At 38.7% G+C, this 72,089-nt stretch overlaps 2 protein-coding genes and 1 long non-coding RNA gene across 15 annotated transcripts; 1 reads left to right on the top strand and 2 right to left on the bottom strand.

Annotated features, from left to right (window-relative positions):
- Positions 1-7,939: 7,939 nt before the first annotated feature.
- On the top strand, positions 7,940-9,494 carry LOC114265074 (mitochondrial uncoupling protein 5). Its single transcript, XM_028205813.2, has one exon. The coding sequence runs from the start codon at positions 8,402-8,404 to the stop codon at positions 9,377-9,379; it is 978 nt and encodes a 325-aa protein (XP_028061614.1). The 5' UTR covers positions 7,940-8,401; the 3' UTR covers positions 9,380-9,494.
- A 3,251-nt stretch (positions 9,495-12,745) lies between these two features.
- LOC114265075 (rho GTPase-activating protein REN1) lies at positions 12,746-63,694 on the bottom strand. 13 transcript variants are annotated; one of them, XR_014365019.1, is made up of 25 exons: positions 63,338-63,657; positions 63,071-63,236; positions 62,850-62,921; positions 62,395-62,431; positions 62,079-62,155; positions 59,890-59,960; positions 59,688-59,766; positions 58,974-59,118; positions 58,248-58,367; positions 57,162-57,239; positions 56,257-56,312; positions 56,080-56,149; positions 55,543-55,627; positions 40,669-40,912; positions 32,113-32,304; positions 31,101-31,430; positions 30,736-30,785; positions 29,880-29,940; positions 29,699-29,782; positions 28,719-28,832; positions 28,480-28,643; positions 28,085-28,151; positions 24,502-24,806; positions 13,240-13,687; positions 12,746-13,151 (listed from the first exon to the last, which is right to left on the bottom strand). XR_014365019.1 is itself a non-coding variant. In XM_082921709.1 (25 exons), exons 2-24 carry the CDS (start codon positions 63,101-63,103, stop codon positions 13,244-13,246), a joined length of 2,877 nt encoding a protein of 958 aa, XP_082777835.1. In that variant the 5' UTR covers positions 63,104-63,236; positions 63,338-63,657; the 3' UTR covers positions 12,746-13,151; positions 13,240-13,243. The 13 variants fall into 13 exon arrangements, 10 of the variants coding, with proteins under 10 accessions (XP_082777835.1, XP_082777838.1, XP_082777836.1 ...); XM_082921709.1 differs by having other exon boundaries at positions 24,612-24,806; positions 30,736-30,794; XM_082921712.1 differs by having other exon boundaries at positions 24,612-24,806.
- Positions 18,502-24,266, bottom strand: LOC145823004 (uncharacterized). Its single transcript, XR_014365026.1, has 2 exons — positions 23,316-24,266; positions 18,502-19,840 (listed from the first exon to the last, which is right to left on the bottom strand). It is a non-coding gene; the product is annotated as an uncharacterized LOC145823004 (long non-coding RNA).
- Positions 63,695-72,089: the final 8,395 nt, after the last annotated feature.

Below are 72,089 nucleotides of genomic sequence, written 5' to 3'. Positions count from 1 at the left end.
ATTTTGTGCTCAAATGTGACAAATGCCAACGTTTTGCCAACATCCCCCACGCCCCTCCCACGGAATTGATTACCCTCTGCAGTCTCTACCCCTTCGCCAAATGGGGGATCGACCTGGTTGGCCCACTGCCCACTGGACGAGGCCAAACCAAATTCGCCATTGTCACCATCGATTACTTCACCAAATGGGTTGAAGCAGAACCCCTTGCCACCATTACCGAACGGAACACAACCAGATTCATCTGGCAGTCGATCGTTTGCAGATTTGGCATCCGTCAAGCCATCGTCTCCGACAACGGCAAACAATTTGACAATGCCAAATTCAGGAAATTCTGTGCAGAGCTCTGAATCCAGCCATGTTTCTCCTCCCCAGGTCATCTCCAAGCCAATGGCCAAGTTGAGGTCACCAACCGTTCTCTTTTCAAGATTATCAAAACTAAGCTGGAAGCTGCTAAGGGACTCTGGGCTGAGGAGTTGCCGAATGCACTTTGGGCTTACCGCATTACCGCTCGAACTCCCACGGGGGAGACCCCTTTTCGCTTAACATACGGCGTAGAGACGGTCATCCCACTGGAGATCGGTCTTCTTTCCCCAAGGATTCTACATCCGAATCTAGAACTAAATGAAGAGCTGTGTCGGGCAGACCTAGACCTGATTGAAGAGCTCCGAGAAACAATTGCAGTCAGACGGGCCTCATACCAACAAAAAATGAGAACACATTACAACCGCAGAGTCCGACCGAGGGAGTTCGCCGTGGGGGACCTTGTTTTGCGAGAAGTAACTCTTGCCACCAAAAATCCGACTGAAGGCAAACTGGCAGCCAAATAGGAGGGACCTTATGTTGTGAAAGCCAGACCACGATCGGCCACTTACCGACTTCAGGACATGGAAGGTCGAGACTTTCCCCACCCTTGGAATGCTGAACATTTGAAGCGCTATTTTCAATAAAAGTTATATTTTTGTATCGTCCAAAATGTTGTATGTTCTTTTTGACAATCTATGTTCTCATTTTCTCCTCATATAGTGTAAATTTGTGACCTCGTGGGCTATACTTTGTATAACAGCAAGCTTATATCTCAATTATTTGTGGTATTCCAATAACGCTTTGATTGCAGCCTCAGCCAGACTAAGCACGAAAAGTCTCAAGCAGACTGAGCATGAAGAGCTCGGCCAGACCGAGTCACTTAAAGCCTCAGCCAGACTGAGCATGAAAAGCCTCAGCCAGACTGAGCATAAAGAGCTCGGCCAGACTGAGTCACTTAAAGTCTCAGCCAGACTGAGCACAAAAGCCTCAGCCAGACTGAGCATGAAGAGCTCGGCCAGACCGAGTCACTTAAAGCCTTAGCCAAACTGAACATGAAGAGCTCGGCTAGACCGAGTCACTTAAAGCCTAAGCCAGACTGAGCACAAAAAGCCTCAGCCAGACTGAGCATGAAGAGCTCGGCAGACCGAGTCACTAAAAGCCTCAGCCAGACTGAGCACAAAAAGACTCAGCCAGACTGAGCATGCAGAGCCCCGCCAGACTGAGTTACTTCAAGCCCCAGCCAGGCCAATGCCACCATTGCAACTTCATGATCATAAGCATAGTGGCCATATTTGTATAACAGCAAGCTTATATCTTAATTATCTGTGGTATTCCAATAACGCTTTGATTGCAGCCTTAGCCAGACTAAGCACGAAAAGCCTCAGCCAGACTGAGCATGAAGAGCTCGGCCAGACTGAGTCACTTAAAGCCTCAGCCAGACTGAGCACGAAAAGCCTCAGCCAGACTGAGCATAAAGAGCTTGGCCAGACCGAGTCACTTAAAGCCCCAGCCAGACAGAGCACAAAAGCCTCAGCCAGACTGAACATAAAGAGCTCGGCCAGACTAAGTCATTTAAAGCCTTAGCCAGACTGAGCACAAAAAGCTTCAGCCAGACTGAGCATGAAGAGCTCGGCCAGACCGTGTCACTTAAAGCCTCAGCCAGACTGAGCATGCAGAGCCCCGCCAGACTGAGTTACTTCAAGCCCCAGCCAGGCCGAAGCCATTATTGCGACTTCATGATCATAAGCATAGTGGCCATATTTTCTCACATTCACTCTGCATTGAATTTTTTTTACAGTTAAAATTCACTCTGCATTGAGTTTTTCTCTCATTCACCCTGCATTGAATTTTTCTTACAAGTTAAAATTCACTCTACATGGAGTTTTTCTCACACTCACTCTGCATTGAATTTTTCTTACAAGTCAAAATTCACTCTGCATTGAGTTTTTCTCCCATTCACTCTGCATTGAATTTTTCTTACAAGTTAAAATTCACTCTGCATTGAGTTTTTCTCTCATTCACTCTGCATTGAATTTTTCTTACAAGTTAAAATTCACTCTGCATTGAGTTTTTCTCACATTCACTCTGCATTGAATTTTTCTTACAAGTTAAACTTCACTTTACATTGAGTTTTCCTTACATTTTACACTTCACAATAATTTATACATAACCCTTATACAAGTCGCCATTCTCATTCATTTCAGATGCGCAAACAAAAGCAGTAGTATGAAAACAAGACTCAAAATTTTATTTATTCACAAACTTATTCATAAGTTTCTTACAGTCATTCACGAGCAAAAAAAAAAAAAACAAAACAAAACAAAAACACAAAACAAACCGTAAGCACAGGATTTGTTCACACCAGTTACTCCTCCTCACTTGACACCAGATCTTCTTCTTCAACGCCCTCATCTAGGGGGGTCTAGGCCACGTCGTCTTCATCAATCCTTACACCGCTAAGGTCCAAGTCTAAGAACAATTCTTCTGCCTTCCGCTTGAACATCTTCCAGCCACTGTCCCAGAACTCAGCCATTTCGTGTTTGTAGAAGTCCGACCGTTGGAAGCTCTCAATAACTTCTGCTTCAGTCCTGCCTCTAGCGGTCATTCCCGATGGGCCCGCCCCCCCAGACACCTCCCTTGCCAAGTTGCTGGCGACCGCGGCGTCGATCACCATCTGGAAGTCAGCAGACCCCTTGAATTGCTCTACTGCTGCAACGCACAGATCGGGGTATGCTACCATTTTAGAGGCTGCCTTGGTTTTTTCTTCCTCCAACTCCTTCTACAATCTTGCCCGCTCCCCCATTCCCCTAGCACGCTCATCCTCCAGCTCCTTCTGCAGCCCAGCAATCTTCACGTCTGCTTCATCCTTCTCTTTGATCTGCTGGGCGCGCAGTTCTTCATTGTTGATCATAGCCTCTTCAAACCGCTCAGTAGCAACCGTGCAGGCATTCTAAGCATCCCCCAACTTCTTCTGCTCACCAGCCAGCTGGAACTCAAGCGACACTACCTTGCGGCGTTCGTCCTCTAGCTCCAACTTGACCGCAAGCAGCTCAGCATGGGCTCGAGCGGCGACATTACACTGCACGATCGCCAACACTTCCATTTTGTTAGCATTCTCAGCCTCCTGCCAACCCCTGGCACACGCGCCTCGTGCAACCTTCTTCCAGCTTGCACTCTCCTTCTTGAAACTTGCAAGTTGGGCCTTAGCCTCCTCCGACTTGACCTTCGCAGCCGCTGCCTTTCTCAGCAGAGCCCCTGCTAAGGTGGTTACCTCTATTTGGGCAGAGCACAACCCCCTTAGCAGCTCAGCCTCATTGAACCTGGCCACCGAGCGCACAGCTGCCTCGTCCACAATCCCCACAAGGCGATCTGCAGCCGCCCTGGCTTGGCCTTCTTCTCCCTCCAGCCGCCCAAACACTACGCGAGCATAGTAGATAGCAGTCGTCAGTCTGGCCCCTTCTTCTTGGGGCGCAGGGCCCCCCTTGGGCTGCTGCTCCATCGCTTCCTTAGGGTCAGCTGACCCACTCTCTAATTGCATCTTGGGGTCGAGGGCGCTTATGTGCCTTTCTTCCTCTGGGACCCCTTGAATTTTCTCCCCCCGCGCCTCTGGGGCAACCACCATCTCTGGAGCAGCCTCCCCTCCTTTCTCCCCTCTCTCCTCCGCTATCGGAGTGCCCTCACTACCCACCCTGGCTTTCTTCGATCTAGGGGCATCTGAGGCCCCCCTTAGGGGCAACCCTCCTCTTCTTCTTCTTCTTCAAGACCTCTCCCCCCTTGTTTGCCCTTTCCTTCACTGGATCAACGGGGAGAGGTCATGGCTCAAACTGCCCAAGTCTTTTTTCCCCAACGGCTTGGGGCGTGGTCGAATCCTTTCCCTCGCGACCGGTTTGGGTAGTGGGCCTAACTGCGCTTCTTTGAACTTATTGGCTTTGGCAAAAATGGTCTGGTCCTCCGTCTCTTGCGCTCTACTTTTCGCCTCAAGCTCTGCTGGTGCCAGATCTCCACCGGTCGGCTGAGGGCCTAATCCTACGACGAACAAAGCTGACGGCTGAACAAGGTCTTCCCATCTGACGCCCTCTTTCTCTCTCCATGCCTTCACCTTCTTCACCCTCTCCTCCGCGGCCGCCCCCAGCTTTGGCTCCATAGACTTGGTGGGTACTCTCCACACCGTGCATACTCCATCTCCGCCGTTCGCGAATATGTAGAACCACCGCGGCCTCCATCCCTTAATTGATGACGGCAACCCCGCCACTAGATCCCTTCCTGCCGCCGCCTGCAAAGTGACCCAAGTTTCTTGCTGGCCCGAGGCCTTATAGCAGGCAAAAAACTCGTCCACCGTCATGGCTGCCCCCCGTTCGCCTTCAGCCACGCACTTGCACAGGCCAATACAATCTTTCATGCGTTGGGCATTAGTTGGCCTGGCGCCACTTCCAGTCGATTGAGGACATCCACTACCACCTGTGGAAGCGGCAACCTCAACCCTCCTTTCAACGCCTCCTCGTAGAGGGAAAACTCCCCCAGCCAATCGTCGGATGGCCTCTCCATTGCTATCAGTAACATTAACTCTATTTTTTCAGGCACCTGGTATTTTTTCCTCATACCCTTCAACTCCTCCGCCGTAACGGTTGACTTGTCGGCCTTCGTATGCCAGTGATCTGGCTCAGCCTGGCTAATTGGCTTCAGAGCCGCTATCACTGTCAACAGACGAGGTAAACCCGCCGACTCCCCTGACTTCTCCACTTGCCTCTCCCTCCTATATTGTTCCCCCAGGTCAACCGCGTCATCATCCCCTAGGGGATCAACCCTTGCGGTGGTTACTTCCTCTTGTGCCATCTCTCTCGTATACCTTCGAATAGCTTCGGATGCAGGCACAAGAAAATTCAAGAAGTGTTGCAGGGGCGTATCGTTAGCAACGAAGGAGTTTACGCTTGGATGTTTTGATGTTTTGCACAAAGATAGGTAAAGCGAATAATCCCAAAGACCCAAGGTTTGCCCGTATTCCAAGGGTTCCTATTAAATTTCGCCAATTTGAAAATTTTTCAAAACACCGCCAAAACTGTCCTTTCAACACTCCATAATGACCTATCGTTTCACTTCTGGCCCAACGTCTAACCTCCCCCACCACGAGATGCTGCCACGTGTACGACCACGATTCACTGCCCCCTTCCCCTACCCTGTCTTTTCCACTTCAAGTCATCACGTGACGTGCCGCCTCTCGAGCCCCGCACCCCGCCACCTCACTCTTCACGGTTGGCCCTCCTTATGATCGGTCCCTCCACTCGGCCACCGTCCGCGGTCGGCCCTCCTCATGATTGGTCCCTCCACTCGGCTACCCTTCGCGGTCGGCCCTCCTCATGATCGGTCTCTCCACTCGGTCACCCTTCGCGGTCTGCCCTCCTCATGATCGGTCCCCCCACTCGGTCACCCTTCACGGTCGGCCCTCCTCATGATCGGTCCCACCACTCGGCCACTTCTGGTCGGTCGTTCCTTCCCCTCAACCTTCAACCCCCATCTTCCTCATTATTCCCTTTGTTGGACTAAAGCTGCACTTGAGAATGGGGGACTACTGACGTGGGTAGGCCCATAAAGGCCATGACCCACTATTAACAACCTAAGCCTACCACTTACGGCCCAATACATAACCCAACTGATAAGGCCTAGCACTATTTGGAAGTCAACATGGCATTAAGGACCAATGATATTCAGACACGTGGCAGGTAAAAGTCAAGCCACATCAACAAACAAAGATCTGCAAAGTTATTACCACTGCACATCGCCATTAATGCAGCCCATCACTGCATTTATTACGACGACACCTCTCCGTCAGGACAGCACGCCCTCACCCTAAACAAGGTAAGCTACAGCATAGACTTTTGGCCAAGGTGACAGGTCGGAAAGGACAACGAAATGATTACCAAAGGATATAAGCAAACGTTGAAGACAAGAAGAAGGTTAAACTTTTCTATCTCTAATCTATCTACATATTCCACTCTCTCTCTCTAACTTGCTCGTCGGAGGGTTCGTTGGGGGACTCCTCGTTCCCCGTTGAACTCTTATACAAGTTCTCTGGTGGGCTTGGTCATTCGGACATTAAGCTTGAGGAGTGTGGATCAATCCAATCTATCCTACCATCAATAACTACATCATCATAAGTACATAAATTTGGTCAATGAGACCAACTTGTAAGTCTCCCAATAACTTCTCACATCAACTGAATTTTTTTCAAATTTTACAACTAGAAAGAATTAGAAATAAATAACAATAAGAACAAAAATGACCTCTCAACTTTGACAGAAACCATCAACGGTAGTAGCTGGGTCCTGTAATGAAATTAGAATTAGAAAATAAAATGGGTGATGATTGAGACCCCCTCCAATCACCACCCCCACTACTCCACACATACGTGGCGGGTGGTGATTGAAGGAGAAGGAAAAAGAAAAGAAAAGAAAAAGAAAAAGAGACCAATCATGGGAAGAGAGGGTCAAGGGAGTGAGTAAAAAAGGGGGTCCGAGTCATTATTCTTAAAACGAAATGTTAAAATATCTTAAAAATTTTATTAAATGTCTTATATAAGTATATGACTCACATCATGTAAGTTTTATAAGATTTCACACATTTGTTAAAAAATTTAATAAAATTTTTAAGATCTTTAATATTACTCTAATTTAAAAGAATTTGAGAGTTGGACTAGTTCACCATTAGCATCATGGAAATATCACCTACGGCTTGATTTAGAAACAAATTATTTTAGTAATTTTTTTAATTTTTTTATGAAAAATATATAAAAAAAATAAAGGGAGTTAATATGATAATTTATAATAAATTTTTTGACTTTTTAATTAAAATGTTTAGTCCTCAGACGAGGTTAGAAAATAAAGTTTACTTTCAAAAAATTAATATTTTAATTTTTTGTCAAAAAAATTTAATAGATATACCTACCTTAGGTACACTTAAAAAGTATAATATTTATAATTTTTTTAAAAAAAAAATTCATCAAATACAAAAATTCAATACATTTTTGTATTCTTGTGTGTTTATTGATTTTTAAATTTTTTTTATTATAAATATTTTATTTTTTAGTACATATAAGTTATATGCATTTAAAAAGTTCAAAAAAAAATTCTTCAAATATTAAAAAATAACTCAAAAATAAAAAAAATTATATTTTTAAAAAAATAATCAAAATCAAACCGGGTGATTGTCCTTTTTTTTTTCATAGATAATATATATGGAATATTTCATAAAACAAACAATTCGAATAACTAAAATGAAATATATAGTGCCTATCTATTAAAAAATGTAATAGCTTCACGTACTCCTCAAATTCATCACATTGGTCATTTGGCAAGTTGACTTTTATTTTATTTATTTTTTGACTATTTTAATTTGTTTAAAAAATTTATATTTGAGAAGTTAATTGACTTTTTTTAATAGTTAATTTGATGATTTTGAGACAAAAAATAAAATAATTATGATTTAAATGTGTCATTTTATCTTATTCACTATTTTAATTTATTTTATCTTTATTAACTATTTTAATAAATAAATAAATAAATAAAAGGCCAAACAAATAACTTGCCAAACACTCCCATAAACATAAAAAAGAAAATGTAACCCTGCCCAACATTCCAAATTCCAATTGCAATTTTAAGGTTTAGTTAGAACCGGTCGAGTCCAATTTAGCGTACCACTAACCCGTTCCTCCTCTTGTCGCGTTTTGTGAGTCCCACCTCCCCCCGTCTCCGTGTCTTACCCGGATCGGATTCCAACCCATCCCTCTCTGTTTTCCTACCACTTTCCTCTCTTTTTTTCCCACTTCCCACCCCTATAAATTTTCTCTCCCCTCAAACACTCTCCCCACAACACTAGAATCATTTCCTTCAAAAACTAATCTCTACTAGCATATGTCTCACAGATCCTTAGTCCCTCACTCCTCTTCCATAGCCTTCGGCGCCCACTCTCATTTCCTCGTCTCCAGTGAGATGAACCCCAACTCCTACTGGTCTTGGCATTAATTTTCCATCTCCTAGTCATTCACATTTTTTAATTCAAAAGCTTACAATCCATTTTTTTGAATTCTTTTTAAACAAATTCTGAAATGGGTTTGAAAGGTTTTGTTGAGGGAGGTATTGCTTCGATCGTTGCTGGTTGTTCAACTCACCCTCTTGATTTGATCAAGGTTCGCATGCAGTTACAGGGTGAGAACCATGTCCCAAACCCTAACCACCACATTCACTCTCTTCGCCCTGCTTTCGCTTTCAACTCCACCACCGTCTCCGCCCCTAGCAACCTCCACATTCCGGTACCACCGCCGCCACCGAAGGCGGGTCTCATCTCGGTTGGGGTGAAGATCTTCCAGACAGAAGGCGTCGCCGCCTTGTACTCCGGCGTCTCCGCCACCGTCCTCCGCCAGACTCTCTATTCCACCACCCGAATGGGTCTCTATGAAGTCTTCAAGCAGAAATGGACCGACCCCAACTCCGGAACCCTTTCGATCGGGCGCAAGATAGCAGCCGGATTGTTAGCCGGTGGAATCGGCGCGGCTGTTGGGAACCCAGCCGACGTGGCGATGGTACGCATGCAAGCCGACGGTCGGCTCCCGGTTTCTGAGCGGCGCAACTACAAAAGCGTTGTCGATGCAATAACTCGGATGGCGAAACAGGAGGGCGTTACTAGCCTGTGGCGCGGATCATCTCTTACGGTGAACCGTGCAATGATCGTGACCGCATCACAGCTCGCATCATACGATCAGGTCAAAGAAACAATCCTAGAAAAGGGTCTGATGAAGGATGGGCTTGGGACCCACGTCACGGCCAGCTTCGCTGCAGGGTTCGTCGCTGCAGTAGCATCAAACCCCGTGGATGTGATTAAGACCAGGGTTATGAACATGAAGGTGGAGCCTGGGTCGGTTCCACCTTACAATGGAGCACTTGATTGTGCCCTAAAGACAATTAGGGCAGAAGGACCTATGTCCCTCTACAAGGGCTTTATTCCTACAATATCAAGGCAAGGGCCATTCACTGTGGTGCTGTTTGTGACCCTTGAACAAGTCCGCAAGCTTTTCAAGGATTTCTAAGGATTTACCATGATAATGACGATAAACAACTAGTATTGAGGTTAATTATAAGGATTAGTGTTTTCTATGTTACTTTTGAAAATTTAAATAAATTTCTATTTGGAATTTTATTTTATATCTCTTGTGTTTTTGTCTTGAGAAAATTGAATGGTTGTCAAGTTGGTTATTATCATTATTTATTTTATTTTTTTTCCAAATAAATAAGGCGCCGGACCCATCTAGCCTTTCCTCTTCTCCTCCACTATCTTCTCTCTCTCTCTCTCTCCTCTCTTCTTCAACTTTCCTCAGTCATTAATGGCTGTCCCACACTTACCCTCCTCTAATAAAGCACTCTCCACTGCTTCTGTAAACAAAGAAAACACAGTCAGAAACCAGAAAAACAAACACAAAAACAAAAAACAAATTTCATCTACTTTAGAAATAAACAAACAAAACCCAATTATTTTGAAAGAAAAAAAGGCTTATAGACAAGAAAAAAATTCATGTACTTTAGAAATAAATTAACAAGACTCAATTATTTTGAAAGAAAAAAGGGCTTATAGAGAAGGAAAAAAAGGGGTGGGGTTTGATTTTTTAATTGGGTTTGTTCTCTTTTCTTCTATTATCCCTGTCTTCTTTCTTTAAAGTTCAATTTCGTTCTTTCTTTGCTCATTTTTCAAACTCACCATCTTCTTCCTCTGTTCCCCTCATTTAATATTCTTCTCATTTTATTCGTTTTAAAAAAAAAAAAGGAGATAAATTTCGACTATTAGATATCTTCTTTCCTATCAGAAATAGTTTTCTGGGTTCTCCGATTTCTCAGTATTGTTTCTGATTTGCGAGAGAGAGAGAGAGAGACTACTTTGAAGATCAAGCTTTGCAGGTATTTCTGTTTCTTAGAAAGCAATCATGGTTTCATTTTCTTGAGAGAGATTTTTTTTTTTTTTTTTTTTTTTTGATTCAAAAGAGAGATTTGAATATCACTTCCAGTGGGTGTCTATTTCCGTTTGAGGAGAGAGTTTTAGGGGTTGTTTAGCATGAACTAAATAAATGAATTTTTTTGTTTTTTTATGAAAAGATATGTAAAAAAATAGAAAGGTGATGTGATAGAAAAAAGATAAAATGATAAAAAGATAGATTATTTTTAAGTTGTCAAACTTAACCTTAGTCTTGGGTCAGACTGATAAAGGTTTTTTTAGGGTGGGCCTCGAGTTTTTTTTTTTTTTTGAGAGAATCTGGACCGTTGGATCTGGTTGGGTGCATCTCAGCCGCTGCACGTAGAAACCCAAAGAGACAACTCAAGAAGAGGATGCCGACTCGACCACTGAGTTTCCTCCTCACGACAAAATCTCCTAGCTACTGTGTGAGCCACATTATTCGAGCCCCGACAAAAAAATCATCATATATTTGACACTCGTTTTGCATACTAAAATTTGAGACTAAAAAGTTATTTTAGTCTTAATAAAATAGAATGTTATATTTAAATTATAATTATTTTTTTTTTTTTTACAAAAATCAAAAATCCTACTCCAAAGGAAATCTTTTTAATCTCAGACTAACTAGCTAAAAATTCAAGAAACAACCCACATTCCAAACAAAATTCTTTTTTTCCAAACTATGCAACTCACAAACAATCATACTAATATTTGGATATTTTTGTGTTTGAAATATGTATACCAAGTTTTTTCACCAAAACGTGGAGGTTTTGAAATAGGTTATTTGGGCTCAAACTTTTCTTTCTTTTTTTTTTTTGGAAAATTATAAAAAAAAATTCTAGAGTTTGACTCTTATAACAAATTAAATCTTGAGTTTTTAATTTTATTAATTTAAATCCTAAATTTTTAATTTGATTTAAATCTAAACCATTTGCTTATTTTTATTACGGTGGTATTACATACACCAATTGGTATATCAACTAATGTACCAACATACCTTACGTCATTATTACTGACCCCACCCATTATACAAATTGCAAATATTCAAAACTTCCAAAATTATATCACATCATCTGTTAATACACTAATTGATATACCAATTGGTGCGTATAGCACTATTTTTTTTCTTAAGTAAAATCGACAGAAAAATAATATTTTAGTTATTAAACCCAATGAAAAAGAGTATTTTACACATTTTATTTATACTTATATTAAGTTTAATAACTAAAATATATTTTTATGTCGGTTTTATTTAACAAAAATAGTCTAATGGCTTAAATCGAAAACAAATTAAAAATTAAAATTAATAAAATTAAAAAATTAAAATTTATTTTATTACAAAACTCAAACCTTGAGTGCTTTTTTTTTTTTTTTTTAATTGTCCCTTTTTGCATTTGTTTTGTAAATATATTTATTTACAGAAATATGATCTAATTCGTAATGTGCCAAACAAACACAAAGTCAAGGTGAAAGAGATATTTACAACCTAACTATTTATTGGCAAAACTCTTGTGGCCGTTGCTTGGTGCGGACGCAGATGCTTTTTTGGTCAACAAAAATTGATGATTGATATTAATTGAATTTGGAAATATGATGGTATTAGTCAAATTTATGGAAAGTTAGGGCCAACTGGCTTTTAGGAGGAGAATCATTTTTTGATGTGAAGTGAAAAAGCTCAATTCCAACAAGAGGCTGCGTTTGGCACATACCTTTGTCCCATTCTTAAACAGAAAAAATATATATATATATATATCCGTCAATTGAGAATATAAGTTAGTAGTAAAGTTGCAAATATTATTCAATGGAATCACTGAAATGGTGAGTGCTTTCATCATTCTATCCCTGGTTGCCAAGACAACTCTAAAATTTTTAAATGTTAAATCAATTTTGAAAAAAAAAGGCATATATAATTGTTTAAAAGTTTTAGAAGTATCTAGAAGATCTAAAAAATAGAATAAAAATCTGACATAATTTTTGAAAAAAATACAAACAAAAACAAAATCAAATTAAAAAGGTCAGAAAAAACCAAAGGAAGTAGTTGCGTTGTGTAGTTGGCTTGTAGATCAATATTACCTCCCAAACACTAATATTCAAAATCTCGCCAAAAGTGATGTTGGGCAAAAGAAATTCATCATTCCCGATCGATCCCACATACCACCTATTGCAAATTCACGGATTCTGTTGCTAAACGACCCCCCCGTTCACATACCTTTTTAAAAAATCATACAAACACTCAAAATTGTATGTCGAACTCCAAAGTTGCACGCGAAGCCCACACGTAACTTTATGAGTAAGCCTCCCGTGCAATCGTGCATTTTGTGTGTTGTAACAAAACAATAACAACAATATAGATATGGATTCCAAATTGGATCGATCTTGATTTCACCCTGAATAAGATATCACTCAAAGAAACCAAAAACAAAAAGAGGTAGAAGAAGAAGAAACATTCATATTGTTGAAAACATCCCCCAATTCATATTACTTTTGAAGCTTTCATAAAACATTTTCCTTCTGCCAATCAAGTTAAGGAGTTCCAGACCTGAAATCAGGATTGCAATACCACCACCTACAAAGCTTTACTTAGGCCAGCCAGCAAGGAACTTGAATAAATTAGATACTGCTTTTACCCATACAAGATCCTAGTAATTACAAACCAGCCCCCTACTCTGTCTCTGAACAAGTGGAACCCAAAAATCAAAAAATGAACTTCCATCAAGGATATGAATGATACGGTATTTACATCCTGGGCTCTTGGGGGATGTCTGAACTTCAGCAGCAACAGCTTCCTTAAGACATGGGCATAAGGTCAATTTTGAAGGGTTCGTTCGTTCCAAAAGCTCAGTCATCTTCTTGACACACTGATTCTTGTCAAGAAAATTGTTAGTGAGATAAGTGATGTTTGATAATGCAGGAAAAAACAACACTGAAAGAGCAAACAAGACTGACGACATCATCTTGAAAATGTTCTTGGAGCAACAATAGGACGGCCCTCAGACCTTCGTCCTTTGTCTGCATTAGGAAAACTTTCTGATTTTCCTTTTTCCAGGTTTGCAACTGATTGCCCTTCTGATCTTCCTTTATGGAGGTTTTGGAGCGATCGACCATCTGATTTCCCAAGTTGTTCCACATTTTCAACTGACCGTCCCTCTGTTGTAACCCCTATGTCTACGTTTTGCCGGTTGTCCCATCCTAAGCCCTTTTCCAAGTTATTGACTGACTGAAACTTGTCTTGGTTTTGGACTGATGGGCGCGACTCTGATCCTTTACCAGGTGGACCTGAACTCTGTCCTTTGTTCAAATTTTGGAGCTCATTTGCAATCTGGTATCGTCGTTCCTTCAAGAAGTTAAGTCTGCTTGTTATCTTTGACATTGCAGAAGATGTAGAATTACCTCCCTGCAATGCACAAATGAGGAGTGGGTAAATATTTTTCTGGTCTTATCCAAATTTTCTGAGCTCTTTACCTAATCTAGACACTTAAGCAAATATGTAATGCAACTATAAATATAAGAGCATCCGTAGTGGATGTGTTTAGGATCCATATATAGAGTCAACACATGGCACTCAATTTTTGTAGGCTTGAATGGACAGGTTTAGAGCATCCATAGTAGTGAAACTAGTGTCAGGTGTTGTCAGCAAACAAAATTTCTCAGTTGCCATGCTCCATTGGAGCTGTTAAGCTCTAAGTTTGCAGCTATTACAGTTGTCAGATGTTAAATTTGTTGTTAACTGTAGTGGGTTGTTGAGAGAGAGAGAGAGAGAGAGAGAGAGAGAAGGCAGAAGGTGGGCCTGACATGGTCAGGGATGGAGAGAGAGACAGAGAGAAGAGGAGGGTGCTGGCTGAGATTTTTTTTACTTTACCCATGCAAAATACATTGAAGTATTCACTAAACTAACAAACTAAATTGAGTCCTATATTATCACTTTTTTCCGCCCACAATTTTAAATCTCCATTGAAAATGCTCTTACTCTTTGTAACAACCTTCTTGTTAAAGGTGTGAGTAGCTAAAGGATTTGTTAACAGCGGCAAGTCACTTATTTTATACATTTTATTCTCCAAATTTTAATATACAGATGGGTCTCACACTAACCAAACACTTCTTAACTTGCCCATTGGAGTACCCTATGCACTCACTAAATTAGCAAACTAAGTACCCTAAATTAGGCCCCAATTTTTCTTATTTATTCAATATAACAAACATGCATAGCCACTCCACTATGGACACTCTAAGAGATTGTTGCACATTGTGTTTCGCCGGATAAGGTCAAAAAGTTGTATAAGTTTTTTCATAATTAAATATCTACCCCAACTCTGTTCCATCTTCTCCTGGAAACCAAATAAAATTGGCTTTTATAAAAGAAAAAAAAAATATATATATATATATATAGAGAGAGAGAGAGAGAGACATTTGTCTTTAAGATCATGAAATTCAAACTATACTTCTTTAAAATAATAATAAAAACAACACAGACCTAATTAATTATGTTGTTTCTGGAAGAGCCCTCAACACTCAAAAACTTTGCTAGTGCTGGGTATAAAAACAAGACAGACTATGTGGTTATATTACATAAATCTCATATTTCAAAGTATATAGCAATTTTATTTTGGAAAACATTTAATGACAATTATATTTAACATAAATCAAATAAATAGTAACTGAGTGGTGCTAGAAACCAAGGGGTCGTAGCCTGTGTGATTTAACCACCAAGTCTCTGAAAGGGGAGGTCTTGAGTTTCACTTTTACGAGTGAAATGGGAGACAAGACTTAAGTGCTTTCAAAGAAAGAGTGTGAGTTCAACTCCTCCGGATGCTTATCTAACAATTAATCATTGACTTTTGCCGATCAAGAGAAAAAAAGGTCCTAGACCTTTATAGTATATAAAATGAACCTTTATTAACGAGTTCATACCATTGCTTCAAAAGGGGAGGAGGAAAGAAAAAGGAAGGGTTAATTGTATTAACACTTTTCTCAATTTCTTAAAAATGGACAAAATTGTAAAATGTTTTATTTTTACGAATACAAATTTTAGAAGAAAAAAAAATAAAAATTACAAAAAATTATTACAATAATAATATATCCATAATTGTTATCTTGAATATTAGTATGTAAAATTTTCAAAATATTTTTAAATATCAAATAATTAATAGTATAAAATTGGGTATTGGTCATTGTATAGTCAAAATAGGTAATACTCACTTCAAAAATTATTAGAATATGCCACAATTATTACCAAAGAATAAGTGATTCACCAAGCACCTAGTGTTTTTTATTAATTACATACCTCAGAATTACTTCAGCAGGACTCAAACTACTTGACAATAGTAATAGTCACTTGATCAAGTACTAATAAATATTTGTGGATGACGAAAGGAAAAGAGGATATAAAGACAGTTAAAATTGTAAGGAGAATAAATTTAGAGAGAAAGAAGAATAAAGATGAGAGAGTAATATGAAGGGAAGAGGCACAAAATCTGAAATCGGTTTTATCCTCTCTAACACAATATTATTTATACTAATAAGCAACTTAGTAACAATTACCAAACTACCCATCATCTAATACCTTAACACTCCCCCTCAAGTTGGTGCATGAATATCTCTCATGCCCAACTTGCACACAATAGGATGAAAACCTTACTACCTAACCCTTTAGTAAATATATCAGCTAACTGATCTGCTGATTTTACAAATGGCATACAAATTACTCCACTGTTGATTTTTTCCTTGATAAAATGTCTGTCAATCTCAATGTGCTTAGTCCTATCATGTTAAATTGGATTATGGGCAATGTTAGTAGCAGTCTTATTGTCACAGTATGATCTCATTGGCCCAGTACTTAACAGTTCCAAGTCAGTCAACAAAACCTGAAGTCATATAAGCTCACAAATATCGTTTGCCATGGCCCGATATTCAGCTTCTGCACTCGACCTGGCTACAACTGTCTGCTTTTTACTTCACTAAGTCACCAAATTCCCTCCTGCAAAGGTATAATAACCTAAGGTAAATCTCCTGTCATCAATTGCTCCAACCCAATCAGCATCAATGAAGGCCTCCATCCTCAAATGTCCATGATTAGAGAATAAAATCCCTTTTCCAGGAGCTGACTTTAAATATCTTAGGATTCGATTCACTGCATCCAAATGACTTGTTCGAGGATCGTGCATGAACCGGCTTACAACACCCACTTACGCAATATCTGACCTAGTACGAGAAAGGTACACTAATCTCCCCACAAGTCTCTGATATCTTCCCTTGTCAACATGGTCTCCATCACTACTAAGTCTATGTTTGGCCTCAATAGGGGAATTAGAAGGTCTATACCCCAACATCCCTACTTCCTCAAGGAGGTCTAAAATGTACTTTCTTTGAGAGATGAAGATACCCTTGTCTGATCTAGCAATCTCAATCCCAAGAAAATACTGTAACGCACCAAGATCTTTAATCTCAAATTCCTTGGAGAGTCGAGCTTTGATTTGGGACATTTCCACCACATCATTGCCAGTCAAAACTATGTCATCCACATAAACAATAAGTATGGTTATCTTATTTGCACACATTTTGATGAACATAGTATGATCCGCATGACTCTGCTTATACCCAAATCTAATCATTGCTTTTAGAAACCTATCAAACCAAGCTCTAGGAGACTGCTTCAAACCATACAAGGCCTTTTTTAGCCGGCATACCTTCCTATTAGTGGTAGAAAAAGAAAAACCAGGAGGAACATCCATTTACACTTCTTCTTCGAAATCCCCATGGAGAAAAGCATTATTTACATCCAATTGTTGCAATGGCCACCCCAGATTTGTTGCACAGGAAAGGACAAATAGAATTTATCTTGGCTACCGGAGCAAAGGTCTCCTGATAATCAATGCCATAAGTCTGAGTGAACTCTTTAGCAACTAATGTTGCCTTATATCTCTCAATGGTTCCGTCTGATCTCTGCTTAATTGTGAACACCCATTTGCAGCCCACGGGTTTTTTTCCCGATGGTAGGGAAACTAACTCCCAAGTGTCATCCTTACTCAGAGCTCTCATCTCCTCTGCCATAGCTTCTTTCCACTTGGGATCGTTGAGTGCTTCCTTCCAACCCTGCGGAATAGATACAGAAGACAAGGACGAAACAAAAGCACGGTATGATGGAGACAATGAGTCATAGGACACAAATTTAGATATAGGATGTTGAGTACAAATTCTAACTCCTTTCCTAATAGCAATATATAGATCAAGTTCATCAACAGGAACAGGATTAGAAGTAATGACCAAGGACTCATTACCTGAAGGTTCCATAGAAAGATTAGTAACTGGATCTCTAGATGGAGATGGACATGGCAGCACATGAGATGACTGTTCTTTTTGTCGTCAAGAGTACGTCTTGAGATCTGGTCTATCCAACCTACTAGACTCCCCCTGAACACACTTAGTTTGTGACTTCTCACAAGATTGTTCGTCTTCTCCCTCACCACAAATGGTGGGGAAAAACACTGGATCAACCGGATCAGAAACAATCTCTTCTGTAGTAAAAACCTCCCCCTAGAGAGATTGGCCCGATAAAAAAGGTTCAGACTCAAAAGGTGACATCCATAGTAACATGAGACTTACCGGAGTGAGAATCATAAAACTTGTAGCCTTTCTGGGTGGAGGAATAACCAAGAAAAACACAGTGCACAGCCTTGGGGTCGAGTTTGCTCTGAGTGGGGCAAGAAGAATGAACAAAACAAACATAACCAAACACCTTAAGAGGGAGAGAGATGGGTGACACAAAAGTATGGGGAAGAAGTTGAAGAGGGCGCTAAAACTAAAGAACACTAGATGGCATACGGTTAATAAGATAGGCAGTGGTTAAAACAGCATCTCCCCAGTATGGTTTAGGAACTTGCATCGTGAACATAAGAGCACAAGCAACCTCAAGTAGATGACGGTTTTTCCGTTCCATAACATCATTCTGTTCAGGGGGTACCAACACTACTGGATTGATAAAGGATGCCATGTTCTTCAAGATATGTGCAAAAAACACCATCAATATATCCTATGCCATTGTCACTCTGAAGGACCTTAATGGAAGTGTTGAACTAAGTTTGAACCATCCTATGGAATGCTTGAAAACAAGAGAAAACTTTACTTTTGGTGCGAAGCAAATAGACCCAAGTTACACAAGAATAACAGTCAATAAAAGTAACAAACCAACGATAACCAGACACAATCAAAATATGAGAAGGACCCTATACATTATAATGAATAACCATAAAACAAAACAAACTTCTTTTATTAACTGAAGGATAACAAGAACATTTATGCTTTGCAAATTCACAAGCATCACAATGAAAATTATTACGATGACAATCCTTCACTAAATTAGGGAAAAGTTTTTCCAAAACAAAAATAGAAGGGTTCCCTAAACGCCGATACCACTGATATAAAAAAGAAAGACTAGGAGTGCCAGTAGTCTGAAGAGCTTGGCTTGGAGAAAAAGATTCAGTATCCAAAAAATACAGACCCTCATGTGCTTTACCACTGCCAGTCGTTCTCCACGTATCCAATTCCTAAAAGACATAATGAGAAGGATAAAAGGTTGTGGAACAATTTAAAGAAGTGGTAAGACGACTAACAGAGAGCAAATTAGTATAGAAATTTGGGACATGTAGCACAGAGGATAGAGAAATAGAAGGGGAGCAAGAAATTAAGCCTATCCCAAACACAAAGGATAAAGATCCATCAGCAACTCTCACTTTATCCTTGCCAAAACAAGGGGAGTAAGAGTGGAAGAAGTTAGACAAACATATCATATGATCGGTAGCACCAGAGTCAATAATCCAAGGAGATGATGAGACAACACTCAGGGCACTCGGAGTAATAATATCTGTGGAAGCAATGTTGGAGAAAGGAGGATTCGAAGCAGTGGTAGTAGGAGAGTCAAGCCAAGCCATCAGACGCTGGAGAGTGTGGAGCTCATCTTGGGAAAGGGCTGCAAAATCATTGGAAGTGGTGGGAGAGGACTCCGAGAGATGAGCATGAAAGTGAACAGTACCACCACAATTACCATGACCACCACTTGGTTCTTGAGGACGACCATGCCATTTCCAACAATGGTCCCCATCATGACGTCCTTTCCCATAGTAATCACAAATAATCTGATCACGATTGGTAGAGGAGCCTTTCCCCCAGAATTGGGCCCAGCAAATTTCCCATCTATAGGTGCAGAAGAAACGGCTAAGGTAGAGCGATCTTGGAGAGGCTAATGAACCATAGCACTCCTCCGGCTCTCTTCCTACAGAACATAAGCATAAGCCTCACACACGGTAGGAAACGGATCACGGCTAAGAACCTAAACACGAATCAGATCATACTCCATGTTGAGACCAGCAAGAAAGTCATAAACACGCTCTTTGGATACCATCTGCTGGAACATTTTAGCATCTTGAGAACAAACAGCCTGGAAATTCTGATAGTAATCAAATTCCTACCACAAGCTACTCATCTCGGAATAGTACTCCACAATAGTCCTATCCTTCTAATCAAACCCTCAAATTTTTTTTCACAGTCCATAAGCCTATTGTTAAAATCCACCTACTCTCCACCTACTTCACCCACTTAAACCTACTCCACTAAACCTAACCCACTACACCACTACCACCTCCACTTCACCTACTCCTTACCTACTACACACTCACCCTCTTCTATATATAGGAATCATGAATCATTGTAATAAATATCAATATAAATCAATCAATAATACAATTCTCTATTTCTCTTTATACATTAAATTTCTACATGGTATCAGAGCATGTTTAGAACCTAATATTTTCGCTTCCCCGGCGGGCGGCAACCTCACCTTAGCTGTCCGCCGGACCTCAACCTAGTCTGCTAAAATTTTCTACACATACCTTAAAATTTCCTTTCTTCAACCTGCTGAGTGCACAAAACACAGACACATACAATTCTCTCTCTCTGTGGTTTGATCAAGTTAAGATATGGCTGACGAAACCCAGAAACCGGCTGCTCCGGAGACCCCCGCTACTGTACCCCCCAAAACCCTAACCCTAGCCTCTCTTCCGTTCTCTCCACCACCAGCAGAAATGGCCCCTGCTCGCCCTCTCGTCTTCGTCCATTACACTCTGTCTCCTCCGGATTCTGTGGATCCAACTCATGGGATTGGGCGCACAAGAAAACGAAAACAACCAACCCCTGTTAATCTCAGCACCATACCAAGCAGAACAAGAAGCAGATCTCTACAACCAGCAACAAGAATCCAACAGTGGGAATTTGATCAGACGGACATGGGTAGAGTCAAAGAAGATGTGGCACATTGCTGGACCCTCCATTTTCACCCGCCTCGCCATGTTCTCCCTCACCGTCATCACTCAAGCATTCGCCGGTCACCTCAGCGATCACGACCTCGCCGCCATCTCTATTGTCACCACCGTCATCATCGGCATCACCTTCGGCTTCTTGTTTTGGGACTGTTTTGCTACGTGGGTTGTGGTGGGTGTCCTCAGTCTTGGACTGTTTTTTCCGAACAAGCTTTTGTTGGGCTTTGGGATTTCTTCAAACTGTCTGTGGCTTCTGGGGTCATGCTCTCGTTGGAGAATTTTTATTATAGAGTGTTGATTATAATCTCAGGGAATATGAATAATGATGAAGTGCAGTCAGTGGTGAGGCGCATTAAGGACGTGAAGAGGGCACCAATGATGAAGACCCTCGAAACCCGGACAGTTTAAAGCCGAGATGAAGGCTTCAGTTCTTGGAGAATATAATATCAACCCCACTCCACTTTCTTTTCTTTTATTATTTCTATGTATATGTTTATTCTCATCTATTCTTCAAAGCACACCCACCATGGTTTATTTATTACAACACCAATCCTCACCCGGCACCCCCATTCCTTTTTATTATTAGAGACCTGACTTGCACCTCCTCGGCCAACCCATTTCCCTTGTCTTCTTATTATTATATACACCTTTTCTATTCTCCATTATGCTCCACTCACCACTATCATCACATTTTCCCACTTTTTCAAACCCACTTTAATCATATCCCTCCTTTCCCTTACTTTCTTCCACCCACGATTTCACCATTTTCTTTTCTTTTAATATATATATATATATATATTTTATTATAACAAAAAAAAAATGACAAGGTGGTGTCAAACCTATCACCTAATACACCCTTGTTTTTCTTATCCCCCATCCACAAATATTTTTTCTCTATTTTCTTTATCCATTGTTTTATTTTATTTTATTTTTCTTATTACACATAACAACATTCACAAAATCACACCAACAACATTCAAAATATAAATCAATAATATACATCAATTTATCTTTAAAAAAAAAAAAACATGACACCACCTTGTCATTTTATTCATATCAGGGGCTCAACCCCGATCACACTTTTACACCAAAAAAAAAAAAAAAAAAAAAAAAACAGCAACAAATCAACCACATCCACAGGCAGGATTTTCTTCTCTACTCTGCCGCCGGTCTTTTCTTCTTGCCTCCGTCCTGGGCGGCCCTTGCCGGTGTTGCCTCCGTATTTCCCACTCCACTGGGCATGCTCACTACTCCCTGCTCCTCCACTGCAGCATATGGCGGACCTCCAAAACGGAACATCACGGTGGCCTTCCGCTTCAGCTCCTTGTTTTCTGTCTTTAGCACACTTATCTCTGCTCGCGCATCCTTATACATGCGTTGGAGCAGAGCCAGCTGGGAGTTTAACTGTTGCACCTCATTTGTCCTGCTCTGCAGCCGGTGCGACAAGTTTGTGACCGCAGTCATGGTTTCCACACATGACTTCAGAGTATACTGATTGGCCTCAATATCAGTTTGCACCGCCATTTTTTGTTCCACCGACCGCATCGGAAAGTTCAACGGAGCAAACACAGAGGTGTTTGGTTGAGGTTCACTGGCCACCGCACCAGTTCTCTCTCTTGTTGACTCATTGAGGTCGGGAAAGAGAGTGAGCAGCCCACGGGAAGACGAAGCCATTTTCTGGGCAACAGAGTGTTACAGTGTATTATAGAGTTTCTCTCTCAGCAAAGGAAGAATTTTTCAGAGGTTTCTCTCAGTTTTTCTGTCTCAGCTTCTGCCTCAGCCTCAGCCTCCGTCTTGGTTAAATAGCCGAGGCAGCCACGCGTATCGCGCGCCACTTGACGCCAGACGACAAACGGGCGCGCCAGCCAAGGCACTCACGTGCCTCGCCATCATGTCCGGCACATCTTTTTATGACTTGGGCTCGCCTTTTGATGGCACGCCTTTTTATGAATTGGGCACGCCTTTTGATGGCACGCCTTTTGAAAAATTGGGCACACCTTTTGAGGGTGCGACTTTTTAAGGGTCCGACAAGACTCTGTAAACTGTCCCGACATTGATTCCGGTTAGCTCCTTCATGGGTCCAGCAAGACTCTGTAAACTGTCACAACAACTGTCACAACAGTGTCTGCTACAACGGTCCGACATGACCCCATAAACTGTCTTCTACATCGGTCTGACACCGCCATCCAGTGTCCTCTACACCGTTATGACACCACCATACAGTGTCCTCTACAACGTTATGACACCCCCATACAGTGTCCTCTACAACGTTATGACACCACCATACAGTGTCCTCTACAACGTTATGACACCACCATCCAGTGTCTTGACCAATGGTCTGACACGACCATACAGTGTCTCCTATCCTCTTTTATTTTTATGTATTTTCTTGTTTTGTTACTCTCTCCAAACTCAAGTTGGTTAGTTCCTATCCCCCTTGAGTTTGCAGGGGGCTGTTAAAATCCACCTACTCTCCACCTACTTCACCCACTTAAACCTACTCCACTAAACCTAACCCACTACACCACTACCACCTCACCTACTCCACTAAACCTAACCCACTACACCACTACCACCTCCACTTCACCTACTCCTTACCTACTACACACTCACCCTCTTCTATATATAGGAATCATGAATCATTGTAATAAATATCAATATAAATCAATCAATAATACAATTCTCTATTTCTCTTTATACATTAAATTTCTACACCTATGCATCATTACCCCACTGAGAATACATCTGATATGCGGTAGTCCAAATCTCATGAGCAATATCCATTAAAACAAAAGACCGACTAATATTAGGATGAATAGAATTGAGTAACCAGGTCATGACAAGAACATTCTCTTTGTCCCATTTGTCACGGGCTGGTCCATCCTCCATGAGAGATTTAGTAACACCTTTGATGTACCCCAACAAGCCCCGAGCAGTAACAGCCAATTGAAAAGAACGGGACTAAACCAAGTAATTGGTGACGTTTAGCTTAGTAGTAAGTTGAAGGGAATGGGAGTTTTAGTCTCACTGCTGAGAAGAATATCACCTTCTTCACCCATGGATCAAGAACACACTACTGTATCCAAAAACTGAGGAGATGATAGAAGAATATGATTTTCCACTAAAAACCAACCAGTAGCAGCAAGAAACAACACACAGGCAAAACAACACACCTGATAGAACTTAGAGGCTGAAAAACACCTAGAAATACCCAAGAAGTAAAAACCAAAGCCAATAAGAGTCTCAAGGGGTCCAGTCGGCACCTACAAGGGCTGACCCAGGCCTTGATTCAAGCAAAAAACAGGTGGAAATCGAGAATCTGAAGAACGACCCAATTTTTCAGAAAAATAAAGAAAAAATCGAAAAATAGGCAAAAGTGGTAGGAAAAATTTGAAACTTTTTCTGGGAATTCCCCAGCCCAAGTCGAGCATGGCTGTGATTTTATTTTTATTTTTTTTACATCATCAGACGAGAAAAAAAAACAAAACAAAACAAAACAAGAAAAAAAAACAGGAAAATTAGAGGAAGAACACAAAACAACCAAAGAAATCAAAGATTTCTGTTGCTCCAGTACCAAGTTAAAATTGTAAGGAGAAGAAATTTAGAGAGAGAGAAGAATAAAGATGACAGAGTAATATGAAAGGAAGAGGCACAAAACCTAAAATCGGTTTTGTCCTCTCTAACACAATATTATTTATACTAATAAGCAACTTAGTAACAATTACCAAACTACCCATCATCTAACAACTTAACAGTAGCTATATCTGAATTATACAGAGCAATAGAAAAGTTGGAATGAGTTTCATTAGAAGGAATTCAAGAAAATTTTGAAGGGGCCAAGGTAAAATTAATTTGATTTTGGGGCAGTCAAGATAAGATAACATATATTTTGGGTAGCCACCTGTAAAAAGCATTGAGGCCAAATGAAAATTCAAAAGTGCAATGCCCACCCGCCTCTCTGTCCGCCACTGAATACAGAAATCAAGCATGGACAAGGATAATGAAGCCTACCTCACCCCGTGTACCAGACTTCTTTGAATTGGCAGGCCTGCTTGTTACCAGTTCTGTGGCAGATTTAGTAGCTGGTGGAACCCCAATAGATTTGGAGTTGTGTGCTGTATCCAACTGCTGGTTCTGAGGTAAATGTTTATTGGAAATGTCTGGTTTCATCTCTTTGTCACTGTCTGCCTTATCCCATTGAGCATCCTGCCAAATATAAAAAGTTATTCTTCCCAAGATTTATGTTGGTCACGTGAAATATATTAGGTACACATTCAATGTCAATAAATGGACCCAAAATTTACATTCATTGCCGAAATACTAACAGAAACACATTCTATGTCCATCGACACACACACAAACACCCCACATACATATAGGAAAACTTGGACCAACTGATTAGTTTGCGAGATGAGTTTGGCTTGTTAGAATAGGAAACAATTGATTGTATTTTATCCTTATTTATTCCTTTGATTGATGTAATTATGCCTTATGGCACTCCTGTAATTACTCAATATGATCAATATAAAAGGGAATGGAGTCTAACTCATTCCCTAACTCTTTCTCTTCTCTAAACCTACATGGTATCAGAGCCACAATAGGAGAAACCTACCACCTTGCTTCCACCGAAGGCCCCCAAACACAAACCCCCGATTGCCCAGGCCCCACGCCCAAACCCTAGCCTGCCCAGGCCATCCACCACCTTGCCTAGGATAGTTGCACCCCACCCAGTGCAAGCGAAGGTTAGGCGACTCTCCTATGGCAGTCACAGCCTTTGTCAGCAACCCTAGCCTACTCCTCTAGGCCTGTCGACAGCCCCTGGATGGTTGTCTGGTGTCGTCGTGATCATCTGGTTGGTCGTCTAATGCTGGTTGGTCAATTGGTGCCTTCGTGGCTCTCTAGTTGTTCGTCTAGTGCCTTCGTGGCTCGCTGGTTAGTTGTTCGTGGTTTTCTTTCTTCTCTCTTTATTCTCTGTTTGTCTCTGTTTTCCTAGAAAAGGAAAAACAAACAAACAAAACACCCACAAAAAAAAAAAATGCTGTAAAAAAAAAAAAAAAAAAAACCGGATTCTTAATTCTTTATGCTTTTTTAGTTACTATTGTGCTTGTTCCTCCACCATCTTCCAAGTTTGTGATTGGTCCTGGGTTTGAAGATTGCTTAGTAGAATATTCATGGCAGATTTCACTAGTGAGTCAACAACTTCTCAGCCGCCTCAGAGCGAGAGTTCCATTATATCTTCTACTATGACTGATAATCTCAGCCCTGGCCTTAAAATCACCATTTCTCTATTCAATGGTCAGAAATCTCTAGCATGGTTGCAGAATCTGACTATTTTCTTGAAAAACCGAGAGAAGATGGGGTATGTTGATGGCAGGGTACAGGCACCCACTACCACGGACCCGAGTTATGGTCAGTGGGAGATCACCAACTCCCTCATTATGGGTTGGTTAATACATTCTATGGTCCCGAAGATCAGAGAAGGCTATCTCTCTATGGACACTGCACTAGATATTTGAGAGGCAATGACTACCACTTACTCCCATAAAGGAAACTTCTGCCAGGCTTTTGTGTTACGTCACTCCATTGAAAAGTCGGTACAAGGTGAGATGACAATCCTTAAGTATTTTACCTTCCTTAACAATGGGTGGAAGCAACTTGATTACCTTCAGGATTACAAACCTGTCTATCCCATTGATTCTGTTGATTACCAGAAGTTTATGGCACAAGAGCGGGTCTTCAAGTTCTTGGAAGGCCTCAATATAGAGTATGATCCTGTTCGGAACAGAGTACTTGGCATAGATGTGCTTCCTTCTCTCTAGGAAGCCTTCGCTTTTGTGCAGAATAAGGAGAGTGGCCATTCTGCGATGCTTCCTTCTGCTATTACTGATCGCTTGGCCTTGGTTTCTGCACCCTCTCGTGATGGCGATAGTGTGACTCGGGGTTCTTATCATTCCTCTAAGAAGGATAATCTTTACTGTGACTACTGTCGTCAACCTCGCCACACACGAGAGACTTGTTGGAAGCTACATGAAACTCCCTCTGGTGGCCGAGGAGACCGTCCTGGTACTCAATGACTCGAGGTTTTCATCCTTCCTCTAAGAAGGATAAACTTTACTGTGACTACTGTCGTCAATCTCGCCACACACAAGAGACTTGCTGAAAGCTGCATGGAACTCCCTCTGGTGGCCGAGGAGACCGTCCTAGTACTCAAGGGGGTTGGTCGGATACTAGAGGCCGAGGGGCCAATGCACGAGCCCATCTTTTAGACACTGTTGAGCCACCATCTGCATCTCCAGTCGTCTCCTCCGCTGCTGATGTTTCGAGATTATCTGCCTCGGATTTTAAGATTGCTCTTCGCCATTTTTCTAGACCGTTGGGCCTCTACTTCTGCTACAAGTGCACCCTCTTCTTCCTTTGCCAATTCAGGTAACTTGGCTTCCTCTCCATATGCATTGCTATCTCATACGACTGTACCATGGATTATTGATTCTGGTGCTTCAGACCATATGTCTGGCTCCTCTAATTCATTTTCAGAGTATAACCCCTCCTCAGGTCAAGAAAAAGTGCGTATTGCTAATAGTACCATTTCGTCTGTATCAGGGACAGATTTTTTCCTCTAGGTAACTCCACTAAGGGTTCCAAGTGTAATCATTCTCAACAAGCTAGGCATGAAAGATATCTTCGCACCAGCTTGAGAGGGAGTGTTAGAACAGGAAACAATTGATTGTATGTTATCCTTATTTATTCCTTTAATTGATGTAATTATGCCTTATGGCACTCCTGTAATTACTCAGTATGATCAATATAAAAGGGAATGAAGTCTAACTCATTCCCTAACTCTTTCTCTTCTCTAAACTTACATGGCTCTCGTATCAAAAATCCTATTCAGGTCTGGCAACTAATAAAACTAGCCATGCAACAGTGAAAAGAGATAAAGGCCTATCACTCAATGAGGTCCATTTGGTAAATCAAGTAAATCACAAGTCCCGCCTTTTTGCTATTTGATTTCTGTCAAATTCTCTCAAAAGTTATAAGAACTAAAAAATATATTCTCAGAACAGTAATAAGGAAAAGTGTACGAGTCAGAAGGGTTAAAAATTTATAACAGAGTTTATGTACACTTCGATTGGATGCAATGCAATATTCTTCAGTGTAATAGTTGGGAGAGACCTGCGTTAGTAATTAGTAATGTAAACCCTCCAAATCTACCCCTTCGAACACCCAAGTTAATATTTAATGAGCTTGGCTGTTCCTGATCCTGTTGATAATGCTGGAAATGGCCTAACTTTATTGGCAACTTGACCAAATGTAAAGGAAAAGATTTGTGGGAGAGGATAACAGAGTTTCAAACTTCCAATGGGAATCCAGGGATTTCAGTTCAAAATTTAGCTTCAGGAAATCCATAAATTCAACCAATTTTTGGGATGCAAACTTAATACTTATTGACAAATAATTGAAAGTTTCAGACCAACATGAATGTATACCTTGTTTCTTGTTGACCTCTCAGGAATACGTAAACTAGCTGCAGTTTCAATGTCCTCTTTCTCCTTCCTGTACCCAAATTATGAGCATAAAAAGAATGGGAAGTAAACTGAATACACCAAAGGATGAGCACCCAGTATACAAGTCATCTATTTTTGAGCAACTAAAAGCTTTCTACATGAAATTCAGTGGACAATTAAGTTCAAATGAAGCATGTTCTTATATTTGAAAACTCACAAGCACTAAAAAGACAGGACAGAAAAGGGAAGGAAAAAAAAAAAAAAAAGGAGACTCAAGGGAGAAGTGCTTAGAATTAAGGTGAATAAGGGGTGAAAGTGTGTAATGAAACAAGGGATGACTATATACTTGCTAAACCAACAAGAAATAAATAACTTACAGTTTTACTTGATTATTGGGAGTCTGTTGGGGTTGATTGTATGAACCATACACAAAACCATGTTCATGTTGTTGATTAAGTTGGACTTCAGGGTTATCTGTCTTCTGCTTCACATTCATGGCACCTCCCTCCACTCGAGCAATTTCCTCTAGCTCTGCTTTCGTCTTTGATGCATTTACAGTTAATATTTTAGTAAATGAACAAAACCAATTATATCAGTGATTGCAAGGTAAACAGACCTTTTCACCAATAGTGGTTGAGGTAGGTAAGGACCCTTGAGGCATTTTAAGTCCATCTTCCAACCCTGCCCTTAATTCTCTCTCTTTCTGCAATTGTTCCTGTAGTCTTGCCACCTGGAATACAATCAATGCCTATTGTCAATAAATCCCTCGCTGTCAAGGTTAGTAGTACGTGGAGCAGGTATGTAAATGCACCTACTAAGGTTGTCATATCAAGACAGCAAAAGGAAGGAAAAAATATTTAGTTCAGAGGTATCAACAGAAAAATGGATCAAATATGGAGATACAAAGAAATTATGTTTACAAGTATTGAAGAAAATAGTTTGAAAAGGAGGAGCTTGAAGTGAATATGAATTGGGTTGAAGAATGATAAACTGTCGCAGCAACTTTAGTTCATATCTGGAGTCAATGCATTCATGATCCACACTCATGGATGAATGAATACAGCAACATCCATCTTCCTTGCCATTTTATGGCCTAATGTGTTCAGATACTTCCTCATGATTATTTCACTAGCTCGAAATGTGGATAACACCTGATTCAGAGTAATAATTTCAAGGCCTCTTTTGTTTCTCATTCACCCGTCAACAACTGTTAATAGATCTCTTTCAATTACTAAAGGCCTCGAGAGATCATCTTTGAGTAGTGCTACATGGACTTGGGTTTGTATGAGAATTGGGTGTGGGACAGTGTCCAAACACCCTAAACCCCAATCCTTAAGACACAAAAATGTGTACCCAAAAATATGTAGAGCCTTAGATACTTGGGGCCACAATTTAGATTGCCAAGCCACCTCTTTACACTAATGTTTCATGAACTCAAGAATAGGTGACACAGTTACATCCTTTTAGTATGTTGAACATGTTGATATTAGAAAGTAAAGCACATCAGGCGTGATATATCAATGCATAAATAATAACCAGACGCATATATGATGAAAGGAAAACAAAACATTATTAAAAATGGCAAGAAACAAATACATCTTGTTCAAGAGCTAGACGACGCTCGTGCAAAGCATTCTTTCGTGTCTCCAGACTTGCTTGTAGAAGTGCATTCACTTTAGCCTATAATGAATGATGGGGGAAAATCATCAAGATTAAATATCATCAAAAAAATTAACAAAAGGATAGATCATAATAAGAAAAAAAATTAAGTGCCTACCTCTTCTGCAATTCTGTTTTGCAGGTCAATTTTGATGTTCTCAAGCCTTTCAATCTCAGCCCTATTGATGGGTCAAAAAATCAGACAGATTGAACAATTTGGAGCCATTGAGAAAGGGTCAAAAGTATTAAATGTCAAACAAGTTTGCAATAGATTCTAGAGCAAGCTACAGATGACCAAATAAAAATGTGAACGCCTGCTGATTACATAGCCAAACTTCAAGGAAAATAATTAAAGCCATTAAAAGGTACGTAGAACAGGACAAATGTAGAGACTTAATGCATTTTAACAAAATAAAAATGAAAACATCATAAGGTCAGATATAATTACATTTTCACTACAACATGCCTTTCCAACATAATTGCTAAGGCTATTTATGTATTTTTACATTTGTCATTAAACAGGAACCTGATTGTAGAATAGTGCTACAAAGATTGAGGTCTTGGGTGAAATGAACAAAAAGAAACTGACAACAAATATATGAAAATTCACAAAATTCATTACATATAATGACTATTTCCAATTGTGAAGATCATCAAAGGGTTCCCTTTTCAGGATTACAATGTCCTTGGGGCATTCTTGATTACACAAGGGCATTTCCAAATATAGGACATATCTGAGGCATAAAAATTTAAAACCACCTTTTGACTTGTAGCAGTGGTGCATACTGTAACCTGTCTAAACTTTTGTCTCTATACCACACTATAAACTAAAGTCAGATGAATGAACGAGTAATGGCAATAGTATCTGGTTACAAAGACACTCACAAAAGCAATCACTGTGAAAAAAATTAACAAACAATTGTAACTAGATTTGTACTTGAAAATTTTAAATGGGTGAGCGATGTATCACTTACTCGTCTTCATAGGGAAGATCAACGGATTCCATGGAAGGCTTCTCCTTTGCCTGTGCATACTAAAAAGTTCAAAGTTCCAATACCAACAAAATAGAAAGTTACACTGGCAAAATTAAGAGTCCATAGGGCATAATTGATAACATTGATAAATTAAGGGGCTCTCCCAGGAAGGATAAATTTTATTTTACACCTAACAAATTTCTTAGAACTTAAAATAAAAATTTGAAGGAATTTGCATACTTATACCCGCAGTGGAATATCCACTATGAGGCTGTGATATAGCTAGATAATGTAGTTATACTACTAAACAAAGACAACAAAGGAGAAAGCTATATCATGAATCTAGAGAATATGGTTATACTCACAGGGGCGCATCCCAAAATAGAAGGCCTCTGTGCACCAGGCACTGGTTCATTGAATGTGGATGTGGAATTCTGAATGCACGAGGATAGACTGTTATCAATTAACTTATGTTCTGAACTTGTCTCTGCAGGATTATCTTCTAAAATTTCACCAGACTGGTTAGCCTGCATTGCTGAACTAAGGTCACTTTGATTTGAAAAATCCTCACTTCTTTGTACATTATCATGTTGGGCTGATGAACTTTGAGGAGAGCTTGATGACGATTTCTGATTGGCTTTACGATCATCATCTGATTGATTGCACTTGGAACCCAAGCTAGGACCATTAGAACCCTGCATTTTCAAAACTGTTGGTGTAAGTATGCTAATTTGCAGGAGGAGAAGAGAGAAGAAGGGGGTTGGTAAACCGGGGGACAATAAGAGCTACAAAGACAAACAATTCAGACAATATACTCAAGATGAACCATATAACATAATAATTTATAAATAACATACAAAAGATCCATTCAACATAAATGATGATAAACCGCAGCAATCACACAGGACTAAACTTACAACTGACACCGTGACAATTGAAGGAAAAAGATAGACCAAATGTAAAGGTAAGAAACCAGTGTGTCAGAGGTAATTAGCACTGGGATTCTTCCAAAATAAGTACAAAAATATAACAAAGGATCAATATAGGACTTAAAAGTCTGTGTGCACGTTAAGACTTAAGAAAGTAGCACTGCATTGACAACTATCAGTGAATGGATTAATTTACATTCCTATGTGATATAACAAAGAGAAAGCAACAAAGAGAAATTGAAGATACACCAGCTATAAGGTAACAAGAAAAACAAAAAAAATAAGAAGAAGAAATTAAAAAATATAGCAACAGCATATTTAGTATGTGAATTGCATGCTGATCAGATAATGAGGCTGGCATGGGGAATATTGAGGTATTGTTCAGATTTTACTACCATCATAGTTTGTGTGTGTGTGCGCGCTAAAGTTAAGAAGTGCAAGAACTAGCCTTATCATCATCAAGAACATTATCCTGAATTTTTCCAGTCTCGCTGTTAGTTTCATCTGATGCATGTTCAGAATCTTCATCTATGTCCGAATCAGAGCCCTCTGTTCCATCTCCATCATCATCAGTTAACTCCTCACTATCACTTTCACTGTCTTCTGACTCGGAGTATAGTTCAGAGGACAAGGAACCTTCCTGCAAAATTTTTACTAATTAATCAGATAGAAAAAAATTATAAAAGGAAGAGAAAAAATTGGGAAAAAAAATCTGTCCCACAAAAAATCTATAGTTACTTCACATCGAACCTAAAAGGCAAAAAGAAGTATAAATAAATTAAACTGGAATTCTAACAAGATTTTACACAACCCTATGGCATAAGATAACAGAGGGTAATATACTACTAATATTTGTCCATCTTTGACAATTTTTTACAATCTGTACAATATCACCACTGAGGAGTGACTTCATCCAATTTGAAAGTGCGGAAGGTCAAGAGGATGGCCAAAAAGAATATTAGCTGAGGATTTCTATGACCAAGGATATGACTTAAAATTTAAGGTATATTTAGAGCCAACTAGACAAGATACATATCTGACTCCAAGTAATTGAGATTAAGGTTATTTAGGTAACACGTACCTAAAAATGAGCTTGCTAAGGCTGGAGCCTTTACCACACTTTTGATTATCAATTCAATATGTATTCTGAGGATTGCAAAATTCAACTCAACCAAAAGAACTCTTAATATTCTCCTTTGACGAATCCTTGTTAATAATATATTTTCTAGTCTTAACCCATCTTTTAGGCCTCCCTTATGCAACAGTAGGGCTGTTCATATAAGTTACCGACCCGCCCAAACCATCCGAACCAAACCGGCCTGATAACCAACGGGCAATTTCACCTGATGTCACAGTCAGTGGCGGGTGATTCTCCACAAAAAAAATGAAAAAGTCAGTTCGGTCGTCGGTATTAAAATATTACATCCGACAAAAAACCGACCGAATTATTTATTTTCTAAAATCTTTTACACGTGGAGCGTTTTTATTAGCTAAAGGAGTTACCTTATCACTTGTATACAGCTATCCTATTTCAAATATTAATGATTATCTCTCTAGATCTAAGAGAAGAATGGCTTGTCTTTTTCTTTTTTTTCTTTTTGTCTTGTGCAAAGAGCTTTGCTATTATCAATATAGAAGATTGACAGACTTTTCTGATTCATCTGTCTCTCATTTACTACTCTGTTTCTTTCTCTCTCATCAATTATGAAGTTCTCTTCACCCAATACTACTCTCTCTCTCTTCTCAATACTCCTGTCTCTCTTCTCTCTATCTCACCAAAATCACTCTCACCCTTTTCTCCTCTCTCTCAATTTCTCTCCGTCTCACGGTGGCTGGAGCCATGAGAGGATTCAAGTGGCGGTGAGGCTAAGATATTAGCAGAGATGTTGCTTTGAGATCGTGATCCGATGACGGTGGCAGTGAAATTGTGATCTTGAAGTTGACGGTGAGATCATGATCTTTAATCTTCCTGTGAGAATATTGTGTGAATCTTTTAGATTATGTGAGAATATTATGTGAATATTTTAGATTGTGATTGTGAGAATATTTTGTTCTTAGGATTATTCTTATTTCCTATTTAGGATTAGGCCTAGAATTGCTGTATATATTAGACGTACACTTTGTATTGTTTGACAATTGAATATACAACTTCTTCAGAAACTTACATGTGGGAATATTGAATCTTTTAGATTGTGTGAGAATATTATGTGAATATTTTAAATTGTGTTAGATTGTGATTGTGTGAATATTTTGTTCATAGGATTATTCTTATTTCCTATTTAGGATTACGCCTAGAATTGCTATATATATTAGATGTACACTTTGTATTGTTTGACAATTGAATATACAACTTCTTCAGAAACTTACATGTGGGAATATTGAATCTTTTAGATTGTGTGAGAATATTATGTGAATATTTTAAATTGTGTTAGATTGTGATTGTGTGAATATTTTGTTCTTAGGATTATTCTTATTTCCTATTTAGGATTAGGCCTAGAATTGCTATATATATTAGATGTACACTTTGTATTGTTTGACAATTGAATATACAACTTCAAAAACTTAAATGGTATCAGAGCCTATCATCATTGTCTAAACCCTAAGTAATTTGCCTCTCGTCATTGCTCTCTCTCTAATTTTGGTTCATCATCGCGAGGTCCTGCTCACAATCAAGTTCGCAAGGCCTTTCTCCATCTGTCTCTAGTCGCAACGACTCAGTCTCTAGTCGCGACAACTCACCATCGACCACCCTTCTAGTTCGCAACTCACCATTGAACATCGACAACCTTCATCTGGTCTATTCTCAGTCAAAACCCTAGTTTCGGGAGTCACCCAAGCCCCTTGTTTGAATCTCTAAAGCTTTGAACATCGCAACACCAACCTCTGCGTCGCAACCCATTCTTTAGTTGGTGATCAACCCAAAATCACGACCCATTTGTTCGCTGGTCCACCTCAGGGCTTCGACATATCTGATCCTCGATTTCTTCTAGGTCGTAATCAAGCTCTCTCTCTCTCTCTCTCTCTCTCTCTCTAAGATTTTGACTTCTCTGGTTCGTGTATTGATATATTGATACAATCTTGGGCCAATGTTATGAAGAATTTTCTTCTTGGTCAAAAAAAATAGGGCTAGGTTTTGGATCTGTTACTCGTCATCGGACCCGAAAAAGGAAGACTATCTGACTTCCTGTGAACACTTGGGATTATGACAATGCCCAAGTTCTGACCTGGTTTCATAATTCTGTGGATGGCCGTATTAGAATGATATTTTCCAAATACAGTACAGCCAAGGAAGGGTGGAATTATTTACCGAGTGTTTATCAACAGTCCAACTTTGCCAAGCGGTATGAGTTGGAAACAACTATTCAAAGTGCTTGCCAACGGTATCAGACTATTTAGGATTTCTTTATTGAAATGACAGGTCTCTGGGATCAATTGGCTCTCATGGACCTGCCTATTCTCAAGATACTAAACGCTTATGTTGAGTTTTGGGAGCAAGGTTGTTTAGTGCAGTTCTTAACAACTCTCTCCCCTTAGTATGAGGCTATCTGTGGTGACATCCTTCACCGATCTCCTCTTCCCTCTATGGATGTTATTGTTCGTGAGCTCCTCTCCGAGGAAACCCGTCTTAAGATGGCCAGTCAAACTCTGTCTCCATCTGTCTTCCTAGCTCCTGCCCAACCTCCACTACTATCGATCCCACCTCCTCATCAACTTCAAGCCACTACAAAGCCTAAGAAGGCACCCCTGGCTTCAGATAAGTGTGCTTTCTACCACCAGAGAGGTCATTAGAAGTGCAACTATCCCAATAAGGAATGTGAGTTTTTTCAGTAGTCTCAGTCACAGTTCCAAGCTCCTACTTAAAATAATTCTTGGCATCCTGCCGCTTATGCTGCATCTATTCCGGCTCCAGATGTTGACCTGGCTTCCTTGAGCGCCCAGATTGCTCAGCTTCAACATCTCTTGTCCACTTCCTAGCCATCCCCATCTGCCTCCACTCTCACCTTTCTTCATTCAAATTTGCTTGGGTGGTTTTTTTACTCCGATGCCTCTCATCATATGACTCCTCACCTTTCCTTACTGGAAAATTGTAACCCCCATCCCTCTTCTATCACTATTAATACTAGTAATGGGTCTGGTATGCATGTTTTATCTATTGGATCTATCTTACTCTCTACTAGGGATGTAATCGGTTCGGTTCGGTACGGTACGGTCGGTATATAGGTAAAACATTTCACCAAACCGATAATGTCAGTTTTATTATTTTGAAGACCGATACATACTACTTCTGCCATCAAACCACACCGAACCAAACCGATTAAAACGGTACGGTTCGGTTTGGTTCGGTCCGATGTAGTTTAATTGGTAAGACCTTTCAAACTTAAGCCACTTTTAAATATAATGACTAATCTATATAAAAACATTAAATTACTATTTGTCCACCATTTCAAATATATCCAATCCATCCTTTCAATAAATACTTTTTAAGTCCTAAATTAACAAAAATAAAAACAAAAAAAAGTTAAAAATACTAAGGTTTCAAGAATAATGGGTTAGAGTTACGATTATATATAATAAGAGTTTATAAATTTAGGTTATAAAGATGATAAGGTTAATTAATTAAGGTTAATAATTTATTATACTTATTAATATCATTATGTTATTAGATTATATATATTATAAATACAATATATGTTGAAGCGGTCGGTTTCGGTTTAGGTTTAGTTCAGTGCACAAGGTGCTTGAACCAATACCGAATCGAAAACCAAAAAAAAGGTCAAACTTAAAAACCACACAGACCGATTCTTGTTAAAAAACAAACCAAATATAGCCGGTTTAGTCCAGTTCAATCGATTTAGTCGATTTTTTGGATTGTTCTTACATCCCTACCCTCTGCCATGTCTGCTGTTACTATCCCTCTGTTCTTTATGTTCCTCAACTGTCTGTCAATTTATTATTTATCGGTCAACTTGATGCTTCTGGTTTTAATGTTATATATTTTCCTCTTCTGTCTGTTGTGTGCAGGATTCAGTGTCCAAGAAGCATATTGGAGCCAGCCGTAGAGCTAGAGATCTCTATGTGGTAGAAAGCTTGCATATTCCTCTATCCACCTCTCCAGTTGCACTATACTTATTTCAGTTAGATTCTCAATCGAGTCAGTTTTATTTATGGCATTCTCGCCTATGTCATTTGTCTGTTGACCATTTACGATTTTTAGCCATGTCTAGATTATTGGGTAAAGTTTCTTCTAGTTAAATTGATGAATGTTGGGAGTGTAAACTTGCCAAAATGCCAGCTTTACCATTTAATAAAAATACTTCTATTTCTATTTCTCCATTTTCTCTTGTGTATACTGATGTCTAGGGACCCTTTCATGTTCTCACTAAAGGAAGTTCTGCATACTACGTGTCTTTTGTTAATAATTGCACCCGCTATACTTGGGCTTATCTTGTAACTCATAAATCTGACTTCTACCAAATATATTGTACCTTTCAGTCTATAATCACTACACAGTTTGGGTCTACCATTAAATTGTTACAATTTGACTTGAGTGGGGAATATTTTAAAACTGAGTTCTGTGAGTATTTGGCCAATTTGAGTACTATTCACCAAACATCCTATACTGATACACCCGTTCAAAATAGTCACGCTGAGCGTAAACACCATCATCTCCTTGAGACAGCTAGGTCTTTCCTCTCTACCTCTGTTTCGGCTCCTTTTTGGGATAAAGTAGTTCTTACTGCTGTTGTTCTTCTAAAACGTATGCCTACTCCCCTACTCTTTGGTCATTCTCCTTATGAGGTTTTGTTCTCCCAACTTCCCAATTACTCCCTCCTGCATGTATTTGGGTCTACTTATTTAGTCCTTCTTTCTCGTAAAGATAGGACCAAACTTAGTGCCAGATCTGTTCTATATGTCTTTTTAGGCCACAGTCTTACCCAAAAAGGCTATCAATGTTATAACCCTGTTTCTCATCGCCTTTATGTCTCCCGCCATGTTGCTTTTCTCAAACGTCTATCTTATGTTCAACTTCCTCCTATCATTGCTCCGGTTTTCAAAGAGGATTTGGTTCACATTGATCCATTTCCTTTTGAAGTCCCTCCAGATGACTATATCTCTATTGTCTTCCATAAACTTGTTCCTTCTACCACCCCTCCTGTTGAGTCCCTCTCTACTGAGTCTGTCTCTACTGAGTCTGTTCCGTCTTCTTCTCCTTCTTCTCCTCCCCCACCGTCTCCTTCTCCGTTGTTAGTCTATTCTCGTCACAAGGCCCTCCCTCCACCGGTTGTCTTTGCTCCTGCTGCCAATCCTCTTGCCTCTGACGACTCTGATCTTGCCAACCGTAGTATCCCCTTCGTATCCGTAAACAGGTAGTCAAACTTGATTTTGCTAAAATATGTTTTTCTCCTTCATAAAGCACATTTTTGTCTACTATTCACTCTTTTTCAAAATCCTAGTCTTACAAAGAGGCCTATCAAGATCCTAATTGGATTCAAGCTGTGGAGGATGAGTTGTTTGCCTTGCAAAAGACTACTACTTGGGAACTGGTTCCTTTGCCTGCTGGTAAGAATTTGGTTAGTTGCAAATGGATTTATAAAGTCAAAACTCATTCTGATAGTTCTCTCAAGCACTACAAAGCTCGCCTGGTTGCCAAAGGTTTCTCACAAAAATATGGTATTGATTATAAAGAGACATTTGCCACTATTGCCAAGATGACTATTGTTCATCATTGGCCTCTTTATCAGATGGATGTTAAGAATACTTTTCTTAATGGCTATCTCACTGAAGAGGTTTACATGCATCCTTTTCCTAGCCTTCCTCATTCCTCTGGACAGGTTTGTCATCTTCGACGTACTCTGTATGGTTTAAAGCAATCTCCTTGTATTTGGTACGATCGCTTTCAGACAGCTATCACTGAGCTTGGGCTGACTTAGCTTTGTTTCTCCTCCACACCTCTGTTGGTTTTGTTACCCTATTATTGTATGTGGATGATATGATCATCACTGGCTCTAACTATTCTACTATCTCTGAGGTCAAGCAATATCTCTTACGCACCTTTGAAATGAAAGATCTGGGCCCATTATGATATTTTGTTAGTATTGAAGTAGCTTCTTCTCCTAAAGGCTACTTTCTGTATGAAGCTAAGTATGCCAATATGGTTATTCACCGTGCCGGTCTTATTGACACTAAGATTGTCTCGAGCAGTGGTGTCGGTCTTAATGTGAAGCTCAACACTACTGATGGCGTCCCTTTAGATAATCCTACTCTATATTGAGAGCTCATGGGTTGTTTAGTCTATCTGACGGTTACTCACCTTGATTTTGCTTATGTTGTTCATGCGGTTAGCCAATTCATTTCTGCTCCTCGCTCTACTAATTAGACTGTTTTGGTTTGATTCTTAGCTATCTTCGAGGTACTATCTTTCAAGGCTTATTGTTGTCTTCTACTTCTTCCTTAGACTTCGTAGCCTATGCTGATTTTGATTGGGCTAGTGATATCATTGATCGCAAGTCCACTTCTGACTTCGGTATGTTTCTTCATGATTCCTTGGTTTTTTCTTGGAAGAGTAAGAAACATACCTTTGTTGTTCGTTCCACTGCCGAAACTAAGTACCGTGCTATAGCCCATGCCACTATTAAGATTGTTTGACTTCGTTGTCTCTTGTCTAATTTGGATATCCCTCAGTCTTCCCTGACCTCTCTCTATTGTGACAACCGCAGTACTATTCAGATTACCCAAAACATTGTCTTCCATAAGCAGACAAAGCACATTGAGATTGATTGTCACTTTGTCCAGTCTGGCTCTATCTCACTTCTTTTCATCTCTTCGGCTTTGTAACTTGTTGATTTCTTTACCAAGACTCACACCACTGCTCGGTTTCAAATTCTTCTTGGTAAACTCTCAATGTTTTCTGCTCAAACACCTTAAGTTTGAGCAGGGGTATGAGAATATTGTGTGAATCTTTTAGATTGTGTAAGAATATTATGTGAATATTTTAGATTGTGTTAGATTATGATTGCGTGAATATTTTGTTCTTACAATTATTCTTATTTCCTATTTAGGATTAGGCCTAGAATTGCTATATATATTAGATGTACACCTTGTATTGTTCGATAGTTGAATATACAACTTCTTCAAAAACGCACACTTCCTACCCCCAAACCCTTATTTCCATCTGTAACACCCCTCATTTCCTCTTTGATCTCCCTTCTCTCACCCTTTTCCCCTCAATTCCCTTTCCCAAAACGCCACAGTCCCCTTCCCCTCTGATCTCCCTTCTCTAGTAGTAATTTGTCGTATTTACGAAGACAATTGAAGTTTGGTGCAATACCAACCGAAGTCCAAACCGATTTTTCTATACCCGATGTGATCGGGTTTCAAACTATTGTTGGGTCGAAATTTGTTGGCAAGTTCTCCAACCCAAGATTGTCGGTTAGGGTGACGGTTGGTTCATGAATCCGATCCGACCCATGTACAGCCCTATGCAACAGCATGGTGGACTGAGATGTGGTCACCGTGAGAATCTTACAAGTGGCAGACTTTTTACTCTTTTTTCAATATACACAACTAATATGAAGAAAAAAAAAATTCCTTTACCTTTTTGTTTTTTATCCACAACAAGATTTGAACTCATAACCAAGTCCCTCTTTTCAAGATCACAAGCCAACATTTTACCACTCGGCAACGATAGATTTGGCAAAAAAAAATAAAAAATAAAGAAGAAAAATGCTTTGACTACCTCAAGGGTTGCAGTTTATTTTTGCATTATTTTTCTTAGGGAGGTTGCAGTTACCTAGAGGGATATTATTTGGACATCTAATGAACTTCAATGATCTTACAGCAAAACCTACTGCAGTATGTAAATACAAATGCTCTTATCAAAAAATTAAGAAATAAGAGAAAAAATTATGTGAATAGAAATGAAGCTTTATACATAAATATTTTTATATCCAGGCTCTAAAATACATTTACATATCAAAAGGTTTTGACAGTAATTAAAGCATACCCCAAATATGTCCTCATACTCTTCTAATAGAGTTATAACAATGGCTTGAGCATGATTAGCTGCCGCAGCTGCTTGCAGAAGTTGCATAGAACCATCACCACCCACATCAAAGTCATTTTCAAGTTCACAATCACCAGATAGAAGGGGACGAAGAAGTAAGGGTGCCATGCAAGCTGCCACAGCTGAAGAACTCATTCGATTCTCAGTCTTGTGAGAAGCCACGGTTTGCATCATCTTAAGAATTCTGAAAACAAAGGGAAAAAATAATCATTTTTAATCTAAGAAATGCAGCTCATGCCAAAGCAACTACAGAAAGGCAGAGGAAGAAAAAACAATGTTTTAAAGAAAGACATTGCGTTCAAAAGTTCTTCTCTATCCAAACAAGGCCATAATATAAGGATATTTAACAGACATGGTGAGAGTATCCAGCATCTGACCATTAATTAGTCATAATTTTGGAGAGGGTTGTAAGATTTCTAAATAATTTCTATATATTCCATTGTGTACTAATACAAAGAATACATCTGATTATACAGTGAACCTAACCCTAAGACTAAAAAGGAAACACTGCCATATATATACACCTATAACTTAGAAAATATGAGGAAGAAGAACTCCGAAAATATGAGGAAAGAACTCCGAAAAATATGAGGAAGAAGGAATATATTTCTGTTATATTCAAAACTTCTTATCTTACAAGACCAAATGACACTCCTTATATAGGAGATATTACAAACATCATTATAACCCATTATATGCCACTTACATATTATATATTACCACTATCTACCACTATCATATTATATACATGCCACTATCTACCACCAACACCACTATCATATTATATACATGCCACTATCTACCACCAACACCACTATCATATGCCACTATCTTATTATATACATTAACACAAATTTCCAGCACTCCCCCTCAAGCTGGTTTGAAGATATCTTCCATAGCCAGCTTACTAGTCAGCTTATCAAATTGCTTCTTGTGTAGTCCCTTCGTTAGCACATCAGCTAATTGTTCACCTATTGGAAGGTAGGTCATACAGATTATGCCAGCATTGATTTTCTCCTTGATGAAATGTTTATCCACTTCTATATGTTTTGTGCGATCATGTAGAACTGGATTATGAGCTATAGATATAGCTGCTTTGTTGTCACAATAGACCTTCATAGGTGTCGGGTGAGAAAGCTTTAATTCTTCAAGAATTCTTTTAATCCACATTACTTCACAGATTCCATGGGCAACAGCTCTGAACTCTGCTTCTGCACTACTTCTAGCTACCACATTCTGTTTTTTACTCCGCCATGTAACTAGGTTCCCACCTACAAATGAGCAGTATCGGATGTTGATCTCCTGTCTGTAACACTTCCTGCCCAGTCTGCATCTGTGTATACTTCAACTTGAAGATGTCCATGTTTCTTGAACAGTAAGCCTCTCCCTGAAGTTCCTTTCAAATATCTTAAGATCTTATAAACGGCCTCAAAGTGCTCTGCCCCTGGTGAGTGCATGAACTGACTTACCATGCTGACTGCAAAGGCAATATCAGGCCACGTATGAGACAAGTAAATCAATTTCCCTACAAGTCGCTGATATTGTTCCCTCTCTTTGACTTTTTCAGCCTTAGCAGCTTGTAACTTCAAGTTAGGCTCGATCGGAGTCTCCACCATCTTACAACCAAGCATACCTGTTTCTCCAAGGAGATCAAGAACATATTTTCTCTGATTAACGAATATACCTTCCTTGGATCTTGCAAATTCCATTCCGAGGAAATACTTGAGGGCTCCCAGATCCTTAATGTGAAATTCTTTTGCGAGTTTCTCTTTGAGGGCTGCTAACTCTGCTTCATCATTACCAGTTAAAATGATGTCATCAACATAAACAATCAAAATTGTAATTTTACTGTTTTTTGAATGTTTATAAAATATTGTGTGATCTGCTTGACTCTGCGAGAAGCCACAACTGATAACTGCCTTCCCAAAGCGTTCAAACCACGCTCTTGGTGATTGTTTGAGTCCGTATAATGACTTGTTCAATCTGCATACTCTGTCGCTTCCAAGTCTCTGCTCAAATCCCGGCGGTCTTCAAGATCACCATTGAGAAATGCATTTTTAATGTCAAGTTGATGTAGAGGCCAATCTGAATTTACTGCAAGAGATAACAGTACTCTGATGGAATTTATTTTAGCAACAGGAGCAAACGTCTCCTGATAGTCGATCCCATAAGTTTGAGTGAAGCCTTTAGCCACCAGTCTCGCCTTGTATCTCTCAACGCTTCCATCTGCGTTACATTTTATCGTAAACACCCATTTACACCCAACTGTTTTCTTGTCTTTGGGTAGATCAACTATCTCCCAAGTACCACTTCTCCTTAAAGCATTCATCTCCTCCATGACTGCTAATTTCCAATTCGGATCATCCAATGCTTCCTGTATATTCCTTGGAACAAACAAGTGTGAAATCCTAGATGTGAAAGCTCTATGGTTTTTAGACAGTCTTTGATAGAAGAGTTAATTTGCAATAGGATGTTTAATGCAATTTCGGATACCTTTCCTAATTGCTATAGGAACATCAAGGTCGGAAATAGAAGGAATAGGATTACCTAAAATTTCGATGCCAGAACTCGGGTGGACATTCGGGTCATTAGGATGGACATTCGGGTCATTATTCCTCAGATGAAATCGCTTCCTAGTATAAACCTGAAGCTCAGGATTTAGATCATTTTGTAGTACTTCTCCCCCTAAACAAGAATCTTCTTGACTAGGCACCATAGAACTTGGTTCTCCTAAGTGATCATTATCAGACAGATGTGGTTTTTGTGTAGGATAAATGACATTGGGGAGCGGGATAGAAATATCCCAAAAACGGTCTTCTACTCCACTTGTCTCCCCCTGAAGAGAAGTGTTGGGGAAATAGGATTTTATTTCCACAAATGACACATCCATACTCACATGAAATTTCTTGGTTTGAGGATCGAAACACTTATACCCCTTTTTGTTTGAGGAATAACCCAAAAAAACACATTTTATAGCACGGGGGTCAAGTTTTGAACGAAATTGACTAGGAACATGAACATAGGCAGTACATCTAAAAACTTTGGCGGGTAAATCAGAAAACAACCTCGTGTCAGGAAAAAAAGTTTTGAGACAATCGAAAGGTGTTTTGTATGTTAACACCTTTGTAGGCATCCTGTTTATCAAATAAGAGGCTGTTAAAATTGCTTCACCCCATAAATATTTAGGAACATGCATGTAAAACATTATAGCACGTGCTACTTCAAGTAGATGTTTATTTTTTCGTTCTGCAATGCCATTTTGTTGAGGGGTATCCCGACATGTAGATTGATGAAAAATCCCCTTTTTTTCCAAAAACTCACCCAACTGCTCATTGAAATATTCTGTTCCATTATCAGAATGTAAAATACCAATTTTGGTTTGAAATTGGTTTTCAATCATATTGTAAAAATTTGTGAACAAATTTTTCACGTCAGATTTTTTATTCATCAAATAAATCCAACATAAGCGGGTATGGTCATCAATAAATGTAACAAACCATCTTTTACCAGAAAGAGTAGTGATTTTAGAAGGGCCCCAAGCATCACTATGAATCAAATAAAAAGGTTTGGAAGCCTGGTAAGGTTTTGGCAAATAAGTAGAGCGATGAAATTTTGCAAAAATGCAACTTTCACAATGAAAAGAAGAACAATCAATCCCTTTAAATAATTCTGGAAATAAATGTTTCAGATAAAGAAAACTAGGATGTCCTAGCCTATAGTGCAATAGCATTATTTTTTCTCGAACAGAGATTGAACTAGTACTATTAAAGCTCTGAGCTTTTTTATTACTAACAGGTACTTCATCAAAGTAGTAAAGACCTTCAAGCATCCTAGCACGCCCAATCATCATCCCCGAGTTCTGGTCCTGAAATTCACAATGGGATTCAAAAAATGTAACACGACAATTAGAATCCTTAGATAGTTTACTGACAGACAAAAGGTTACAGGCTAAGTTGGGGACGTGAAGAACAGCATTGAGATTAATTTTCTCAGTTAGTTTAATAAATCCTTTTCCTGCAATAGGTGAAAAACTACCATCGGCTATTTTGATTTTGTCATGACCAGAACAAGGGAAATAGGTACTAAATAAATGGGAAAAACTAGTCATGTGATCGGAGGCACCGGAATCTATGATCCACGGAGAGAAGTTTAGGCAAGAGAAGGCTTTAGGATTTCTACCTGTTTGTGCCAACAAAACACTAGGAGTACCGAATGAGGAGTTGGATTTTATCAGCTTTAAGAGTTGATCAATCTGCTCTTTGTTGAAGGGACCTGAATCGGCTTCATTAGCAGTAGGAAAGCCACGATTCTTCTCTCCTTGTTTGCTGCTTTTCCAGTTGACAGGTTTGCCATGGATCTTCCAACACGTTTCAAGTGTATGGCGAGGCTTGTTGCAAAAATCACACCAGACCCGTGGCTTATCATCAAACCTGCGCTGGTAATTTGTAGCCTTGTTGGCCGCAACATCGCTAATTAAAGCAGAAATTTCAATTGATTCACCAGTACCTTTTTTCTTAAGCATGACGCTCCTTCGGCTCTCTTCCCTTCTGACTTCGGCAAATACTTCGCCAATGGATGGGAGAGGAGGTCTGCCAATAATTCTTCCTCGCACTTCATCGAACTCAATGTTGAGGCCGGCAAGAAACTTGTAAATACGGCTGTCTTCCACAGTTTTCTTGTGGTGGTTGCAATCGTCAACCGATTTCCATTCGTATGTGTTGAAGATGTCAAGATCCTGCCACAACCTTTTCAACGAATTGAAATATTTGGTGATGGAATCATCTCCTTGACGAATCTCTCCCAACTTCAAAGTTAATTCGAAAACTTGAGATTGATTTCCTAGGTCAGAATACATCTGACTAACATTATCCCACAATTCTTGTGCAGTAGGATAGCACATGTAATTAGAGCTTATATCCTCCTCCATGGAATTGACCAACCATGTCATAACCATGGAATTTTCAGCGTCCCAACTGTCGAACAGCGGATCATTAACAGCAGGAGCCTTCTTGTCACCAGTGATGTAACCGATCTTTCCTTGCCCACGGATATACATCCGGACAGATTGTGACCAGCGGAGAAAATTATCACCATTTAGGCGGATGGTGGTGATTTGGACAAAGTGAGAGTTTGACGTTTTCACCGGAATGGCAGCGGCAGGGGTTGAAGTGGTTTCGAACGTGACTTCCGACATGGCTATGACGGTTTTAGGGCTGCTGTGTTTTTTGTAGCTCTGATACCAACTTAGAAAATATGAGGAAGAAGAACTCCAAAAATATGAGGAAGAAGGAATATATTTCTGTTATATTCAAAACTTCTTACTTTACAAGACCAAATGACACTCCTTATATAGGAGATATTACAAACATCATTATAACCCATTATATGCCACTTACATATTATATATTACCACTATCTACCATTATCATATTCTATACATGCCACTATCTACCACCAACACCACTATCATATGCCACTATCTTATTATATGCATTAACACAAATTTCCAGCAATTATGTTAAAAAAAATAAAAAAGAAATAACAAATAAAAATTATATTATATATGATAAAATAAATAATTTTTTATTTTAGACATAAAAATTATATTGTTTATGATAAATTATATCCGTTTGGCAAGTTGGTTTATGGGCTTTTTTGGCTATTTTAGCCATAAAAGACAAAATAAGCTATTTTAGCCACAACATACAAAACATCACATCTAACCCATAATAATTACACTATTCTGTCACAAAAAAAAGTCAAAAAAGTCAAAAAGCCAAAAAATCCTTCCCAAACCAAGTTTTTTAGCTCAGGCTAAAATAACCAAAAAAACCAAAAAGTCAAAAAGCCGACCCACTTCCCAAACGAAACCTATATATGATAGATTATATTATATGAAACAAATATGAAAACAAAGAGGGAGGGAGAGAGAGAGAGAACAGAGAATAGATCGAGACAGAGAAGCAAACAGAGATCAACAGTGAGAGAAGAGAGGGACGAAGACAATCGAAGACTAGGGCTTCGAAGGGAAAGTCAAAGGGCGCGAGAAAGTCATCAAATAGAGGATCGAAGCCAGCGACCAGGTTCTCTCCTTGCCCTCTCAAGAGTGCTTCCTTCTCGCATCAAATTCGCGTTTCCGTCTCCTCAGATTCGCGATTCTGCTGCGATTCTTCCTCAGAAGCACAAAATCACGCTTCTTCCTCAGAGTCGTCACCATCTGAGATGATTCCTGCTACTAAGAACCAGAGACCTCGATTGATCCTGACACCAAAACCGGAGAGAGTTTCATGATGGCTACTAGGGTGTTAAACCAAGCTCTGATACCATGTAAGATTTTTGAAGAATTTTTGTATATTCCATCGTGTACTAATACAAAGAATACATCTAATTATATAGTAAACCTAACCCTAAGACTAATAGGTTGGGCATGGAGTGCTCCTCTTCTTTCAGCAGCTTTGACACCTCACAAATTTTGCTGCTTTAAATTTAAATTCATTTATGATTTATTAACTGTGTTCTCTTCTTCAGAAGAGATATTGCTTCCTACCTCAATCGCAACAAATAGAAATAAAGAAGAGAAACATAACATATAGCATATTGTGCTCACATTATTCACATTTGGATTTGGATTGTGCCATGGAGCAACTGATCAATCCTTCAGAACAGTGGGTCTGTAGAAATTGAAATACTCAAGAGTTCCTCGAGCACCTCTTCAAAAAGAGCTAATTTCGAAATCAACATTGAAAAATAAAAATGTTGTCTTGTTGTGCAACATAGGAGTATGTTACACACATATTAGCTAGTTCTTATACTGCTCCGCTACCTACGGTTTTTCTTTTCCCTTCTTGGTTAACAATTAGAGTTCACCATGAAGATACACCCTGCACTCAAGATGCCTTTACTAGTATGAGGATGTGAGAGCTACAAAAATTGTTGGCTAAAGGAAAGCTGAATTTACTTGAATGTATCGTAGAACAATCAGTGAAACAAGAAGACAGCAACAACAGCAAATAATAAATTAATAATGCAACTATAGATCACTTCAACACTTCACTTCCATTCAACCAGCACAACTCTTGTTCTTTTTTTTTTGTTGAGAAACAACAAAATTTTATTAAAACGTGAAATAGAAAGAGGACAAGAAGTTCTCATACAGAGAAAAGAAGAAAAAAAAAACAAAACAAAACAAAACAAAATCACAAAACTCGAAACCCTAAGGATGGCAAACAGCAGCCCAATCCCTAGAGATCAAAAACAAAGGGACTCCTTTAACAAGAGGAGATACAAATGCCCAAAATGAGGCCAAATATTCCACCCTATCCCACAACGCCTCTACACTTACTTCCTTGCCTTCAAAAATTCGAAGGTTTCTCTCCAACCATATAACCCAGAAAATAGCAAACACAATGCCTATCCACATTGAATTGGCTTTTCTTGGAACTCCCAAACCCTTCAAACCGAATAAGAATCATATGCATACACTCCCGCGGAGCAACCCACTGCACATCACATAACCTGAAAAGACGCTGCCATAATACAGAAGCCACCGGGCAATGAAGAAAAAGATGATCCACATCCTCCAAATTTCTCTTGCACATCACACACCATTGAGGGCAAAGAGAGTGATTAGGCATTCTCCTCTGGAGAACATCATTAGTTGTAACACCCTTTTGAGCCAAAGACCACAAGAAAAACTTCACTTTATGAGGGACACCCGCTTTCCAAATTTTCTTATGAAAAGGGAACAAAGGAACCAAGGGATTATCAATAATCTTATCAAAAAATTATTTGCATGAAAAGACCCCTGAAGAGACAAGATTCCACACCCTATTATCAGAAGACGAAGAAAGAGAAACCCCCTCAAGCACTACCAACAAAGATGCCAACTCCCTCGCCTCTCTATCATTCAAGTGTCTAATGAGATCAAAATTCCAGGAGATGGGTGCCATAGACGAGCAAGCGACTGACGCAATAGACACATTTGGAGAACGAACCAACCTATAAAGAAGGGGATAAGATCTAGAAAACAAAATATCCCCTAACCAAACATCCTCCCAAAACCGAACGTTCTCCCCATTCCCCACTCTGAATGAAAAGAAATTAGACACAAGACAATACAAACGAGAAATGAATTTCTACGGTGAACGACAATTGCCTCTATTAACCACATTAGAATCCCTACCATTGGATTGAACACCATACTTGCTTTTAATAACTAAACACCACAACGACTCACTTTCAAGAGGGAATCTCCACAACCACTTGCCCAAGAAAGCAATATTCCTAGCAACAATGTTTCCAATAGCCAAGCCACATTTTGCCCTAGAAAGAGGAACAGTCTCCCACCTAACCAAATGAATTCCTTTACCCTCCTCACACCTTTCCTAGAGAAAATCCCTCATCAATTTCTCAATCTTTTTTGCAATGTTAACCGGGATTTTGAAAAGGGACAGGAAATAAATAGGAACAGATCCTAAAACAGATTGTACCAACGTATACCTCCCTCCCTTAGACAACAAAGCTCGCTTCCAACCCTCCAATCTTTTCCTAATTTTGGCAAAAACAGGTTCCCAAAAAGACACCAATCTAGGATCTCCTCCCAACGGAAGCCCCAGATATTTGAGAGGAAAGAAATCAATTGGACATCCCAACATAGCCGCCACCCTATGCACATGACTATCGTCCAAATTAATACCCACAACACAGCTTTTGCTAAGATTGACCTTGAGGCCCGACACAATTTCAAAAATTCTCAAAATCTTTAGTAAACTCCCCGCCTTACTTTCCTCCTTAGATAAGAATAAAATAGTATCATCCACAAATTGTAAATGAGTAACACCTATCCTATCCCTTCCCACCACAAACCCCTCAATGACACCCTTATCCTTAGCTAAATCAATAATCCTACCCAACACATCAGCAACTAAAATAAACAAAAATGGTGATAAAGGATCACCCTGTCTAAGACCCCTGGATGCTTGGAAAAAAATCCCCCGCCTTGCCATTCACAATGATTGCCATATTGCATGACGACAAGGACCCCCAAATCCACTTCCTCCATCTAACTCCAAACTCCTTCCTTTCCAAAACAAAATCCACAAAGCCCCAATCAACATGGTTATCTGCCTTCTCAAAATCTAACTTAAAGACAATACCCTCCTTACGTAGACCCCTATACTCCTCCACAACCTCGTTAGCCACTAAGACTACATCCAAAATCTGCCGACCCTGCACGAACGCACCTTGTGCCAAAGAAATAGTTTCCCCCATGACAACTCTAATTCTCCTAGAAAGCACTTTAGCTAAAATCTTATAAGGAGATGTGACTTGGTCTAAAATCCCCAATCTTGATCGATTTCTCCTTTTTGGGAATTAGACAAATAAAGGATGCATTGGTGCACAAATTAACCGGCCCGCTCTCAAAAAACTCAGAAAATACCCTCATTAAATCCCTTTTTACAATTTCCCAACAATCCTGAAAAACTGCCATTGAAAAGCCATCTGGGCCTGGAGCCTTATCTCTATCGCACTCAAATACAGCTTGTCTCACCTCATCTTCGTCAAAAGGTCTTTCCAGCCAACTAGCAATCGCTAAATCCACTGGAACCCAATTAATGCCTTTAATCCCTAGACGATCCACACCCCCATCAGAATATAGATTTGAATAAAAATTAAAAATTTCCTTGACAATAAGCTCCTCCTTACACACCACTTCACCTGGAGCCACTTCCAAATTTTTAATAAAACTCTTCTTCCGCTTCCCCGATGCAACTCTATGATAAAATCTAGAATTAGTATCACCTTCTCTAGCCCATTTCAACTTAGCTCTTTGACCCCAAAAAATTTGCTCCCTAAAAATGATCTCCTCCAACTTCATTCTAATCATTGATCTCCTATACCTTAACATTTGAGATAAACCCTCCCCAGCCTCCTTCACGTCTAACTCCCCAATCTCCCATACTAATTTTGCTTTTATCTCACCCATATCCCCAAAAACTTCACGTTTCCAAACTTTAAGATTTTCCTTGACTCCTCTCAACCTTCGCATAAACTTAAAACCCTCCCACCCATGGACACGGGCATTTTCCCACCACTCCTTAAAGAATGCCTTGAAATCCCGATTTTCCAACCACATATTCTCAAACCTAAATGGGATAGGACCCCATTTAAAAGGACAACTCTCTAGAATCACAGGACAACCTCTTGCCTTATATCCGGAAACATCTCCTCCCATCCCAAAGTATGAAGGAACCTATCCAACCTACAACACATCCGATTTTCCTGCAAATTAGATCATGTGAATCGCACATTGCTCAAAGGGAGATCAATCAACTCACACTCCCTAATAAAAGAATCAAAGTCCCTCATACTCCTAATGGACAAAGAAAATACCCCAACAACTACCTTGCACTCCGCTACAACTCTGTCATCCCACATAATCAAAATTCCCCCTAATCTCCCCCTAGAAGGCAATACAGCCAATCTCCTAAATCAAGTCCCCCAAACACTTCTAATAAAAACCCTATCACACTCTTCACACTTTGTCTCTTGAAACATAACTATATCTGGTTGATGAATTTTCAAAACCTCTTCAACTACCGCCCTTTTCCTACGAGACCGTAGTCCTCGAATATTCCAACTAAAGATCTTCATCGGGAACCATCATCACCCCTTGCCTCTTTGCCCCGCCTCTCATAATTGATGCCACTCTCAAGGTTTCTTAACTCCCTCATCCCTTTCCTAAGCCCCGAACCTCTTTGACTTCCATCCCCCCCAGATGGATTCCCCACCCTCCTAGCCCGAGATTTCTTCCCAGTATTCCTGACCAGCGCCAACCCAAGAGTCTCAAGTAGCTGTGCAAAGTGAGGCACATCATCCCCCTCCAAAGGAAAAGACACATACTCATTTCCCTCAACCACATTTCGGACTCGGCACCATCGTTGCCACTAACAATGTTCCTTTGAAGCCTATGATTAGGAGACTCCTCCCTCAAAAGATCAGTCTTATTAGTAACCATATTATTCAGCTGAGGGTTCAAACTGCCACTGGTAGAGATCCTATTCTCATGTAACAGAGGCAAATTATCATTCTTGTTAGAAACCATTCTGGTAGCTTGTAAGAAACAAGGACCCTATACTGACTCCCCCTCCTCTCCCCTAACTGACACAGAATGAGGACTCTGAAGATTAGGATGAAGTGAAGAATTCATGTTATCCCTGTCAATAGAGTCACCAACCTGTTCACAAGAATTGAAGACTGCCTCACCCTCAGATCCCCCAGTGTGCTTAATACAAGAAGAATTTGGTACCTCCTCATCATGGTATAGCCAACTGAGATTCAAGTCAGAATCATCAACCCTCTCCTCCTCCGAATAGTCATCAGCTTCCTCATTCGGACCCAGGGAATCCTCAAAACTGTCTTGAGAACCATATCCTTCCAATGCTTGGAGCACCCCTTGTGGATCGCAGATGCCCCCTTCCACATCATGAATCAGTCTGTCAACACCAGGTAAACATTCGATCGCTACATCCTCGTCTTCAGCCAAACAATTAACTTCGAAGGGTCACTCAATCTGCAGAAGCTGACTTGAGGAGCGATCAACCACATCGGCCAAACCCAAATGAACTTCATTTGGGTTTAACCCAACCAGCAAAGTCGGACCCTGATCAGCCCCAACCTTCTCAATCTTCTGTCTCCAACTAACGTTACCTTCATCCCTGACATCCACCTGCGTCGCTACCTGTATACAATCATTCACCCCTTCGAGAACACCCGTCGTCGCCTTAACCCGACAAAGCCCTAGATCCGACCCTCGAATAAGAGTACCCATTTAGTCTGATTTAGGCCCATTGTGATTCAAAATAAAACTTGATTGTTTATTACCCAATGGGCCATCACCCACATGGTTCAGACCTTAACCCAAACGACGAGTGCAAGAGAGGCCCAAATTAATCCTCTCATCATCACCAACCCGGTCAGCAAGTGAAACAGAAGAAAGGCCCAAAACTGGCCTGGGCCGAAATTCACCCAACAGCCCATCTTCACCTAAAATAGCCTTTCGAGTTCTGGAGCCCATAACATCAAGCCCATGTTCAATACAATCATGCCCAACGCTTGACCTTCCCTCCCCGTTGGCATTCTCTCTGTCGAACAGAAGAGCCTCTTCGTGAACTCCAACATCCTGGGGAACTAGACATCCACGTGTCCCAACGGTCCCCTCAGTCTCTTCATCTCCCCCACCTCCTGCGCCAAGCTCCAATGGGATCTCTCGCCATAAATTCCATTGCCGATGACCCTCCCTTCGTCTGAAGAACTTCAAAATCGCCTTCACTCGCACAGTGATTGCTCCATGAGTCGTCGAAATCTCCACAGTTGATGGTAAAAACCCAGACACCGATCCTCTCACCTTCAATCTTGCCTCAAAAAGGTTTTCAAAATTCTTGGTTTTGTTGTCCACTTCTAAGAGCCCACCACATTTCGCCCCAATTTGTTCAAAAGTTCTGATATTCCATAAATTAAACGGCAAATCGCAAATAGCAATCCAGCCTCCATACGAAGCAATCACACTAGATCTCCTATGCTTCTCTTCTGACCACCTCTCCAGCAATACAGCTATACCCTTACCAAAAAACTGCCACCCTTTATCCCCGTAGAACGCAGCCACATCCTCGATCTTGGTGAAAACAGAGCTCGATTCAACTGAAAGGGACGGAGCTTGATAGGTATCTTGTAAGATTTACATAATTCCTTCTCAATTTGCTCCCACCCTATAAAGAAATCAGCTCTCTCACACACCACCGCCTGCTGGAGTACTAGCGAAGAACCATCCTTTAACGAACTTGATGATGGAAGCTTGAGAATCTCCGCATACGACCATCCTCTGTTTGCCCTTGTTTTCATTTGCTAACTCGTTTCCTCTATGTCATCCTCCTTATTGGCCCCATTCGACCAAACATCATTTCGAAGATCCCTTGCCATGGCCACATTTCTTGTCACCTTACCTACCTTCTTACCTTCTGCATCTCTAGCACGAATGTTCTGCCTTGTTCCAAGTAGAATTGTTTCAAGTAACCCAGCTACATCCTTCCACCCCTGACGATTGACTCCTGTTGGGATGATAATGTTTGATGATCTTATCCCAGCAACCCACTTGGCTAGTTCCACAAACTCACCTCTCCTATTTGAATAACACTGAAGACAGAAAACAACCGAGCTATTCGTGTACTTTCTAAAGGACTACCTTTTGTCAGTCATGGTTGCAGCATCTTTGAGAGCCTGTGATGCCCAGAAAACCTCTCCCAGATCAAGTTTCAATGTGAAACTGCGATGCCTATTCCTTTCAATGATTTCCACTACCTCCCCGTGTGATCTCTCATCAACCTGAACAATAATTACCTTCTGCTCAATCTTCAGATCAAACACACGATCACTGTATTTCCTCATAACTTTCAATGTTTTGTCCTCCCTGAAACTCTAGCTATTGCTATTTGTTGCCTGTTGCAGTTTGGAATACCTTTTTTTGGCTTTATACAAAACATTGTTATTATGAAGTGATTCATCACGTAGGACATGTTTGGAGCATCTAGCACAACTCTTGTTCTAACCAATCCTTAAGAGGAAATAACTTGCTAGAGCTGAACTCTTGGTGTTGCCAGATTGAGATCATAGTTTAACTAAAACTTTTGAAAGTAAAAAGATCGGCAAGGCAGTTTAAGTTGTTTAACACCTCCAAGGTGAGGATGAACCTCAAGGCATACAGCACAATTTTACAAGATTAATATGTAATAGTTAATATATATATATATATACACATACATGTATATAGGTTATTAGTAAATAGAAAAAGGCAGTAATAAATAGAAGAGTATTAAGGATATTTATAAATGTGTTTCACATATATTAGAAGCATAATAACATAATTAAGCACTGAAAAATCTCCGAGTTCCACCACTGGATTGCTAATTATTAATTAATCTATATGAATGATGTCTACTGAAACACCAAGAGAGAGAGAGAGCATATTTCAATCGAGAAATATGAAATAAATCATTTACAAAACAAATAAGCACGGTTGGTGACTTGAAAAAATAATAAATAAATAAATAAAAACAATCACTCTCATGAGACATGGATCACGGGCCGAGGCACAAAAAAGATATGCCTAGATAGACAACTTTGGAACTTGTGAATTGGTAACCTCTATTCTAAAATAAAAAATTGACCTTCGACGACTACCGGACATCACTTCTATTTATTAGGATATAAATAACTTGAGGGGGAAAATGAAGACTACATTTTGAGCCCAACAATTATCCAGAAAATATATCTTGAAAGCCACACAAACCCAGTTTGAAGATAAACTGCTGAATTGATCTCATGAACTGTGTAATCTAATCCAAAACAACCCTAGTCAAGGTCCTAAAATATCCCCCTATTATTTCCTTCTCTAGTTTGGCATAGTTTAAGAATTTTGAACTGTTTCATAGGAACAACTAAAACATTTCCATTTCATATCAAAATGAAACCTAAAGGCGGCTTTGAAACTCCTGTTGTTTTAGTAAGGAAACATTTGTTAAAAAGAAAAGAGAACTTAACTCTAAATTATATCATCTTTACAGACATGACACAGTGCAGAAATTTGAGCTTGATAGAGAATGATGACATATTAAAAAAAATAACAAGTCATCTGCTGAAACTAAACATATAAAACGGAGTGATATACTGGCCACTAAAACTAACACAAACAATCCACTACCAATTTTGACATAATAAGGAACACAAACTACAATAAATAAAATTCATCTCATCAACTACCTCTGTAATAAGCGACGATTTGGCTCTGGGAATGTTTCACATATAGCCTCACGCATAGCAGCAACTCTCCTGCCACGATCAGTTCCTAAATCACAGTGGAATAGCCCAATTATGGAATGAAAAACCCAAAACCTTGAAAGAACATTAATTCAACTTATCCAAGATACAAATACAGCATCATAAAACAGAATGTACCAAATTCACCAAGTACTGCCACAACATCTGAAAAACCTTTCGTATTACATATAGGAAGAATTTTAGTTGATTCACACATAAACAATAATAAATCAAAGAAGATTCCAAAATTCAAGAATTTTTTTATGTATGCATATAGGTAAAGCAAGTGACCAACATAAACACCATTAGAGGTAATATTTTTTAAAAAAAAAAAACAATAATAATTTTAAAATATATATTATTAAAAAAAAAAAAGGAATAAGAAGAAGACAAGTTGGGGAACATCAACCAATGCCAAAGATGAAGAAAGCTCAATACAGGAACAGATCCAATTGAAACAAACTCCAATGAAAAACTCACGACATGTTTCCAGTAGCGCATTGCAGCAAGACGCGGGTACTGGAGACGATGGTAACTCCCGAAGAACATACTGGAACAATGCCATACAGGAAACAGTAAATAAAATAACCTAGGTTCCAGAAACTTGTCGCCTATGAGATTTTTTTTTTTGTGTTTTCCACTGATTGAAGGAGATACCTTGACACAATCAGCTATAACATGTGCATCCTCCTCTGAAGAAAAGTCATTTTTTCCTGAAATATAGAAGAGGACAAAAACAAGTCAACCATGGTGGGTTACTACAAATAATATATGTGTGTATATATATAAAGAAACTACCCCAAAAAAAAAATTTGAGCTCCTTTTCAATAATAATCGCTCAGTAAACTGGATCCTTTCTTTACCATTATTTTAAAATACTTTTTCAACAATATTGTTGGCACTATCCCTGATTCATTAATAAATACACATTTTTCATCCAAAAGAAATTTTAAGTACATATGCATGCATACTGCGTGTGTTAAAGGGACTTCATTTCAGTGCATGACAGTAAATTCAATAAAATGATACAAATGCCTGGTGGAAAACAGAAAAGCTAATGATTAGTAACCATATTCTCACCACCCACATCCTCAAGATTGGTAACTGAAAATTCACTCATATAACACTTTACTATAAGCAGAAAGATGAGAAGGAGGCCAATTGAGAGTCATTTTTTAAACACTTTCCTATTTCTGAAAATTGAAAATTAAAAAGGACCAGTAAAAATGCACTTGACATACCTTTTTTAAACCCAAAAAGAAAAAGAATAACTATCTTGAAATCGGTCCAAAAATGACTGCACTTCAATATTTTGATCATTTTCATTTTCAATAACACATTTGAAAAACCCTGCCAATATATATACACAAACCTTGTGTACAGAACCCAGTACCCCCCCCCTTCTCTCTCTCTCTCTCTCTCGCTCTCTCTCTCTCTTCCACACACACACACAAAAAAAACAAAAAACAAAAACAAAAAAAAAAAGACACTACCTAAAATAGGTGTAACAATGAAGACATAGACATGTAATCACGAGGACCCAAGAATCCAAGCAAACTAACCCTGCTCATATTCTCGAATTCGACGTTCAACATCATCAACATAGGCAGCTTGCCGCAATATCCCCTCTACTTTGACTCCTGGAACATTACTGTCAAATGATTAGAGACAAACAAGCAAACTTGCACACAAATAAGTAGACATTTCTATGCCAAAATTATTAGGGGAGGATGATTTATAAATTGGTTTTAGTGAATACAAACATAGCCTTTGGTAAAGGTTTAACTTAATAAAATTTTGAGGCCAAATGGAGGAAGGATAGAAGAGAAAAACCAATTGAAAACTACAGTTAAATACTGATGGGTTATAATAGGCCCTGCAAAGGTAACTAATACAGAACGAAGATGAGAAGCAAAGAATTTCCACAATAGTTGGGATATCAGAGGTGCAGGACATGTAAATAGACCAAAAAGATTAGAATATTGTCTCTTTTTTTCTTTTGGGAGGTAGGATATGTTGATATTATGTTCTTTACCACTCACGAATGAGCGTTTTCTGGCACAAAAATCTATATTCATTAGGTGTTCCCTATCCGAATTTTCCGATCTCTTTGTTGCAATTCCATGAAGAGAGTATCATACAGTGTGAACATCCCAGCATGAAATGTACGAAAATCTGTAGGTTGACAATAAAATCATAATACCATGTTATACAAAAATAACTAAAAGCTCCTTGATCCCCTTATCATAATATCTTGTTTCTACAGGAAATGGAACACTTGGGATTACTTTGTAATGATGCCTATATTACAGGGCTTTACTATATTTTGAGGCTGCCAATGAGCTACCACTACTAAAATCAGAAACTTCTCGTGTATAGTGCCTGGAACATTCCATCGAATACTGGAATAAACAATAGTTTGATACACTACCGTGAACTAAAAACAAGGGGGAAAGCACACAAAGCCAACAGCACTCATAATATAGCTATCACCTTGCCGAACTTGAAGCCTTTTTTTGAATCCTAAAATGGCACGTGCAGAAGGATTTATCTCCAACCTTTTCTATCTATCCTTAGAAACAAAAGGTTAGAATTTAGAAAAGGTTGGAGATAAATCACATAAGTGACGGCAAAAAGAGGTATCTCACCATGCTCTTCCACAAACCTAAGGGCTTTCTCCAAGAAAGATGGGGTTCCATCTATATCTTCCAAAGCAAGTAAAATTGGCCGACCAATGACCAAAGATTTCACCGGCTGCCTATCCTTCACTACAGAGAATAAAAAGAAAAGGAGAAAGAGGAAAAAAATCAATTTTTCAAGAAAGTTGAGAACAATGCAAAGAGTAAAGTTTTACAGGTTCAGAACAATACCAAATCAACATATTAGGAAAAGAAAACAATCACTGATTTTCTATTTCAAGTCCATGAAATAAATTGATGACATCAACAGAGCAGATTAAAGGAAAATCACAACTAGTGAACCCCAAAAAAAAAAAAAACAATGCATCAAAATTTACATACTAAAGGAACTGTCATAGTAATTTCCTCTGCACATCAGCACTAGCAGCAGTCATCAAGTTCATGTTAAAAAATTTATGTGTTACACAATAATTGAAGAAACAAAAGCAAGCATCTTCCCCCACTATCAAAAAGGTCAACTCTCTCCGTATGCAACCATAGATATAGACCAGAATAATGGCTTGGAACCCAATCAAAGCTAGGGTTATATCCAACATAATATTGCTCATTCAAGGAACTGCTTTATGAACTTGGCCATTAAGTCATACACAATAACTCTACTGCAGAAGACCTGAAAATATGTGGTAATTCAAGGAGAAAAACTGTTACACGCAATTATAAAACTTGGGGGCATACATTGATCCACATAACCATCAAATGTGTCGGCCTGGTCATTCCTGAATATGCCATTTTGCCCCATCACAAGAGTGGCACTTGGTGCTAGTGCCAAAGCCTCCTCAAGTGCAGCTTTCCACTCGTATAAATCCTCCAAAGTTTCAGCCTGCAGCAACAAAAGCTAACAATAAGCACATCACAACAGCAGCAGCAAATTTTATATAATAAGACCAGAGTCTTCTCATGTAATGATGATAACAACAATAATATAAAGAGAAAACATAAGACCCCTGCCTCGCCCCCCGAATCTTGTGTTTCGTTTCACCCCAAGTATATTTTACTTTACCAAGTTTTCTCCACTACTGCTCAAATGTTTATCCTGCATAAAGAAAATCTAGATCCACGCAGCTCTCACCAAGAGCCCCAGTCAGATTCAACCCCTCCCATTCAATTATATAATGTTGTAAGGTGGTTACTATTAAATATTCATACATTTGGGTGTTGTGTGTGTGAAATTAGAAGCAATATTCATGATTCCAGCTCACAAGCTGCTGGAAATGAATTTGAAAGTCAACACACTTCAGAGAAAGAAAGAGCTAAAGAAGTGAAAATAAATAGAACAAAATTAAAATTGGAAACCCATAGAAGAAAGAATTGGAAATAGAGGAAAAACAGTACTGGTACATTTTAACTAAAAACCGACGTCCAAATTAAACACAAAAAAATAAATGGCACCTTAAGTGTGAAAGCTCGCCCGTCACGACCATCAGGAAAGAGCACAGTCAAAAGCTTTTTATCTACTTTGACAACCACACTAAACATTTGAAGAAAGAATCATAGAAGGGTGAGTAAATTATTCCAGTAACCATCATAACAAGCAACTGCATGCAGGAAGACTGATTATAGACCAATTTCAAATAAAAAGAAGCAAGCCAACCTGCCTGAATTGTTGAGGTCAATACCACCAAGAGTCAGATTCACCTCACTCCCCTTTTGAGGAATAGCACTCTGAAAGTAAATCAATGGCAGATGAAACATTTTAAAATTATGAAAATGAAACAATGCTGCACACTCACTTATACTCATGCAAGCATGCACATACACTTTTGGAAAAAGAACATCAAAAAATATGTTATTTCAAACAAGTACAAATCACACCAAGAACACTTGTGTAGACAGTTGTGGCCCTAAAATGTTGAATTCAATAAGCATACATCCTGATATCCCAAAGTGCTTCTTTTTATCAATTTCTCTAGCAATTCTTTAGATCTTCATCATTTTTTTCCATTTCTACGCGACGTTGGACACCGAACCTTCCCTGACGAGAGGCTAAGCCTATATTTACCTAATTCAGTCAAGTGGGCAATGCCTAAATTCCTATGTGTCCCTTGTCCACACAAAAAAGTGTCTGTGACACCAAACCACATTCTGGGCATGAGTACATCCAATCCTAAAGCAAAAGAGTTTATCATTACCAATGCTCATTAAGTTACCATATTGCACTTACTATCCCAAATAGAAAGTTTAAAATAATTGCTAGAATGCTGCAACCAGTAACCTGGTACTAACAACTATGGATCATATTCACTCTTTGACAAAACATTTTTCATATAAAGGTGTCATACTGAACCAAAAGTAACATACCAGCAGACCATACAAAGATGCAACTCAAGACTGGTCAATCTACATCAAACAAAAAACTCTAAAACGACACTGCAGAATGACCGGAATGTTTGCAACCAAAGAAGGGGAAAGGACAAGGAAACAAAAATAAACAGATAAAGGCCAACGACTTAATTCTATCCTGCTGCAACTTCTTAGTTTCGGGAAAACAATGATCCTGCTTCCTTCTCTTTATAATCAACTGCCAATTACACATCATTTGAAAAATAGAGTTAGTGTCATCTACCACCCCCCATAATAGTCCAGCACCACTCTGGACATCACCAAGATTTGCCAAATTGGGAATATGTTATTTCATATCATAGAAATAAAAATGCTGGCAATGTATGAGACAATACCCCTATAACCACTTAACAAAAAAAATTCACTATTTAGGATCCTGATAAGATCAGTTGTCTGGTCAAGTCCAAGCAAAATAGAAAACATATAAAGGGGGGAAGGCACCAGAAACTCAAAGCAAGTTATTTCAGGCATGGCACCATCAAGGCTAACAAAATCATAAAACATAGAAGACACTTTCTTAACCCATCCCTGTCTACTCTGATTTTGACACTTGGATGTTACCCAGAAAGTTTCTAGCTAGTTGAAACATCAAAGGTGATTCTATAGAACAAAGCTAATTGGTCAACTGCATTAATAAACTTGTGGTTTATCTATATCCGCACACAATCCAATCCATATAATTATGGGCTACAACTATGGTAGACCACCACAAATTATTCCAATCATACAGTTATGAATCCATTGTATGGCTCCCTTACCAACTCACTAATCTCGGTTCATTTTTCATATAATAGCATCCAAAACTCAGCTCCTAATCAAATCACTAAGAGTGACAAATTGATGAAGGTCTTACTTTAGAACCGTACAGAAAAGAGAGACATGAACTAACTTACAGTCACAACAGAACACGGGTATGGTAACTCATGATCTTGTAATCTGAAATATTGACCTCTCATCAGTATTCACTTTTACCATCAACAAGACAAGAATCACATTATCCATCATGTGTGGGGCAAGCTACAAACTTAACAATCAGCAGCTCAAGGTACTGAATGGACTAGAGAACACCTTCACTTCCCTTGAAACATTTCCAATTTGATAAAGATTCTAGCCACTACAACTATGACAGAGGCTACGGGACTTGCGAACCAGATTCTTCTGGCCACAGGCAGAATGATGCCAGTACGTGACCATAGGAAATAAATTGAAGTCACCTTCAAGAATTCCACAAAATTGAAAAAGAAAGCATCAAGTAGGACGTCATACAACCTTAGAACAATTCAATCAGGTGAAAGGAGAAGAGGTACACAATTTTTTAACAATAACTCAATAGAAACTTATGAAATATAAAGACTACAAATCTGACTCTAACGTAGCTACTTAAAATATAGAACATAGCTGTATAATATATAACAAAAACATTTAGAAAATGAAACTTACTGGATCACTTCTGAAAAAGACCAGTGAGGTGCGTGTCAAAATAAACCACCTTTTCTTCCAGGATGTCCATCCAATTCCTACATAAGAAGAATTGCATGATAGCAACTTAAGATGAAGTCATACTCTTCACAATATGATAATGATGTACCTTACATGTGATTTTGAATGCACATTTAAAGCAGATGTTAGGCACATATTATCAACCAGGTGGGTAATAAACAAAAGAGAGAAAACATTGTGTGCCATCCTTCCAAATTTCTTGTAGTTTATCATTCTTATCAGCAATCGAGTAGCACAATGAGGAAGCAAAACACACCTTTGGAAGATAAAAATAGTGGCCCGCTCTTGAAAACCTGTGGGGCAGTAAATTTTAGAACACATAAGTTCAGCTATTTCTAGAAATCAGGACAAAGGAGAGACAAACAAAAAGGGGAAACGGTGCATCACCCATCAAATTTTGCAATCAATCAATAATCACTTCTAAAATTTTTATTAAAAAAACAAAAAAAGTCAGCACTCTTTTTTACCTTGCCAGTCATGGTAAATTTTATATTAGATATATAAGCTTAAACTTAAAAATCCTTTCATATTGTTTAGAGGATAATCATAGCAATTGGAAATCCAGCAATCTAACCCCATAGTCAATCTCGTATTAAATAAATATTATCAAACATAACTCAGCAACATGACAATATCACATTTGGTGATCACACTGCGAATATAAATTCAGCAACAACAATAGGATCAGTAGACGGAAAGTGAGACAATTACCTTATTATTACTGCCGCTGCCACGAGAATGATCAGGCGGCCTGGCCGGGCGTGGGAGATTACCACCCTCACCCTGAAACACAAACAACGAACATTAACTAAATTTCAACCTATCCACCGAAATAATTACAAAATCCACATCCCCGCGCGCACACACACATATATATCTATATAAACATAAACATGTTTAAATGATATTTGATGGAAACAGGTGATGAGTACCTTTTCTGAATAATCGGTGTTACGGTTGGTCATATTTGTGTGATTCAGAATGGCATTCTCGGAAGAGTATCAATTGAGATCAACGCCTCTCACCAAGAACCTGCATTCACATTGATCCAATTGAGCCCGATCGATGGCAATGCGATGCGAACGAACCACAAACACTCTACAAAACCAAAAAAAAAAAAAAATGAATCAATCTATCTAGGGTTCGAAATGCGTAAAGATTAGGCAAGTGTGGATTGCAGACAAAGATTCGATGCGTACCTTGGCAGAGAAACTGTACAGACAGATTATAATTTAACGAAAATGACAGTGTGGATTGAGGAAGAAGAAATTGTAAACAACTGGAAAAAGGCAAAAGGTCAGAGCGAGAGAGAGGTTTTTTTTTTTTTTTTTTTTTTTTGGTTTTTTTTGGGGGATGGAGGGTTTGTTTGAGGACTGTGGATCACGTCCCCAGACTTTGGCCAACGGAAACCCGTTGGTGAAGCAAAGGCACGTCCATTTAGAGCGGGGCCAGTGGTTGATGATGATGGTTCCTCAGATTCATATCATCGAACCCCCGGATATCTCTCTTCTCCCGACGTTCTTTATTTGGAGGGAAAATTTTTTATTCATTGCCCTGTTCCTTTTTTTTTTTTTTTTTTTTTTTTTTTTTTTTTGGGTAATTTGAGAAAATTAGTATTATATATGTATGAAAATAATATAAGAGTAATTCTTTAGTTAATTACCAAAAAGTCGTGTTTACATATTTGGTGGTAATTTAGGTCCTGTCAAAAAGTTTTTCAATCAATAAGTCCCATTTATAGGTAAAAAGACGTTTTGCCCTCTAATCCCAAAACTGAGAATGTTCTCAATTTCAAAACTGAGAATATTCTCAAATTTCAAACAGAGAATGGTTTCAGTATATAATTATCAAAATTAAAAAATTTCTGTTTAGCTTCTGAGAAAAGTATGGGATTGAAAAGAAAGATAATTCTGCGAATATTCTAAGAAATTTATAATTATCAATTTTGAGAAATTTCTCAATTTTTGAATGATTGAAATTGAGAATATTATAAACTGAGAAGGTTCTCAATTTTAAAAAACTCTCTATCTCTCTGCAATCTGTCTCAATCTCCTAATTGGTTCTCTCGTCTCAGCTATTCACTTTCTCTCTCCAATTGAAAAACAAAATCTGGAGCTTCTAATTGAAGCAATGGTAATACAAATTGGATCAGAGAGAATGGCTCCGGTGCAGAAAAAGAGCTATCCCAGGCGGTGAGGTTAGGAGGAGGAGCGGCGGCGGTAGCGTCAACTACACAACACACCAGGACAAGCATCTCTTCACCGTTTGTTTTTCGAGTAAAAAAAGAATAAAAAAAATTGAGGTTTGTATTTAGATTTTTTGGTGTATAACTGGGGGCTTTAGAACCCGCCGAGGCTGAGGCCCGGGCTACCCCATCAAAAAAAGCAGAAGAGATCTAAGCACAAAGAATGTAACCCTAATTCACCCTTACAATCACCTACAATCCCCACACCTACCTCTCAGTAGCAATAAAAATCAAATTAATTGATAATAAAAAAAACACCAAACCAACACCGAATTCAAATCTAAGCACCGAACAAGAATCTCACCATACAGATCGAAAATGAAAAGACCGAGAGGAGGAGGGAGTAGTAACTGACAGAAACAAGAACACCGCCAAGTCAAGAAAACGAGAGAAAAGATCAGAAAATTCGCAGGAATGGCCGATGGATTTGGTGGAGAGGGAAGGGGGTTTGGATGGGTAAATTGGTCTATTAAAAATTAATGGGATTTGAAAGAGCAAATAATTTTATCTAGGACCTAATGGAGTATAAGTTCACAAAATGAGACTCATATATAAATGCCCCTATTCTAAATCTACTCTTATCAATTTAGAAATTATTCAAAATCCTTTTATATGGTTCAGATTTATTTTATACACAAATTTCACACTATACTAATTAATTTCCACCATATAATCACCCACTCATAATTTTTTTGAATGGATTAATTTGGGTCCATAACTTTTTTCATAATATAATTTTAATTATTAATATTGATAAAATTTATCATTACTTTATATTTATTTTTTAATTCTATACTGATCTAAAATTTTCTCTTTATTTAATTATACACATGTATATCTTTATGTCGTAATAACTTCTTCTGTTTTTAGTTCAGAATAAAATAATATTTTTCAAAAATATTTTTGCCTCACTTTATAAGAGTAATCCTATACAATTTAGACATAACTGTATTTTATTTTTTAAAATGAGAAGCTTCTCTCAAATCCACTATGTAAATTAGAACGCATTATTAGGTCTGTGGGACTCATCACGAGTCTTATTTTGATAATCTGAATAGTTCAATATGTAAAATTTGTCGAGTACTTTATGCCAACAAAAAATCACTTTGATCGGATATCAGCTGCCCCTTAATCAAAATACATTTTTGTTAATGGTAAATATGATTTTAAAAATAAATTATTAATAAAAATATGTTCCAATTAAGGGACTACTAATATTCAATCAACGTGATTTTTTGCAAGCATAAAGTATTTGACGAGTTCTATATATTGAACGGTTCAAATTGTTAAAACGGGACTTGTGATAGATCCCACAGACCCAACAATACGCAACAGTCCACGCAATTGACTGGAGAGAAGCCTATCCCTTTTCAAAATATAAGTCATTTTGATTTGATTCTCTTGTTTAAAAAAAAATTAAATTAATTTTGTGAAAAAAATAAAAACACTTATTTTTGTATAATTTTATCTTCTTGGAAGACAAAAATGATTTTTGAAATCTTAAATATATATTTCGTATATTTATTCTTTTCAAACTAATTTATATTTTGTTTTAAAAAAAAATATGAAAAAAAAATTGCAGACAACGAAACCAAACATGGCTTCTTAACACTTTGCCTCATACAGCTAATCATTCATTAGAGAAATTGATTGGAAATTATGAAGTCATCATTTAGAGTAAATTATAATGACTTTTCTTAATATTTGGGGAAAAAAAATATAGTAAGATTCACAAAATTTACATAATTACATTAAATTCTCCTAGGATTTTAATTTGAATAAAACTTAGTCTAAATTTCATCAACAAGGTTAGTCACATGAATAAAAAAATTATATTTTCATATATTTTTTATATTAAAATGTATATTTTATTTTGTTTCTAATCTCTTCAACCTTATTAAAAGAGTGTTAGTATAATTATACTAAAACTCGCATGTCACTCATGCTATGTACAGAATAAAACAATATATTATTTATGAAAAATATGATAATTATATTTAATTTTTTTGTATTTTGTCTCTCCCTATCACGCTATTTTAGTATAAAAATTATAGTGAAACAATATTAACCAATTTTGTTTGGATTTTGATCTATCACTTTTATAATGAGTGATATATTTTTTATTATATAAATGACCCTATCACACCATATTAGTATAAAAATTCTAGTGAAAACAATGGTAACCAATAAAAAATAGTTATAAACAAAAAATAGATAATAGTTGATAGAGAGAATAATGAAATGACACACAAAATATGAAATATAAAAACAAAAAATAGTCATAGATAAAAAAGAATAAGAAAAAATGGTGTACCTAAAGGATGCATGAATAGTCTGTTTAAATAATATAATAGACTAAACATAAACTAACCTCCAAATTGTCTTTAAAAAAAAAATAATAATGAATTTTATTGTTACATGAATGTAATATTTATAGAGCGAGGAATACATGAATGACTTGTAGAAAGTATAATGGTAGGAGAAAGAATTGGTTAGAGAAAGAGTGCACAAGAAAAATAATAAAAAAAAATTCATCTTTCTTTTTCTAAATTAAAAATCATGGAATCATTAAAAAAAATGAAGTATGAGATTTATAAAAAAAGAAAATTATATATAGTATAGATATGCTTAAATTTATTTGGGAATAAAATTGTATTTAATTATGAAATAAAGAGATAATCTAGATATAAGGTTTAATTTTTAATTTATGTTATGCTTAATTTGAAGCTTATATAGATCATACTAGTTGTGAAAGACATTAATAGTATACATTTTATTTGAGGTGAGAGAGTTTTTTTTTTTTTTTTTGTTAGATTTATTTTAGGAGATAGAAGATTGTATAAGATTTATATTTTTTTAAAATAAAAGCTTGATTGTACGATAATTTTGTGTTTTTTTCCTTTCTTATTTATTTATTTGGTATTGACCAGCAATATATTTGTATTAAATAATTTTGAATGTTAATAATTGTGTCATTGGAATAGCCAATAGGTGTTTTAATTTTCTTTTATAAAAATCAAAAATTCAAAAAATTAGATTTAAGATTTTAAAACACTTATGAAAAGTCACTTTGATATAATGACCCTGTTTGGTAGGGCTTATTTCCAGCTTATTTCAGCTTTTAGCTTAATTTAAGCTATTTTGATGTGTTTGGTTCAACTTAACAATACAGCTTATAGTTTTTTATAAGTCAAAAATCAACTTATTCTTTGAGTGGGGGAGGAGAAACTTAATTTATATGTCAAAAATTAGCTTATATTCACAGCTATAAACTATAAGCTGTTAGGTTATAAGTTATAATCACTTTCTCACAGTTCTACCAAACGGGGCCAATATATAGTATAGATAGATTATGAGATTTATGAAAGAGATAAATATTAAGGGAGAGATTTTAGGAACTTGTAATTTAATTTATTATTATTTTTTTAAATCTATAGTTACTTTGTTAGCCGATAGTATTATTTTTAAATATTTTTAAAATTACAAAAATTAGCAATTTTATGTGGGGTTTTTTTTTTTTTTTTAATCTATAGTTACTTTGTTAGCCAATGGTATTATTTTTAAATATTTTTAAAATTACAAAAATTAGCAATTGTAGTTTAATTTTTTTTAATCTATAACTTCTTCTTTTTTTTAAAATATGTAATTACTTTGTTATGAGATGAGATTTGTGTTTCTTCTTCTTCTTCTTCTTTTTTAATGTAGAGTTTTTTTTAATGTATAATTACTTTGTTATGAGATGAGATTTAGGAAAGAGAGAAATATTAGAGGAGAGATTTTGGAAACCTGTAATTTAAAATTTTAGGTGATTTTTTGTTTTTTTCGTTAATCTATAATTACTTTGTTAGCCGATACAAATATTTTTAAAATCACAAAAATTAGCAATTTTGGAATGAGATTTTGGAGCTCTCACAAGTCTTCTCATTAAAAACTCAATTTTACTTATATAATATATAATATATATAGATGGATAGCTAGATAGATTGATTAAAAAACTTATTATATTTTTTTAAGCTTCAATGAAGGTCAACATAATTTACCCTATAATTTATTAAACTAAAATACATATTTTACATTTCATTATCTATATGCCAAAACATCATATGCATCTAAACACATCCTAATATTCCATATTAAATAATACATACAGTTGGGAGAACAAGGGTATTTAGATAGAATATAGGGTAATTGTGACATTGATACATATTTTAATACAAAATTTCAAAGGAAAATAGTCATTTTATTTTCCTCATTAACAATGTTAAAGTTAACTTTATAACAGGAAGGTTAATAAATAATTTTGTCAAAAATATGAAATTAATTGTAATTTATTTATGGAATTTTTATTGATAAGTCCAATTTAGAAGTGTTTTAACTCAAGAAGTCCATGAGGAAATTTTTTAACCCATTTAGTCCCATGTATGTATAGTTTTATTCCATAAAATCCATTTTCTTGATTTACACTATTTTCTTGGACACTTATGCCCTTATATTTAATTTTGATACTCTTATAAATATTTTTTCAACGATTAGCAATTTAATGATGTGAAAATTCATATTTTAAAATTCACATTTGTAGGAATGTAAATTGGCTCGTGGGCGGCCCGAAACCCGCCCCCGCAAGCCAGGGCGGGCCCGACCCTTTGACAATGTGAATATTCACATTAACATGTTAAAATTCACATTAATAGGAGTGTAAAATTGGCCCACGTCCCGTGGCGGCGTGAAACCCGCCAGTGGTCCATGGGCGGCCCGGGCGCGGGCTCAGTCCGGCCCGTTGACAATGTGAATATTCACATTAACATGTTAACATTCACAATGATAAGAGTATAAAATTGGGCCGTGGCCCATAGGCGGCCAAAAGCCCGCCCGCAGCCCGAGGCGGGCCCTGCCCGGCCCGTTGACAATGTGAATATTCACATTGACATGTTAAAATTCACATTGATAGGAGTGTAAAATTAGCCCGCGCCTCGTAGCTGCCCGAAACTCGCCCACGGCCCGTGGGCAGGCCCGGCCCGGCCTGTTGACAATGTGAATGTTCACATTGACATGTTAACATTCACATTGATAAGAGTATAAAACTAGACAACAGCCCAAGGCAGGCCCGACTTAGCCCCGCCCGGCCCGTTGACAATGTGAATATTCACATTGACATGTTAACATTCACATTAATAGGAGTGTAAAATTGGCCCCCGTCCCGTGGCGGCGCGAAACCCGCCCGCGGCCCATGGGCGGCCCGGGGGGGCCTAGTCCGGCCCGTTGACAATGTGAATATTCACATTGACATGTTAACATTCACATTGATAAGAGTATAAAATTGGCCCGCGGCCCATGGACGGCCAAAAGCCCGCCCGCTGCCCGGGGCAGGGCCGGCCCGGCCCGTTGACAATGTGAATATTCACATTCACATTGACATGTTAACATTCACATTGATAAGAGTGTAAAATTGGCCCGCAGCCCATGGGCGACCCGAAGCCCGACCGCAGCCCGAGGCAGGCTTGGCCCGACCCGTGATAATGTAAATATTCACATTGACATGTTAACATGCACATTGATAGGAATGTAAAATTAGCCCGCACCCCGTGGCTGCCCGAAACCAGTCCACGGCCCGTGGGCGGCCTGGGGCGGGCCCGGCCCGGCCTGTTAACAATGTGAATATTCACATTGACATGTTAACATTCCCATTGATAAGAATGCACAATTGGTCTGTGACCCGTGGGCAGCCTGAAGCCCGACCTCGGGCCAGGGCAGGGCCGGCCCGTTGGCAATGTGAATATTCACATTGACATGTTAATATTCACATTGATAGGAGTGAAAAATTAGCCCGCAGCCTGTGGGCGACCTGAAGCTCGATCGCAGCCCGAGGTAGGCTTGGCCCGACCCGTGACAATGCGAATATTCACATTAACATGTTAACATTAACATTGATAGGAGTGTAAAACTTGTCCGCTGCCCAAAGCTCGCCCGCGGCCCGGGGTAGGCCTGGACCCAAACTCGAGCCACCCAGGCCGCCCACGGGCTTCGGGCTGCCCATGGGACGCGAGTCAATTTTACACTCTTATCAATGTGAATGTTAACATGTCAATGTGAATATTCACATTGTCAACAGGCTGGGCCGGGCCCTCCTCGGGCCGCGCACGAACCGTGGGCGTATTTCGGATAGCCATGGGGCACGGGCTAATGTTACACTTTTATCAATGTGAATGTTAACATGTCAATGTGAATATTCACGTTGTCAATGGGCCGGGCCTGCGTCGGCCCGAGGCCGGGCTTCGGGCTGCCTACGGGTCACAGGCTAATTTTACACTCTTATCAATGTTAATGTTAATATGTCAATGTGAATATTTACATTGTCAACGAGCCGGGCCGGGCCCGCCCTAGGCAGTGCACGGGCTTCGGGCCGCCCACGGGCCACGGGCCAATTTTACATTTTCTATCAATGTGAATGTTAATATATCAATGTGAATATTTACATTATTAACGGGCCGAACCGGGCTCGCCCCGGGCCGCCCATGGGACGCGAGTCAATTTTACACTCTTATCAATGTGAATGTTAATATGTCAATGCGAATATTCACATTATCAACAGGCTGGGTCGGGCCCGCCCACGGGCCGTGGGCTAGTTTCGGGCAGCCACGGGGCGCGGGCTAATTTTATACTCTTATCAATGTGAATGTTAACATGTCAATGTGAATATTTGCATTATCAACGGGTCGGGCCGGGCCCGCCCAGGGCAGCCCACGAGCTGCAGGCGGGTTTCGGGCCGGCCACAGGCCGCGGGCTAATTTTACACTCCTATCAATGTAAATGTTAACATGTCAATGTGAATATTCACATTGTCAACGGGCCGGGCTGGGCCGGGCCCGCCCCGATCAGGGCCCGGGCTTTGGGCTGCCCACGGGTCATGGGTCAATTTTACACTCTTGTCAATGTTAATGTTAATGTTAATATGTTAATATGAATATTCATATTGTGAACGGGCCGGCCCGGGCCCGCCTCGGGCGACGGGCTGGTTTCGGGCCACCCACAGGCCGCAGGCCAATTTTACACTCCTATCAATGTGAATGTTAACTTGTCAATGTAAATATTCATATTATCAACGGGCCGGGTCAGGCCTATTTTTTTGGCTTGTGGGCCGGCCCGGCCCGACTCAAATTTTTTCGGGCACCCACGAGGATCGACATGAGCCGGGCCCCTACACATTGACGATATAAACATTTATATTGACGGTGTGAACATTCACATTAAGGGTATTTTGGTAATTATGTCACCCATAGAATTTATTGAAACATAAGAAAATAATGTGAACTAAATAGAACATAAGTAGATGAAAAGGGTATTTTGGTCTTCTTATTTCAAATTGGACCTAATGGAATACTCAAAAAGAATATGAGTTGGATGGAATAAAACTCTTAAAAAATAAATTTATCAAAAAAGCTCCCTTTATTTATTAATGAAAAGAAGTAAGCATAAGTTAACCTTCTATATTAAACTAAAAAAGTGTGCATATTAATGTAGCTGTCACGATATGGATTAAGAAAAATGGATTCTAATTATTGGATCTTAAATTAAGGTGACAATAGTACGAACACATACAATAATGAGAAGTTTAAATCAACATGTCTATATCACAGTATTGTCGCACTCTTTAAGATGAAAAATATCAATGCTTTATAATTACTTTCATAAAGGATATAATTGACGTC

Source organism: Camellia sinensis, chromosome 3 (genome assembly GCF_055761805.1).
Source record: "Camellia sinensis isolate YWXY chromosome 3, ASM5576180v1, whole genome shotgun sequence".
NCBI lineage: Eukaryota > Viridiplantae > Streptophyta > Magnoliopsida > Ericales > Theaceae > Camellia > Camellia sinensis.
Note: the sequence above shows the minus strand (reverse complement) of the source record. Positions and strands in the feature narration are given on the sequence as shown.

Bases quoted from the DNA above. Each gene is read 5' to 3' on its own strand.
- LOC114265075 (XM_082921707.1), bottom strand. From the start codon at position 63,103: ATGACCAACCGTAACACCGATTATTCAGAAAAG. The intron at 62,432-62,849 runs GTAATTGTCTCA...ACTGCCCCACAG, and splicing joins GCAGCGGCAGTAATAATAAG to GTTTTCAAGAGCGGGCCACT. The intron at 59,961-62,078 runs GTAAGTTTCATT...ATTTACTTTCAG, and splicing joins TCTTTTTCAGAAGTGATCCA to AGTGCTATTCCTCAAAAGGG.
- LOC114265074 (XM_028205813.2), top strand. From the start codon at position 8,402: ATGGGTTTGAAAGGTTTTGTTGAGGGAGGTATTGCTTCGATCGTTGCT.